Consider the following 72089-nt stretch of genomic DNA (forward strand, 5'->3'; position numbering starts at 1 on the left):
GAAATAACTACATTTATAACTACACATTTATTAGTTCATGACTTTCTTTATTGAATTGCAATGAGTTAATGAATGTTCTGGATTAATGAATGGATTAATGTATGTTGAATTATGTGAATACTTAAAACATATAAAACAGAACAGGTAGCTTGGTGAAAAGCTTCCCTTAATCGGGGCTCGTGAAATAGGGATCCTCTATGTAAAGAATTTCAATCTCCATCAGGAAAGAAGAAAGTGTCACCTTCCAATTCTTGGAAGTCCAGTAAAAATGATGACTCTGGTAAGGAATGGGGGATTGACAGAAAACTAAACTTCAGGGCTGGACAAACAAGCTCAAAGCCAAGTGGTTGGTCCAGTTGGGGGACTAATAAAGTTCAGACAAACGAATTACCGCCTTCAATAACACATAAAACAGAACAGGTAGGTCGGTGAAAAGCTTACCTTAACTGGGGCTCGTGAAATAGGGATCCTCTATGTAAAGAATTTCAATCTCCATCAGGAAAGAAGAAAGAGTCACCTTCCAATTCCTGGAAGTCCAGTAAAAATGATGACTCTGGTAAGGAATGGGGGGTTGACAGAAAACTAAACTTCGGGGGCTGGACGAACAAGCTCAAAGCCAAGTGGTTGGTCCAGTTGGGGGACTAATAAAGTTCAGACAAACGAACTACGGCCTTCAATAACACATAAAACAGAACAGGTAGCTCGGTAAAAAACTTCCCTTAACTGGGCCTCGTGAAATAGGGATCCTCTACGTAAAGAATTTCAATCTCCATCAGGAAAGAAGAAAGAGTCACCTTCCAATTCTTGTAAGTCCAGTACAAATGATGACTCTGGTAAGGAATGTGGGGTTGACAGAAAACTAAACTTTGGGGGCTGGACAAACAAGCTCAAAGCCAAGTGGTTGGTCCAATTGGGGGACTAAGTTTAAAACCCAATTGGTTTTACTTGATTTGGTTGGAATGAATCACTATTTACAATTAATTATACCCAAACAGATTGTTTTCTGCACCTTTTTAAAGAAATTGACGATTCTCTTAGTATAAAAACTAGAATTGTAACCAGTTCTAATGACGCTGATTTGTTATTTTTCAGATTTATACCCAAAGAGAACAACACTTCCGAAATTACTGTGTAACACCAGTTTTCTGGACAGATTTGAATGCACCAGTTTTCTGGACAGATTTGAATACACCATGATATTCACAAACATTGGTGGCCAAGTACTCCTACATAACCCACGTTTCACTCACAAGATCAACCATTATTTTAAAGTTGATTTCAAAAGTTGAGATTGTAAATGTTTCCCAAAATATTACAAATTGAATATTCAAAAGTTGATTTTAAAATAATTCCAAATGACAACAAAAATTCAAATAGTCATACTTTTCAATGAAATACAAATAGTAGGTCGTAACAACGAATGATGCATAGCTAAGTGAAACACAACATTGCTTACAGAAGCTTCATTTTTTCACACATTGAGTAGTCAAATCATGGAGAGACTTATCAGTATATGCAGATGGATTGTGAAGTCATGTGACCTGGTGCACAGGCTTTGGTTTTCTCGATATTTTACTCGATTATTTGATATACAGTGACAACTCATCTCTTATTGATATATGTGGGATTCTCAATTCAGAAAGTCACATGGCAACAGTGAATTCATTGATTTACCTTACAGTGAGCATGCCCTTATTTTGTCAGTATATGCAGATGGATTGTCAAGTTATGTGACTTGGTGCACAGGCTTTGGTTTTCTCGATTTTTTGCTCGATTTTTTTATTACAGTGACAACTCATCTCTTATTGATATTTGTGGGATTCTCAATTTAGAAAGTTACATGGCAACTATGAATTCACTGATTTAACTTACAGTGAGTATGCCCTTATTTTGTCCGTATATGCAAATGGATTGTGAAGTCATGTGACTTGGTGCACAGGCTTTAATTTTCTCGATTTTTTGCTCGATTTTTTTATTACAGTGACAACTCATCTCTTATTGATATATGTGGGATTCTCAATTCAGAAAGTCACATGGCAACAGTGAATTCACTGATTTACCTTACAGTGAGCATGCCCTTATTTTGTCCATATATGCAGATGGATTGTGAAGTCATGTGACTTGGTGCACAAGCTTTGGTTTTCTCAATTTTTGCTCAATTTTTTTATTACAGTGACAACTCATCTCTTATTGATATATGTGGGATTCTCAATTCAGAAAGTCACATGGCAACAGTGAATTCACTGATTCACCTTACATTTAGCATGCCCTTATTTTGTCCGTATATGCAGATGGATTGTGAAGTCATGTGACTTGGTGCATATGCTTTAGTTTTCTCGATTTTTTGCTCGATTTTTTTATTACAGTGACAACTCATCTCTTATTGATATATGTAGGATTCTCAATTCAGAAAGTCACATGGCAACAGTGAATTCACTGATTTACCTTACATTGAGCATGCCCTTATTTTGTCCGTATATGCAGATAGATTGTCAAGTCACATGACTTGGTACATAGTATTTGCTTTTCTCTGTGTTTTCAGTGTAGTGACAACTCATACCTTGTTCATATATGTGGGATTGTCATGCAGAGGCATCTTTCTAAAGCCGTTCACAACCAACTATATAAACGACTAAAGGTGAAGACACAACCTTACAACTCATTTCGCCCTACGAAATTATCATTCATTTGTTTTAAAAAATTAGCATGGCTACACGATTCATGGGAGGGAGTGGGAATCGCAGAGGTGGTAGAAACTTACAAAGGGGTGACAGTTCACGATGAGGAGGGGGAAGGGGCTGTGGCGGTGCTGAAGACGATTCATGGGAGGGAGTGGGAATACTTGTTTTAGATTATGCTTGTGGTTATCGTGATAGGTTTGGGAAGAGACATCTTTTGATGTCCAAGTATTATCCAGTTCAAGGAGGTTCATGTATGGAGCCATCTAACAATCAAACAGGATATGGTTTATCTGACACTGCTCGTCTCAAGTGGCCCGCACTATTTATAGAGCGGGTACAGCTGGAAACCTTTAGTCGGAAAAATCAACTTAAGGTGCCAAAAGCACGTTCTGTTGAGATCCAAAAAGAAGATCTTGATAATGTTGATCGACTATGTGAAAGACTACAACGTGAGATTTCTCAAATGCGCCGTAGGTTAACCTGCGATATGCAGCTATACATAGTTAAGAAGGATGCCCAGAAGAACAAAACAGAACCAAATGTTGCGGCTATCAAGGGTATCATGGAGGATCCTGAACTTGTCTCTGACGCTGAGCTTTCGGATTATTCAGACTCTGAGCCACCTGCCGATTTAAGCGCGAATTAGGTGTAAATGTCTACACTTCGGCAATATTAGGTCATGCATTAATATGTAATGTCTGTGTTAGACTAAGTATAACTGTTATGTTATGGTTATGTTTATGTATTGTGTCTGTCAAATGTTGCGGTTATTAATATGCAATATTCGGTCATGAATTAGGTGTTTGTCTATCTAACTGTTATGTTTATGTATTGTGTGTTCAGTTCAGGGTGTCCAGGATGTATGTAATGTGTGTTCAGTTCATGGTGTCCAGAATGTAATTTTGTGGGAGACTTATGTCTGTACTACCTACGTAACTGAAAACTATTACATTTGCAACTTCAGTTACGTTGTTTTCATGCCTGTATGAGTATTTAGTAAATTAGTGATTTCGTATATTATGTATTAAGTTTTATTACAAAAATGTTGACAAAATTTATTTTAGGAGCTCTCGCGGTGGCCTTCGTCTTCTTGCCCTACTCCGCGGTGCTCTTCGCGTCTCATCCTTTGTCGTTGCTCGTCGAACTGCACAGTGTGTGGGTGTGCTTCGGACTGCAGAGCATGCATGTCACCTTCTAACCCAAAACAAAGACGAGAGAAATTTTTTTATTTTTTTAATGAAAACGGGTACAAAACGGTTTTACTAAGCTGGTTTTTTGAATTACATTCTCACCTTGTAACCCAAAACAAAGACAAAAGAATAAATATATATATTTAAATGAAAACGGCTTTAGTAAAGCCAAAATAATTTTCTGAATAACACCTTCTAACCCAAAACAAAGACAAAAGAAAAAAAAAATTTACATGAAAACGGCTTTATTAAAGCAAAAAAAAAATTATTAATTACATTATCACCTGCTAACCCAAAACAAACACAAAACAATAAACAAAAAAAATTTATATAAAAACGGTTTTAGTAAAGACAAAAAAAATTTCTGAATTACACTTTCTAAACCAAAACAAAGACAAAAGAAAAACAAATTTAACATGAGAACGGCTTCAGTAAAGCCAAAAAAAATTTATGAATTACATTATCACTAAAACAGTGACAACAGAAAAAAAAAATTTACAAAAAAAAATTAAATATAATTTAAATGAACAGTGAAAGCGTGGTTTCAATCCATGCTTACTGTAGTGAACAGTGAAAGCATGAATTTTGTAAATGAACATGATTGACTTAATAATATCTAAATGAACATGATTTTAAAATTATATATATGAAAAATATTATGTAAAATTAATATATGAAAAGAGGCTTTTCCCATAAAAATTTAAATGATATATAAATTGGCTTAATTCCCAAATGTTTGGTAATTAGTTAAATATATTATGTAAAATTAATATATAAAGAAGAGGCTTTTCTTATATGATGTAACACAAATTATATATGAAAAGAAGAGGTTTTTCCCATATTATGTAAAATTTCTGAATTACACCTTCTAAACCAAAACAAAGACAAAAGAAAAAAAAATAAAATTTCAACATGACAATGGCTTTAGTAAAGCCAAATTTTTTTTATGAATTACATTATCACCAAAACAATGAGAATAGGAAAAAAAAAATATTAATAAATAAATAAATGAACAATGAAAGCGTGGTTTCAATCCACACTTGTATTTATCAATAATGAAAGCGCGATTTTAAGTAGCGTTTTCTTCAAGAAAAAAAAATTAGTGAAAGCGCGATTTCAAATAGCGTTTTTTTTTTCAGAAAACGAATGCAGAGTGAAAGTGCGATTTCAAATAGCATTTTATTCAGAAATTTTTTTTATGTTAAAAGCGTGATTTGCAACTACGCTTTTTTAATTAAAAGCGTGATTTGCAATAGCACTTTCACTATCACATTTTAGACTTTAAATAATGAAAGCGCGATTTTTAATAGCACTTAGCCTAATTTGAGAATTTTGTCCAAACTAACATAATTTGAGAATTAAGATACAAAATAAGCTTAATATGAGAAAAGCCCCCAAATTTTGCCCAGCCTTCACCGACCCACAGGGCCACGGAAAAGCCCCAAACTTGAATTTATGGAAGCGTGCAATTGCCACCGTTGTTGTCGCCTATTACATCTCAATCCTATGGCGGTGTATCGGTTGCTGTTGAGTTGGGCAAATGCTGAGGTGTCTTCACAGGGTGTAGCGGCGAAGCAGCAAAACTCTACATCTTTCGGAAGTGCTGAAACCAAGAACAACAAGTGCACAACCAGACAACCAGGTGTGTGAAATTCCCTACTACGTTATGCTTTGCTCTGTGTTCTGTATTTTCTATTGGTGTTTTTGCGAACTGGAATTCCATTCAGATTTGTATTTTAATGCTATTTCGAGATGGCTGGACGATCTGGTATGTAGATAGCTGCTTCCATGCTTATTTGTCTTCGAAGATGTGCCACTATGTGATTTCGATGTTCTTGTATCTCTTTACTCTAATTTATGTGTAAATTATGCACACCACATGTTTGCTAATATGTCTATGAAAATAGAAATAGAAAATTTGCAGTTTTTTTTCCCTTACTTCAAAATATATATATATATATATAGAGAAAATTGTATCTCAAATTGTAGAAACTATTCTTAGCTCAACAAGAATTTCAGTTTCAATTCAAATGCTGTTGTATAGATATGCTACTGTAAGGGTGAAACTCTAGGGTGTCGTTTGGTAACACTTACGTTTTCAGTTTTTTGTTTAAATTTACAAAAATTTTAAAAACTCAAATAAAAACTTGTTTGGTAAAATTTTTGATTTATAAATCAGTGGTCTCAGTTTATAAATTTGGTTAAAAAATGAAAACACAAAAAATGTGTTTCCATTTTGAGTTTTGAATTTTTTTTTTTTACCACCCAACACTAGCAACCATCTGCCACCATTTTCCACCACCATCTTCCGCCACCACCACTCACCCCCCACCACCACCTGCCACCACCACTCACCACCCATCACCACCTGCCACCACCACTCACCACCCATCTGCCACCCACTCGCCACCACCACCCACCCCCACCCCCCACCACCACCTGCCACCACCACTCACCACCTACCTGCCACCACCCACAACCCGCCACTACCATCCACCGCCCACCACCACCACCACCACCCGCCACCACCACTCACCACCTGCCTGCCACCACTAGCCACCTGCCACGTACCCGTCACCACCACCCACCACCACTACCCACTCGCCACCCACTTGCCACCACCACCCACCACCACCACCACACGCCACCATCCACCACCACCTGCCATCCGCCACCACTACCTACTACCCACTCGCTACAACCCACCACTCGCCACCGTCACCCACCCACCCATCATCACCACCCACCACCACCCGCCATCCACCACCCATTTGCCAGCACCACCCGCCACCCGCCACCATCACCCACTCGCTGCCACCCACCATTCGCCACCGTCACCCACCCACCTACCACCACCACCCACCCGCCACCCACCTGCCACTACCACCCGCCACCACCACCACCACCACACTCGCTACCACCCACCACCTGCCGCCATCACCCACCCACCACCACCCACCACCCACCGTCACCACTTTTCACCACCGTCTTCCGCTGCCACTTGCTACCACTTGTCATTTCTCACTTTTTTTTTTTTATATTTAAAATTTTTTTAAAACATTTTTTCAATTACCAAACGCGTTTATAGTTTATATTTTTTTTAAAATAAACAAAAAATAAACAGAAACCAGTTTATAAAATTTTTGTAAATATAAACTGAAAACGTAAACGTTACCAAACACATTTTTTTTTTGTTGTGATTTTTCTCTAATGAATGAAGTTCATGTCTTCCTTTTTTCTCTGTAAATATGCTTGGCTTTCTTCCTCTAATGAAACAGCTACTGTTTTTGATATTTGGAATATTTATGAATGAGCGTTTTCTTTAATCATAATCTTTGTTTTCTGTTTTCTCATCCAAAGACTCTTTTTTCTCTATATATTCGTGCAACTTTCATCTCCAATCCTATTGTAGGTTTTTGTAGTATTCTTTCTCTATCGCAGCCTCCAACATGTGATTTTCCTTGGTTATTATCTGATCAAATCATACATCACTATGAATATGGATAATACTTTTCGTATATGTATGTGCCATATCAATTTCCATTTTTTAAAACAATTTTCATTCCATTTGTGTCATTTAAAGGAGCTATAATTTTTATCTTTATAGGAATGCATACGAGCCTTCATCAAGGAGAGTGGAGATACGGAGGTGCTGGAGCTGCATGTTCAAGACCCTTTTCTTAGGCTGTTGCTACATGGCGTCTCCAAGGTATATCTTTCAATTTTTGTTTTGACATATGAGAGCCAATAAATTTATTCGACGGGCTATCAATATCAAGGTTATATTTGATGCTGCTATCTAGAGCTATATGGTCAGTTTCCAACCAAATCTGCAGAACCCAACTCTCTACAAATCTCTAAAGATTTGTACATCAAGTGAATTGCTGTTATCAAATTTGTCATCTTTGAACAAAATCACCAAAGTTTTTTCGTTTCATTACCTAATATTCCTAAAAAAATTCATTACCTAACAGTCGAGGGGCATGAGGTTAATGAAGATGACAAGGATAAAGAAAAGGAAAGCGGGTTCTGTTGAGCTCCCAAACATTACCCTCTGCCAATTCTGAAAATGGCAAAGGAAGGGATTTGGTAATTATTAACCACCTGGAATCCAAGCCATTAGCTATGTAATATTAACCAATCTAAACCTGTTCATTATCTTTATTTAATGTTTGGGATGTAAAAAAAAAGTTAGTTCTTTAGTTGTACCTGTAACAATATCTCATTGACCCCTTCCCTGTTTGATAGAAGTTTGAATGTTGTAATCCTTGCTACTCTCTTTTTAGATAATGTAATTGATTTTTAGATTTGAAGTTTTATAATTTTGCACAATAAACTGTGATTTGATTAACCTGTGTAGATTTTGAATTATTTTTTTTGGGTTAAAATATTTCAACTAAGAAAAAGTGCAAGTAAATAAATTGTGAATTATACACATTTTCAATCTCAAAAAACAAGTTATGACTTCACGTTTCTTTTTTCCCAACAAATATAGTATATACACAATAAAAAATTTGAAATTCTCTAGATAAAATTTTACCAGGTTGTGTACTTCGGAAGTTCTTATGTTGATCTAGATGTAAGATTATAACTACATTAAAAAATGTTATTCCATAATCGGGATAAGGTCTTTGTTATAGATTTCTTGTTAGGTTAATCTAACGATTGGTTAGCATTTCCTGTCATACTTATTGGTTCTATTTGATTGACAACAGTTACTTTTCCTGGGGAAATAGACAATCAGTTTGTTTTACTTGTAGCTTTTGATTCCTTTGTACATTTCTTTGTTGGTTTAAGTTTTGTGTATGAAATTTAATTTGGTTTTCATTGTATTTTGTGTGTACATGGATTCAGCCTTTTTTCGGCAGGTTTGTAAACAATGTTGAAGTTCGTAGTTGTCTAGGGGAGTTTGAAAGTAGGGATGGCAAGCTTATTATCCTGTGATCTGCTTGATTGTTTAGTAAATTGGTTTTGACTTTTTGGTATGGACCTTAGGACATTGGCATACTGGCTCTTCACCTTAGTGAACTGTTGCATTCACTTTCTGATAAGGATTATTTAAAGGTCCCAGATTATGGGATATTTATGACCTGGAAAATTAGCAGATGAATTGGTTAGTTCCTGCAGTTTAAGAATATAGTGGTTTGTTTGGGTCTAGGCTTGACCTTTAACTTTAGGTCATATTACTGGGGGTATCTTCTGAATAGAGCCACCACACTATCATTCCATACTTCGACTGATTTAGAAAACTCTGGGCTTATGAATACATCTTGGTTACCAACAAAATAAATCTTCACATGATGATGTTTTAAAATATTAAAAGTGGGAAAAAGAAATGTTATCTGGTGTATTAAAAGTGAGAAGCCTGTTAATGAGGCACCCATAAGGCAGACCAAGGTTGTTATATTCAAATACAACAACCATCTTCTGAATAATCAAAGTAACAAGATCAATGGAGCGATTGAGAGCAAAACACTATAGAACAAACCCTTGTTCTTGATTGATTTCTGAGCTATGGGTAGTCACGATAATGTTGGCACACACGATGAGATTGAGTAACTGAAAATGGGGTAGAAGCTCATTTTGTTTGATCAGTGCCCCAGAAAGCCAAGGACGAGATATACCACAAAGAGCAGTGGCCACCTCATTGAAATCTCAAGTCGGTCGCACAGAAAAAGGATAGAAGATAGGGAAGACTTTACTAATCCCTAACAGCTCTCTAATGAGATCAGTGGTGACTATGATTGACTTGGACCGGACCCAAGTCTTGAATGACGGACCGATGTCATCAAGACTCTCCATGTTACAGTAAAATTCTCGAACCCAACTGAGGTTTTGAGGACTTGAGAGTACATAATCCCCACCCAAGGGATCAAAAACAAGACGAATATGGATAGACTCAAAGGTGTTAGGTTAGACATTTCGTTCAAGATGAACGGTTCGGGACGAATAAGACTTTCGAAACAATTTGGCTTTCTTAGCCGAGGGAAACCGGTCAGAGTTAAAGGAGGGTCAAGAGCCAGTGGACTTCCTTCTCTTGAAAGTAGACATGACTAAACCAAGGAAAATAAAAAAGTATAAACACACAACCCCCAATCCAAGACAAAAATTAAACCAAAAGAGAAAAAACAAAACATTAGTAGCACAGTCAAATATATCAACATGAGATAAATCTATAAAGCAATATGGTCAATGCATAGCAATCCCAAGTGAACAAAATGCATCAGAGATGAGTCATGGTGAACAAGGTAGCCAAAAAAAAAAACAAATAGACTGAATGGAAATCAGTGAAACATAGATCTTAACCCATCTCAGTATGCCAAAGACTTAATAAAACAGGACAAGATTCACACTACGAATAAGACCCAACCTATACGAACATGAGTGAAGGAGGAAACGATAGTGAAAATACGTAAATAAATAGGAAAACAAAGATGAAACAGAAGATGGACATACCTTAGGTATGCGAGAAGAACAGGAATCAGCAAAGAAAAAACCAAGGAAGACAATGCACGGAATCGCCAAGGAGCCCTAGGAGAGAGAATGAAATTTGGGGGAAAAATGAACTGAAGAGTCGAGGGAGAGAGTTTTAAACCAAACCAGTCCGCTCGAGCGTGAGGTCGAATGCTCGAGCGGGGAGCCAAAGCACGCGCGAATACGCTCGAGCTCGAAAAAGGATGCTAGAGGGCCAAAAACACCCTCGCAGAACTGCAAAACCCTGCACTAAATGCTGAATGACAGAAATTTACGCTCAAGCGTGAAATATTCTGCTCAAGCGGGGACAAAACAACATTAAGCTCCAAAACATTTTTTTTAAAAAAATAAAAGTAAAAACAAAAGCAACTCAATCAGAGAATGGTGAACTGGAAATCAAAGGAGAGCTTAGTTAAAAGACTGTAGTACTGGGCTGAAATAATCCACACACCATGAAGCCTGAAAACTTGTTTATTTAAAAACTTATGAACCACAAAATCATGAGCAAGTAGATAATATTTAATAAATGATCATAAGCAACACGAGAGTGCATAACTCAAAAACAAACATGAAAGCTCACATATAAAACGTGTGTGTGTGATCCTTGAGAGGCCACAGAGCTAGAGTTAATCCTCGTAGTGATTGGATGGCTGGACCTCCGGCAAGAGTAACTAAACATACAGAGAAAAGTCAAACCACTAGGAATCACAGGGTATTTGTTGAGTAAATGCGGAGGCTCCCCCTCAATCAATGAGTTCTTGTTATTATTATTATTATTATTATTATTATTATTATTATTATTATTATTATTATTATTATTATTATTATTATTATTATTATTTTCAACTTTTCTTTCTTATGGGCACTCACTGGTGGCATGCACGCTCAAGAGTATGGAGACCAAACCAGAGAAGAATGAAATAAAAAAAAGATGGCCTGGTTGGTGCCTCTGAGGTAGCTTTTTGCTAATGCCCAAACTTCAATGAACTGAGGGAGAAATCGTGGAAGTGAAAAATGATGGAAGATGGTTAAGAGACTCAACATCACCCATGATATACTAGTATAGGTCAATTCCTCTGAAAAAGTACAAGAAACACTGTTAGTGGTCCATAGAGAACTTTGATCACTTGTGCGGAAACCCCTGCAACAGTTTATCTCAAGGATGTGTACAGAATGAGATCATGAAGTTAATGAGTATGAGCATTCAGAATGAGCTATGAACAAAAATGAATGAGATCTTGTAAGCAGCATGAGTAGTATTCATATAAATTTGAATACAAAGATAACCGAAATCAATGACTATGAGATTATAGCATCCAAGCACACAAAAAACCAAACACTCACACCCACTCAAGAAACAGGTAACACCCTAGTGACTGAGCACTACACCCAAGGTCTTTCTAAGGAACTCAAACTAAAGAAGATCAACGGGTTTTGTATAAATATCAACTTTTTTATACTTAGTGGGTACATGTTCAAGAACAACAAGGCCCTCTTCCATTAACTCTCGAATAAAATGATGACGAATCTCAATGTGTTTGGTGCGAGAGTGTTGGACCTGATTTTTTGAAATGTTTATGGCACTTGTGTTATCACAAAAAAGAGTGAGAGTGTTCTGATCTATCCCATAGTCATGAAGCATTTGTTTCATCCACAGCATTTGTGCACAACAACTCCCTACAACAATGTACTCAGCCTCAGTAGTTGAAAGAGAGATGGCATTTTGCTTTTTACTATGCCAGGAAACCAAATTATTCCCAAGGTGAAAACACCCCCTGTATGTACTCTTCCTATCATCAGCACACCCTGCCCAGTCGGCAACAGAAAAACTAGTAATTTCAGCTGTAGTATCGGTAGAAAACCAAACCCCATACCCCAATGTCCTATTAACATATTTAATGATGCGTTTGATCGCGAGAAGATGCGACTCTTTAAGACTGGCTTGGTAACGACCACAAACACCTACACTGAAAGTAATATCAGGACGACTGACTGTGAGGTAAAGAAGACTCCCTATCATACTCCTATAAAGGGTAGGATTAACATCAATACCAGAGGAATCTTTGGAAAGGTGAAGACTGGTGCTCATGGGAATGCGTGCATGTTTGGCAGACTCGAGACCAAACTTTGACACAAGATTTTTGGCATACTTAGTTTGAGAAACAAACATACCCGAAGGAGACTGTTTAATTTGAAGACCCAAGAAATAAGACAACTCTCCCATCATGCTCATCTCAAACTCATGTGTCATGTAATCTGAAAAATATTTCACTAGATGATCAACAGTGGATCCAAACACAATGTCATCAACATGAATTTGAGCAACAAGAATATGAGACTTAGTATGTTTCACAAATAAAGTCTTATCCACACTACCCCTTTGAAAGTCATTATTGAGAAGAAAGGTAGTAAGTCTATCATACCAAGCCCGAGGGGCTTATTTCAACCCATACAAAGCCTTGTCTAACTTGTAGACATGGTTTGGACATTTAAGGTCCTTAAACCCTTTTAGTTGCTTAACATAAGCCTTTTCTTTCAAGTACCCATTCAGAAAGACACTTTTCACATCTATTTGATACAGTTTGAAATCAAGGAAACATGCAACACCAAATACAATACGAATAGATTCGAGATGTGCAACTGGGGCAAACGTCTCATCATAGTCAACACCCTATACTTGTATGTAACCCTGAGCAACCAACCTGGCTTTATTTCTAACCACAGTACCATTCTCATCAGATTTATTTTTAAAGATCCACTTGGTACCTATCACATTCATGTCTCTAGGTCTAGGGACTAGAGTCCAAACATTGTTATGTTCAAATTGACCTAATTCTTCATGCATAGCATTGACCCAACTATCATCTAGTAAGGTCTCTTTAATATTCTTAGGTTTAATTAATGAAACATAACACATATGAGATATCTCATCCCAAATTTGTCTTCGGGTTTTCATTTGATCCGATACACTTCCAATTACCTGTTGAGTTGGATGATTTAGTTTCACCCTTGCTGATGGTTTGAACTCAAGACTTGTGGTGACAGAAGCATCAAGAGTGGTGTCTCTTTGTGCACTCTTGTGACAACCCTCACATCTGATTAGTGTTAAACTGTGATTGAGCATGATAAGTAATTCATTAGGATGAGATCCTAAATTGTTTATGTGAGTGTGTTACTTAATTGCATTCTATCTGTTTGTCGTTGAATGGTCTGTTTATGTTTTAATTGCGAACTGCGAATTGAAAGCCATATCGGCGTCCGAATCAGAAATTGATCAGTGTTATATGCTAATTAGGATTTATGTAATTTTATGGTAGGTTTAATTAAAACTTGATTTGAAATGATTGAATTAGATTAAATAATGTTAAACTAATTGAACCTAGGTAATTACATTTTTCCATTGAGTGGCCATTTTCTAAAACATTGTTTGGGACTTAATTCTTGCATTTGATACATCATCTCATCCACCTCCAAGACCAAAACTGAGAGAGAGAGGGAGAGTAGGAGAAAAACTTGATTTCATCAAGAGTTGCTTGGAAAATAAGAGGAATTGAAGGAGATTTGTAAAATTGGGCTTCCACACTTGGAATTCAAGACTTAAGGTAGGGAATGCTTCCTCTTAATTGTGAATTTAAGTTGTTTCTTGCATGGTTCATGAAAATATTGGAGACTAGAGCTAAGTTATAGCTTTAAGAGTTGAATTGAGAAGCAATGTGTGCATGCATATCCATATCATTGAGTTTTGAGATCAATTACATGAGAATTTCCACATGCATGTTCATATTTTAGTTATGGTCCATGAATTCACCTTGATTTTGAGCTCAATCTTGCTTTTGATCATGTTTTGGAGCATCAAAGTTTATAGGAACTCATGCATGTTACGTTCTTGCATTTTTCTTCAAGTTTCTTTGAAATTGGTGTTCAATTGGCTTACCTTTGGGCTTGATTTTACAAAATGACCTTCAAAACATGTTGTAGTATGGGTTTCCAAGTGTTTTCCAAAAAATTGGCCCAAAAGGTTGAGTTTTGATAAGTTTAATTCTTGGTGATCAAATCTGGAAATTCTAAATTTTGGATCCACACTCGAGCGGAGGACTTTACGCTCGAGCGTAAACTCTGAGTACATGCACTTCCGCTCGAGCATCGAGAGTCACGCTCGAGCGTGAAATGCATATGCCCAGAAGTTCATGTGTTTTGGAGTCCGCCCGAGCGAGGTAATCTACGCTCGAGTGAGAGTCTGAGTCTCACGCTCGATCGTGGGTCGAGTGTCCATCGAGCGTAAAAAACGTGCAACTAGTACTTTTTCATGAGTTTACAGTCTGCTCGAGTGAGGGAAGTCACGCTCAAGCGGAGATTCTTTGTCTGCATGTCCGCTCGAGCGTAGAAAGCCACGCTCGAGCGAGACTCCTGTTTTCAACAAAATTTGAAAAGTATTTTAAAGTGCATCTTTGCATCCTTGTCCCATGCTAGGCATTCCTAGGCCATGTTTAAGGTGTCTTAATGAGGATAATGTTATAGAACCACACCAAGTCAAGTTAGGGGATAAGTTATTAATCCCAGGGTGTAACTTAGTGTGTGTTCATTCTACAACTATGTAGGGTTGGCACCTGAGGACGCTGACTAGCCTGTCTATAGCCCAGTACTCTGTGAGTAACGATGTTGTAAAGATACGTTCAATTATAATTAATTCTGAACGATTGATTGTACTGCTTTCTGAAATGACATTACTTACTGAATGAATGTTTGTCCTATTTGTAAACTGTACTCGTGGCATCTATAGCAACTTAATGTTACTGTACTGTTACTGCTACTGTTACAAAGATCTCTGTCAGTTCTTAGCCTTGGAACTATTGCTACTGTATTGATGGCCATAAACTGACTGTTCGGTCTATTAAGACCTACTGTACTGTTTTGCTATTGGACGTACCATGTATAATTGTTATGATTTCTAAATGACTGATATGGCATGAAATATGAGCCACTGATTGAATAACTGATTTACCGATGCAAATGACTATTTTAATTAAGGAAAATGATATTTATTCTTAACCCCTTTACGCATTTGTTATTTACTGGGCTTTAGCTCACTGTTTATATTTATATGTAGATGTCCAGGCACCGGACCGAAGCTAGGAGCGTCAAGTTAAGCTCTCGTTTTGTTGAGCCAACCTTTGTGCCTCACTTCGAGGTTCTGAATTCGTTCAAGCTAAGGCTGATTTGGGGTGTTTCAGCATCACCCTTTTGTCTTCGTTTTGTATTAACTGTTCAAGACTTGACTGTACAGTTATGGTGAAGGGATTTGGTCCCTAACCTGGACGTTTGTGTATATGATGTATGTATATATGTTTTGGTTATGAATGTGGCTTGTTCATAAAAGTATTTTTGTGTTCAGATTTCCACAGCTCATTGGACATTTTTTTATTTACTGTTTGGCTTCCGCCAGCCCCTTACTCTGTATTACTGCCATTACTGTTTAGTAGGCCTTTGGTAATTACGAATTACTGGCCGGTTGCGATGCTAAACCCTTAGGGGCGGGTTTGGGTCGTGACAGAGTAGTATCAGAGCACGAGTTATACCGCACACACGTGTCCAAATGGGCTATAAGATGTCCTAGAAAAGTAATTAGGGCATTGCATTGCATGAGCATGAGAAAGTGTGTGTGGCCATGATATGAGTATATGTGCTAATTTGCTTAAGTGAGCGTTTTCCTATGTTTATTATTACTGTATTGCATATAGTGAAATGGAGAATGCAAGAAATGCCGATGAATCTGAATCATCTGAGGCAAGAATGGCAAGGCTAGAAAGAACGGTTGAACTGTTGACTGAGGCCTTAAGACAATAACAGAACCAATAGCCCCTATCTCCTCCAGTACAAACAGAACCGAATGTTCATGATGATGTTATTGCTTTGACACAGAAGTTCAACAAAATGAAGCCACAATTATTCCAAGGAGGCCTTGAACCACTAAAGGCCGAAGCATGGGTTTAGAAGCCGAAAAATTGTTCGAAATGTTTCCTTGTTCGGAGGCACACAAGGTATTACCGGCTACCTTTACTTTACAAGAAGAGGCTAAATGGTGGTGGATGCTCGTCCGTGACACCAACAATGCTTTGACTTGGGCTCAGTTTAAGGAATCCTTTTTTGAAAAATATTTTCCCCAGTGTGTCCGAGACCGCAAGGTAATTGAATTCGAACAGTTGAAACAAAGTACCATGTCAGTAGCAGAATATGAATCTAAGTTCACTGAACTCGCCCGATACGCACCACACATGGTTGATACTGATCATAAAAAGGCCAGAAAGTTTGAAGGCGGGCTTAATGTAGAAATACTTGACCGCATCAATGTTTTGAAATTACTTAAATATGTAGATGTCCTCGACCGAGCAATTATGGCCGAGGCAAATATCACTGCATTGCAACAGACTAAGTCACCGGTGACTGAATGGCGGGGTAAGAGGCGAGGCTTCAATTTCAAAAAGGGCCGAAATGACTCATTGAATAAAAAGCAAAAAACAGGGTCAACAAGTAGCTCCAGTCAGGGAAATAGTTCCATACCACCTTGCTCCGAATGTGAAAAAAGGCATAAGGGGGTTTGCTACAAAATTTCTGGTGCTTGTTACAGGTGTGGCAAGGTTGGCCATATGGTCAGAGATTGCCCTTCCACGTCTCAAGGCAATAGTAAGGCTGTAGCTAGTGCTGCAGCATCAACTGTTACACCGAAACCCAATCCCAAAGCTACTGAAAAGGAGCCTTTAAGGCAAGGCCGGGTGTTTGCACTCGTATCGGGAGATGTGCAGAATACCAAGATAGTTGTGTCAGGTATACTCTCAATTTGTGCTCAAAATGCTTATATTCTGATTGATTCGGGATCTACACATTCGTTTGTCTCGCATGCTTTTTCACGAAAATTAAGTAGACCACTGGAACCCATGAACTATTTGTTAGCTGTATCTTCACTTGCTGGGGGATGCATGACTTGTGCTTATGTGCATCCTGTATGTGAAATTGTTATTGGGGATGCACTTTTGTATATTGATTTACTGCCCTTGAATATTGATCATTTCGATGTAATTTTGGGAATGGACTGGTTAACAAAATATCATGCTACCATAGACTGTGTAACGAAACAAGTTGTTTTTCGTCCACCTAGATTGCCTGAATTTGTATTTAACGGAGTTGGTGTAGTACCTCTCCCACATCTGATTTCGTCCATGAAAGCATTTAAATTAATCAAAAAGGGGTGTAAAGGGTATTTATGTTGCATATTGACTATGCCTACTGATACTAAAGCTAATGTGGACAGTATTCCTATGGTTAGAGAATTCCTCGATGTTTTTTCAGATGATTTACCAGGGGATTTGATTGATAGGGAGATTAAGTTCACTATTGAAGTGTTACCGGGTACACAGCCAGTTTCCAAAGCTCCGTACAGAACGGCACCTACCGAATTGAAAGAATTGAAAATTCAGCTGCAAGAATTGTTGGATAAGAAGTTCATCAGGCCTAGTACTTCACCGTGGGGCGCACCAGTTTTATTTGTGAAAAAGAAGGACGGCTCATTAAGACTTTGCATTGACTACCGCGAACTGAACAAGGTAACAATGAAAAACAAATACCCATTGCCTCGTATTGATGATTTATTTGACCAGTTGCAAGGTGCTCATGTTTTCTCCAAAATTGACCTTAGATCCGGATGTCACCAGTTGAAAGTCAAAATAGAGGACATTGAAAAGACTGCCTTTCGAATGAGGTACGGACATTATGAATTTCTTGTTATGCCTTTTGGAGTTACTAATGCGCCTGCTGCATTTATGGACCTTATGAACAGAATTTTCAAACCATTCCTCGATGAATTTGTGGTTGTTTTTATAGATGACATTTTGATTTATTCCAAGAGTAAGGAAGAACATGAACGTCATTTGAGAATTGCTTTATAGACCTTAAGAAAACAGAAACTGTATGCAAAACTAACAAAGTGTGAATTTTGGCTTGATAATGTAATGTTTTTGGGACATGTGATTAGTAAGGATGGCATCTCAGTTGACCCACAAAAGATTGAAGCAGTGGTGAATTGGCCTAGACCGACTAATGTTACTGAAGTCCGGAGTTTCTTGGGCTTAGCTAGGTATTACAGAAGGTTTGTGAAAGATTTCTCCAAAATCGCTCTACCATTGACTCAGTTGACTCAAAAATGAATATCATTTGACTGGACCGATCAGAGGGAATCAGCCTTCCAAGAGTTAAAGACTCGACTTGTGACTGCACCAATTCTTACCCTCCCCTCAGGTACGGATGGATTTACTATTTTTAGCGATGCTTCTTATAAGGGTTTGGGATGTGTATTAATGCAGAATGGTAAAGTTATTGCGTATGCTTCCCGACAACTAAGACCGCATGAAAAGAACTACCCCACTCATGACTTAGAACTTACTGCAGTGGTATTTGCATTGAAAATTTGGCGTTACTACCTATACGGGGCAACATGTGAGGTGTACACCGATCACAAGAGTTTAAAATATTTCTTTACCCAGAAGGAGTTGAACATGAGACAGCGGAGATGGTTGGAACTGATAAAAGACTATGACTTGCAAATTTTGTACTATCCAGGGAAAGCTGACGCACTTAGTCGGAAATTAATTGGGAATTTGGCCTATTTACTCACCGAACAGAAAGAACTACTTTGTGATCTTGAGAAATTTGAAGTTGAGATTGTTTTGCGAGAACAAGGTGGGACATTGGCTGCTATTTCTGCTCAACTGGCACTTATTGAGGAGATTAAAGAGAAACAACACCAAGATGACTTTTTGAAGAAGATCATTGATGAACGGGAATCCAAACCAAGGCCGAATTTTAAATTAGAAAACAATGTGTTGAAATTTCAGGAAAGGTTGTGTGTACCAATTGATTCTGAATTGAAGCGAATTTTACAAGAAGGCCACAATTCAAAACTTTCCATTCATCCAGGAAATACAAAAATGTACCAAGACTTGAAACTTAATTTCTGGTGACCGGGAATGAAGAAAGAGATTGCTGACTTTGTGTCGAAATGTCTACATTGCCAACAAGTCAAAGCTGAACATCAACGACCTGCAGGTTTACTTCAGCCCTTACCGATACCGGAGTGGAAATGGGAACATATTACTATGGACTTCATTGTCAGATTACCTCGCTCCAGTAAAGGTATGGACTCAATTTGGGTTATTGTTGATCGATTGACTAAATCTGCTCACTTCTTACATGTCAAAACAATTTCTAATGCGGACAAATTGGCTACAATTTATATTGATGAGATTGTTAGATTGCATAAAGTGTCTGTGTCTATTGTTTCTGATAGGGACTCGAAGTTTACATCAATATTTTGGCAAAGTCTACAGAAAACATTGGGTATTGAATTGAGACTGAGTAGTGCATACCATCCTCAGAAAGATGGCCAATCAGAAAGAACCCTCCAGACTTTGGAAGACTTATTGCGTATGTGTGTTCTTGACTTCCAAGGAAATTGGGAAAGTCATTTACCGTTAGCTGAATTCGCCTACAGCAACAGTTTTCACTCGAGCATTGGTATGGTGCCTTTCGAGGCTTTATATGGTAGAAAATGTCGATCTCTTATTTGTTGGGCAAAAGTTGGAGATGGGTCTTTGCTTGGGCCTGAGATTGTACATGAGACCACATAAAAGGTCAAATTGATTCAACAAAGATTGAAAACCGCACAAAGCCGACAGAAAAGTTATGCGGATGTTCGGAGGCGCGACAGGGAATATAAAGTGGGTGATCACGTTTTTGTTAAAGTGACACCAAAGAAAGGACAGACTCGTTTTGGGGCTAAGAGTAAGCTAGCACCGAGATATGTTGGGCCATATGAGATCATTGAAAAGATTAATCCAGTGGCGTACCAAGTAGGGCTTCCTCCTGAAATGGAGCATATGCATAATGTCTTCTATATTTCAATGTTGAGGGATTATCTTCGGGATCCCTTCCATGTTATTGAGCCTACCCGTGTAGTGCTAAGTGATGACTACACTTATGAAGAACGGCCTATTCAGGTTGTAAACCGATGAATCAAGAAGTTGAGAAATAAAGAAATTCCGTTAGTGAAAGTGGACTGGCAAAACCATGGTGGCATTTATGCCACTTGGGAAAAGGAAGACGATATGAAGAAGAAATATCCCGAATTGTTCCCCCTGAATCTAGCGTTCTTCCAAAATGAAGGTAATCCGAGTTTGGAGGACCAAACTCTTTTAAGGAGGGAAGACTATGACAACCCTCACCTCTGATTAGTGTTAAACTGTGATTGAGCATGATAAGTAATTAATTAGGATGAAATCCTAAATTGTTTGTGTGAGTGTGTTGCTTAATTGCATTCTATCTGTTTGTCGTTGAATGATATGTTCATGTTTTAATTGCAAATTGCGAATTGAAAGTCTTATCGGCATCCGAATCAGAAATTGATCAGTGTTATATGCTAATTAGGATTTTTGTAATTTTGTGGTAGGTTTAATTAAAACTTGGTTTGGAATGATTGAATTAGATTAAATAATGTTAAACTAATTGAACCTAGGTAATTACACTTTTGCCATTGAGTGGCCATTTTCTAAAACATTGTTTGGGACTTAATTCTTGCATTTGATACATCATCTCATCCACCTCCAAGACCAAAACTGAGAGAGAGAGAGAGAGGGAGAGTAGGAGAAAAACTTGATTTCATCAAGAGTTGCTTGGAAAATAAGAGGAATAGAAGGAGATTTGCAAAATTGGGCTTCCACACATAGAATTCAAGACTTAAGGTAGGGAATTCTTCCTCTCAATTGTGAATTTAAGTTGTTTCTTGCATGGTTCATGAAAATATTGGAGACTAGAGCTAAGTTATAGCCTCAAGAGTTGAATTGAGAAGCAATGTGTGCATGCATGTCCATATCATTGAGTTTTGAGATCAATTACATGAGAATTTCCACATACATGTTCATATTTTAGTTATGGTCCATGAATTCACCTTGATTTTGAGCTCAATCTTGCATTTGATCATGTTTTGGAGCATTAGAGTTCATAGGAACTCATGCATGTTACGTTTTTGGATTTTTCTTCAAGTTTCTTTGAAATTGGTGTTTAATTGGCTTACCTTTGGGCTTAATTTTACAAAATGACCTTCAAAACATGTTGTAGTATGGGTTTCCAAGTGTTTTCCAGAAAATTGGCCCAAAAGGTTGAGTTTTGATAAGTTTAATTCTTGGTGATCAAATATGAAAATTCCAGATTTTGGATCCACGCTCGAGCAGAGGACTTTACGCTCGAGCATAAACTCTGAGGACATGCACTTTCGCTAGAGCGTCGAGAGTCACGCTCGAGCGTGAAATGCATATGCCCAGAAGTTCATGTGTTTTGCAGTCCGCTCGAGCGAGGTAATCCGCGCTCGAGCGAGGGTTTGAGTCTCACGCTCGATCATACTTTTTCATGAGTTTACAGTCCGCTCGAGCGAGGGAAGTCATGCTCGAGCGAAGATTCTTTGTCTGTATGTCCGCTCGAGCGTAGAAAGCCATGCTCGAGCGAGACCCCTGTTTTCAACAAAATTTGAAAAGTGTTTTAAAGTGCATTTTTGTATCCTCGTCCCATCCTAGGCATTTCTAGGCCATGTTTAAGGCATCTTAATGAGGATAATGTTATAGAACCACACCAAGTCAAGTTAGGGGCTAAGTTATTAATCCCAGGGTGTAACTTAGTGTGTGTTCGTTCTGCAACTGTGTAGGGTTGGCACCCGAGGACGCTGACTAGCCTGTCTATAGCCCAGTACTCTCTGAGTAATGATGTTGTAAAGATACGTTCAATTATAATTATTTCTGAACGATTGATTGTACTGCTTTCTGAAATGACATTGTTTACTGAATGAATGTTTGTCCTATTTGTAAACTGTACTCGTGGCATCCATAGCAACTTACTGTTACTGTATTGTTACTGCTACTGTTACAGAGATCTCTGTCAGTTCCTACCCTTGGAACTATTGCTACTGTATTGATGGCCACCAACTGACTGTTCGGTCTATTAAGACCTATTGTACTGTTTTGCTATTGGACGTACCACGTATAACTGTTATGATTTCTAAATGACTGATATGGCATGAAATATGAGCCACAAATTGAATAACTGATTTACCGATGCAAATGACTGTTTTAATTAAGGAAAGGACATTCATTCTTAACCCCTATACACATTTGTTATTCACTGGGCTTTAGCTCACTGTTTATATTTATATGTAGGTGTCCAGGCACCGGACCGAAGCTAGGAGTGTCAAGTTAAGCTCTCGTTTTGTCAAGCCAACCTTTGTGCCTCACTTCGAGGTTCCGAGTTCGTTCAAGCTAAGGCTGATTTGGGGTGCTTCAGCATCACCCTTTTGTCTCCGTTTTGTATTAACTGTTCAAGACTTGACTGTACAATTATGGTGAAGGGATTTGGTCCCTAACCTGGACGTTTGTGTATATAATGTATGCATATATGTTTTGGTTATGAATATGGCTTGTTCATAAAAGTCTTTTTGCATTCAGATTTCCATAGCTCATTGGACATCTTTTTATTTACTGTTTAGTTTCTACCATCCCCTTACTCTTTATTACTGTCATTACTATTAAGCAGGCCTTTGGTAATCACGGATTACTGGCCGGTTGTGATGCTAAACCCTTAGGGGCGGGTTTGGGTCGTGACAACTCTTTAGACTCTGACTTACCTGTGAAGATGGTGCTGTCTCAACTTCTTGTGCTTGGACCTCAGCTTCTTTTTGACTTTGTGGTTCAGTATCCAGGATTAGAGACTCACTATATTCATCCTCATTTGTTGCTGGAGTAGAGGAACTTGTGTCATCTATAACCACATTGATCGATTCCATTAAAGAAGAAGTTCGCAGGTTATAGACTCGAAAAGCCCTACTAGTGGTTGAATACCCTAGAAAAATACTTTTATCACTTCGGGAGTCAAATTGGCCCAAAGGCTCTCTTTCTCTGAAAATGTAACACTTACTCCCAAAAGTTTTGAAGTATTTTACATTAGGTTTCAATCCCTTCCACATTTCATATGGAGTTTGTAAAGTGTTGGGCCTTAAATACACGCGATTTATGACAAAAACAACAGTATTTAGGGTTTCAGCCCAAAACTTTAGAGGAAGTTTCTTACTAAGGAACATGACCCTAGCCATCTCTTAAACAACCCTGTTCTTCCTCTCAACCACTCCATTTTGTTGTGGAGTAATAGGTGCAAAAAATTCATGCTTAATTCCGTGCATATCACAAAAATCCGAAAACAAACTGTTTTGAAACTCACGACTATGATCAGTTCGGATTCTTATGATACGCCCAATGGAAACTCCCTATTCATTTTGGATTTTAAGGACTAAGGCCTGGAAAGCATCAAACGTGTCATATTTTTTCCTTAAAAAATTTACCCACGAAAATCGAGTAAAATCATCAACATTTAAAAAAATATATCTTTTACCTCCAATGTTTTCAGTGCGAGTACGTCCCATTAAGTCCATGTGAACCAATTCAAGAGGTCATTTGGTTGTAAAGCTGTTCACCTTTTTATGAGGGGCACGAGTTTGCTTCTCGAGTTGACATGGTCCACACACATGATTCAGATTCTTACCCAGTTTAGGCACTCTTCTCACAAGCTCTTTGTTGACTATCTTAGTTAGGTCTTTGAAATTCATGTGACCTAATATTTGATGCCACAAATCAATGTTACTTATGATGGCTGAGTGACAAGTGAGATCATTAGTAATAACAATCCCATAGCAGTTGTCAGATGTGCGAACCCCATGCAAGACAGTATTTCCCTTTTTATTCAAAATTTCATATTTATTTTTTGAAAACAATACTTCATGGTGGAAATCACACATTTGATTGATGCTCAAAAGATTTGCTTTAAGACCATCAACAAGTAAAACATTTTCAAGCTTTGGAAGACCAGCTACACTTATAGAGCCCTTACAAACTCTAGAAGTGCCACAATCTCCAAAAGTAACAATTCCACCTTCATATTTTTCAAGAGAGGTGAAGTAGGATTTGTCATTAGACATGTGACGAGAGCACCCACTATGAAGATACCACATGTGTGAGTCACGTACTTTTAGAGCAGTGTGAACAACTAAACAAGTCAAATAATCTTTTCTCACCCAAATCTTTTTGATCTTAACAAAATTAGGTCTGGCGGACTTGGTAAATATCTTGGCGTTGTGAACACCCTCATGAATCTTGGTATTCCGCCTAGACATGTAAGGTTGTCTCCTAACCCAAAAAGTATTCGAATCTCGACCTTTTTGAGACACCTTACCAAACAATTCAAAGTAATAAAGACGAATGTGGCCATACCTACCACAATAATGACAGATAAAAATAGGTTTTACCTCCCTTTTGTTGATCTTACCCCTGTTAGGTAGATGAAGAGAGGGATCACCTTGGTGTACCTTCAGCTTTCCCTTTGCTTGAGTCTTCAGGTCATGTGATATAGAGGCTTGTCCCCTGTGAGCTGTTGCATTACCATAGCCTAGCCCGCTTTTGTCACAAGCCATTTGTTGAGACCCAAGGATGTCTTTTAATGATTTGTAACCTTTGTTCCACATGGCAATTGTGGCTCTAGCAATTCGGAGTTCTTCATCTTTATGGCAAACCTTCTCTTCCAATGTAGCTTGTGACATCTCAAGGCTTTCAAGCTTCTCTTCATATGTGGAATACACTTTCAGAAGTTCATTCCTTTCAGTTTCACAGGATAGAAGATTCCCACATAGGTCTTGCTTGTCACTAGAGATCTTGATGACATTCTGCTTTGCTATTACAAGTTCTCCTTTTAGCTTGACATTCTCGCTTTCACATGCTTTGAGCTTGAGAGTGAGTTTCTCATTGATTTTGGACAAATTCAGAGATTCATCGTAAAGCTTTTTGTAAGCTTGTTGTAGATCATCACCATTAATCTCATCACTTCTTCTGATGTTTCATTATCTTCTTTTTGCTCCTCATTCTTCTTAACCTCATCTAGTCGAGCAACTAAGGCAGGAAAGGTGATAGATGGTGATAAAGATGAATCTCTTCTTTTATGAAATTGGCTCAGAATGTCCCATGCATCTTTAGCCTTTGTGTAGTGAGCAAACCATTGCTGTTCTTTATCAGAAATTGCTCCACGAATAGTAATCAAAACTCTCTGATTACTCGGATTGTCAGCACTTTCAACATCCTCTTCAATGGCTTGCCAGTCTTCTGGGTCAAAAGCTCTCAGAAACGCCCTCATTCTGATCTTCTAATACAAGTAATTACTCCCATCAAATGTGGGAGCATGATGAAGACTCTGACCACGAGCAAATTCCACTAGCTTCGGAAGAGGTTGTGTGAAAGTGGACCAAAATGCCATGAAAGCACTATCCCCGTCTTCACCAGATTCAATTTTTTCGAGTTCTTGCTCCGACCCGCTTTCATCATCCCAAGTCACTGTGTAGACTTTCTTCCGATTCTTTTTCGAAGGACATTCAAGGGCAATATATCCAAACCCTTGACATTCATAACACTTGACCCCTTGCCCTTTTACAATCTTCTTTTCAGTTTTTGGAGTAAGTTTTGGTGGAAAAGTTTTGGGTTTATCATTACTCTTGTCTTTTGAAATAAGGTCTCTGAAATTAGGTTTCTTTTTCTTTAAAGTTTTTTTGAACTGTTTAGTAAACATAGCCGTCATCTCAAACTCTAAATCAAACTCAGTCTCAGGAGTTTTTGCAGTCTCATGAGCACTAGTGAAAGCCACACTATCTTTTTGTTTTTTCTTAGAAATCTGGTGGGCTTCATAAGTCTGCAAGTTTCCAATCAACTAATCAAGCTTGAAGTTGAAGGTATCAACATCCTGAGCCTTCTCAATGGCTGTCACTTTTGATTGGAACCTCTCGGGTAATGACCTCAAAAATTTTCCAACAACTTTAGCTTCAGGGATTTTTTCACCGAGTGTGAAACAGGAATTCACAATGTCACTAAGTTTAGCATAGAAACCATCAAACGTCTCATCATCACGCATAAAAGGGTTTCAAAGGCAAAGGTGAGACGTTGAAGTTTTGACCTTTTGACAGAAGTAGTACCCTCGTGAATCATTTCAAGAATATCCCATGCCTCTTTTGCTACCTCACACATAAAAATGCGGCGAAACTCTTCAGGTGTGACGAAGCAAAAAAGGGAATTGAGAGCCTTACTGTTCCAACTCGAGTTTTGATAATCGGTTGTGTCCCATTTATCAAGGGATTTAGGAATCTCAATATCATCAATGGTGACAGTAGGTTCACTCCACCCATAGATCACATAGTGCCAAACTTTTTCATCGATGGATTTTAAAAATGCTCTCATACGAGCTTTCCAATAAGAATAGTTTGTACCATCAAGTAACGGAGGTCTATGGATTGAGTTACCTTCATGAATTGAATCCATGTCACCAATCACACAAAATCACACTCCTATGGTTTTGATAAAAACAAAGAGTAACCTGCTCTGATACCAATTGAAAATCCTAAGTGATTCGTGATTAGATCAAGATTTAATTATTCCAATTCTCAATCATTCAAAATCCACAATCTAAATCATCAAGCCCTTACAAAAATGACTTAGATTGTTGTTTTCGAAAAATAATAAATCAACATAAATGATTTTTACATGGAAAAATCACAATTGAAGCACCTTCAATTGTGATAAAAAAATCACGGGTGAAACGCCACTAATCAATCCACTACTGAAGAAAAAAATATTACAAAGATAACAAACAAATTACCTAAACGCTTCCAATTTGCCTTCAAATCTTTTGTATATCTTTCACCGCAACCTTCGTCTCGGAATTGATTAACCTGAAATTGAATCCACAACTTCACTTGTTAAATCAACGACTACGTACAGAATCAAACTCCTTTGAAACTCCACGCTTGAATCTTCGGATTCCACCGAAGAAGAACACTCTTGAATATAATCAATCAACCTCTTTGATATGTGCTTATCAATACATGGGTTTAATACTCACTCAAATTATCAAGGAAAACTCATAAAAACCTTCAGAAGAAAACCTCAGAAGAAACCCTAAGACCCTTAAAGAAGGTCTAGGAAGAGTAATCCTAGAGTTAGACCAACAAACAAATTTATAGATGTAGAGATCGCGCGGTCCGCTCGAGTGTGGGAGTGGACGCTCGAGCGAAGACTCTATATCACATGTTCCAAACCAGGGTTCACGCTCGAGCGGAAGATCCCACGCTCGAGCATAAAAACACATCACTCAATATTTTTGCAGACATGCGAAATACTGTGAGAGTGTAAACTTGGAAAATTACAATTTGACTACAACCTTAGTTTTTCCATGGATTTTGGCAATAAGGGTCCTAATAGAGAGTTTCATAATCATTGTGAGACCTTGTATGAATTTTTGAAGAGGACGAGAGCCTTCGTATAAATTCTGCAAATGTGGAGGTGTCATGCAACAGGTGGCAAATGTGGGGGTGTCATGTAGAATGTGGCAATACCTAAACCCAAGCGGGTAGGATAGGCCTGAAAATCCGTTAATTTTATGTTTAACGGTTATGCACAATAAAATAGTGCATGTCGGTTTTCTTGTGGACGAATCTGACATTCAGATTTACATAAGATTATAATCATGGAATTGAGGAAACGATTTTCATGAGGAAAGAGATAAGCCTAGAAGATGTAAATAGACTAGGACTTTAAAGTTATTCTATCTAATCTTCTTACACCTATATGGTGGCTAGTAAGGCTAAAAGCTTATTTAAGTTGTGATTTCTCTAGAAAGTAGTTATTAAATTAACTTGATCTTGCAGAGGTAGTAATCCTTGGGATGCAAGTGAACGAAAGACATGCTTGTTATCAAAGGATACCGGTGAAGAGAAGGCCTGGATTACTTTGATACATGATCACTAGTTATGGTGAGTGTGATTGCAATTGTACGAAGCGTAGAGATACATCAAGATGGATGCTCAGATAGCTTTCTTATATGAAGATTTAGTTGAATAAATCTTTATTGAACAACCCGAAAGGGTTTTTAGCTCTAGGGCAAGGTGGGAAAATCTATAAGTTTCTCAAATTGTTGTACGGTTTGAAGCAAGCCCCTAAGCAACGGCATGAGAAGTTTCACAACACTATGTTGTCGAATGGATTTAGAATCAACGAATGTGAAAAATGTATATATGGCAAAGACACTGATAGAGGTTATGTCGTTTTGTGTCTATACGTTGATGACATACTCATTGTTAGTAGTAATGATGAGATATTCAAAATTACCAAGAAGTTGTTAAACTCTAAGTTTGACATGAAAGATATAGGCCTTATAGATGTGATTACTAGAACATCTGGTAGTACTTTACTTTCTCATTCTCATTATGTTGATAAAATACTTAAGAAATTTAGTAAATCAGATATAAATGTGTCGAGGACACCGTAGACTTGAGTCTACATTTGACCAAGAATAATGGCGAGAGTGCATTTCAACTAAAATATTCTCGGGTCATTGAAAGTTTAAAGTATCTGATGAGGTGTACAAGATCATGTATAGCCTCCTTAGTAAGCAGGCTAAGTAGATACACAAGTAATTCTAACGCCTATCTTTAAAGGGCATTTGTGCAAGTACTAAGGTACTTACAATGAAGTTGGGATTATGGGTTGCATTATCCCAGATATCTGGTTGTACTAGGAGGGTACAGTGACGTCACCTAGATATCTGATATAAAGACTACAAATCCATTAGTGGATTTGTTTTCACTGTTGGAGGTGTAACTATGTCTTGGAAATCTTCCAAGCAGATGTGTATTATGAGATCAATGATGGAATAAGAATTCAGTGATTTAGATAAAGCTACTGATATAGCTAAATGACTTTGCCGTTTTCTTGAGGATATTCCATGTTGATTGAAACTTGTACTAGTAATTTTGTATACTTTGCAACAACCAATCAAGTATTGGTAGGGCACAAAGTAATATGTATAATGGAAGGTCTAGACATTTTCGTTGAAGACATAATTCCATACGACGACTACTCTCGTGTTTTGTCACTATAGGCTATATACAGTTTAAGGACAATATTACAGATCTGTTAACTTAAGGGTTAAATTGAGAGTTAGTAAGGAGTCGTCAAGAGGAATGGGGTTATGGCCTTTAGCGAATGTTATCGGAATGGAAAACTCAACCTAGTTGATTGGAAATCCTAAGATGTAGGTTCAAAGGGACAACCTAATTGTGTGTAACGGATGAGTCACTGTGGAAGTACATCCTCTTGCCCATTCATTTATACAGTGAAACCCTGTGGGGTGGAAGGTTAAGCTGATGCCTCTAATGACCTAAGTGCTGTGAATAGTCAACCGTGGTATAGTGAGATACCTTATGTAGGTCACCTATGTGAGTACGAAGTGGGGCCGCTTCTTTAAGAATTGACAATGCTGAATTCTTTAAAAACACTCATTGAACCAAGCTAGTGTTCCAAGGCCAAACTGGACACACCAGTGAGAACAAGAACAATGGTTGGAGAAACTCCTATGTGAGGTCTATTGTCTCGATTTACACAAACGACAGAATAGTTCAAGACATCACGTTCACTGGTTAGCTAGTAAATCCGATAGGCTTTCACTGCGAAAGGTTCAAGGACAACAACTACCTTTTCTGATGCAGGGTTATTCCATGTGCTCTCTCTCTGAGTCTTTGTTGTAAAGCGTTGTTCGTTTTTCTTTATTTGGCCAATTTTATTCAGGTGGAGAATTGCTAGAAAATAATAATTTTTCGACAACTTTAATTCGAAATTAAAGTGGGACCCAACCGTCGGTTGAGGTGGGGCTGCTTCTTTAAGAATTGACAATGCTGAATTCTTTAAAAACACTCACTGAACCAAGCTAGTGTTTTAGGGCCAAACTGGACACACTAGTAAGAACAAGAACAATGGTTGGAGAAACTCCTGTGTGAGGTCTATTGTCTCCATTTACACAAACGACAGAATAGTTCATGGCATCACGTTCACTGGTTAGCTAGTAAATCCGATAGGCTTTCACTGCAAAAGGTTCAAGGACAACAACTACCTTTTCTGATACAGGGTTATTCTATATGCTCTCTCTCTGAGTCTTTGTTGTTAAGCGTTGTTCGTTTTTCTTTATTTGGCCAATTTTATTCATGTGGAGAATTGCTGGAAAATAATGATTTTTCGACAACTTTAATTTGAAATTAAAGTGGGACCCAACCGTCGGTTGAGGTGGGTCTGAGTGGTTTTATATTCTCTTAAGTGAGAAGATTGCAATACAAAAATAATGAGCCGAAACCATTAAGTTGTGAATAAAAATTGTCTCATAGAGTGGACATCAATAAAGTTGGGTTTATACTCAGTCTTGGTTTGGATTGGGCCTAGACTTGTACTTGTGCATGTGCTGGGTTTGGTCTTAGATTTAGAGTTAGACCTAATCTTGAGCTTTGGGTTGAGCTGTGTTGGGCCTAGTTTGTACATGTGTTTGGGATTGAGCTTGGATCGTGTTATGCCCAACACCGGTATCTATTTTGCAACTCATCTAATTTAATTCTCAAAACTTATACAATATATACAGATTATGATTTATATAATGGTTTTGGAGTTTTGAACCTTTGTAACTCTAGCCCTGATGGCTACAGTTAATGACATTTGATGACCCTATTAATGTTAGTTTTCATGGCTAAGGCTCTCCTCTACTAGTATAATAGAGGCATTTCTCCTTCAACTTAGTAGGTTATTTTAGAGAGGTTTTGTAATGAAAAATGAGACGATATTTTGAGATAAAAACTTGGAGATGGTTTTTTACACCAGAGAAAATTTTTCTTATCTTTTTTGTTAGCCTCTTCTTTGGTTCTTGTTAGAGAGAGTGCGTCCATTGTCAAGTTCGCCGAAACTATTTAGAAGGTACTTCTGTATTAGCTGGTTTCGACCATAGTATCTTAGGAGACAGACGCCAGCATACCTCCAACATTCATCGGGAGGCAGTGGATCTGTTTTAAGGAAACTGTCCAGTGCAGTTTTCAGTTTGCTTCTTTTCTTGTTATTTGTTCTTAAATTTTTCAACATTTAGTTTATAAATATGAGTTCTAATTTTTAGTTAGCTATGTTAATAATTTGTTCTATTAATAATGTAATCTAATTTATTTCTATATTTTTAGTTGTGTCATTTATTCTGTATTTCATCCTTTTAATAAAATTTTATTTTGTCAGTTTTATTTATTTTATTTTATATATATATTTTTTATATTATTATAAAAAAATATCAACAACGTCATGTCAACTAAGCTCTATCAATAAATAATCTTTTTGCTCCTCTGTACTTTAATATATAAATGAATGCTTTCTTTAACCCGATAATATGCCCGCTAATTTGTTGTTATTCTTGTTGTTGGCCTTCATTCAGCAATTAAATTTTCCTTGGGCAAAGCATCTGCTTTGGAAATTATATTATATGCTCTTTTATTGTTTTGTTTTAACTTTAATTTTTTTAAAACTAATTTATAGTGTCTTTACCATTAAAATAATAAAAAATAAAAAAAAATTGACATCTTCTTTGACTATGCCAAATTTGACATTGCTCAAGACATGCTTATTGCCAACTCAATTTTGCAACCCCTAATGACCATTCAAGTGAAGATGCTCTAAATAATTAAATAGAAGTATGTAAAATCATGTAGACTTTTGTACAAAAAATTATTAAGAGCCTCAAATTGTCATATGATATTATTTACATAGTGCTTCTTACAAATGAAAAATCGTAAAACATATCAAGATTATTTCTTGGATAAATTGCGACAATAGTTTCTGTACTTTGGTCCTTATGTTATTTTGGTACTTGTGCTTTCAATTGGCTCGATTTTAATAATGAATTTTTCAGTTTGGTTTAATTTGATTCAATTGATTATAGCTCTTAGCATTTTTTTTTTGTTTTTTTTACGAAAAATATGCATAGTAATGACATGTAATGTTTTTTAGAGTAAAATTATAAATTTACTAATCTCAGTGAGTTAACCTCAACTAATTCAGTAATTATTTTTAGTTAAAATCATTAATGACATTATCAATTTGAATAAATTGACACAAAATTTAAAATTAAAGGTCAAAATTGTGTCGAGTAAAAATGGAGGGACCAAAATAACATAAAGGGCAAAATATAGGGACTACTAGTATAATTTATCTTTATTTCTTTACTTTTATCTAGTTAACAAATGTGGATTAACACATGAACAATGAGACATGATGCGGCAAAACTACTTGTGGGGACATATTTTTAAGGACGTGGCCAAAGTGGTTGCCGAAGTGCAACCATATCGAAATTCGGAATATTCGGATAAAGGACAAGAGTTCTAAATGACATCAAGCTACCTATTTGGGTAGAGATGAGATTTTTGAGAGAGTTCATCTTAATCTGAATAGTGTGAGTTGTGTTATCCTTGTAAAGGATAGAGCCCCATAAAGTAAGACTTCTATGGAAAGTTAGACACTAATCATTATATAAAGAGGGCACCCCATGGGTCTAAGGTATGTTCTGAACTAGTGTTATTTTGTGCCGATATCTTTGAGAGATAAGTGACTGACTTGATCATCAGAGTGCCCCTAAGTGAACGAGCCACCGCGGTATTCTCATTTTCTTGTGCACAGGTGCTTGGTTTAATCTATTTTGCCACATACTCTCCAACTAAATTCTTTATTTGGTTATGAGGTCAGAAATCAACACTCACACTACTAAATTATTACCCTTTTCATACTAGGGTTAAGTGCCCAATGTAGTCTTAATCCTCTGTCACAAGGAAAAATAATTTAACGTCCTTTGGGTTCATTTACTCTAGGGGCTACTCCATTCACCCAATTAGGTACCGTTTGGGAAGAAGTTGGTTGGGCTTTTTTGGCTATTTTAGCCACAAAAAACAAAATAGGCTATTTTAGCCATAACAAACAAAACATCACATCCAACCCATAATCATTACACTCTTCTCTCACAAAAAAAGTCAAAAAAGCCAAAAAGCCAAAAAGCCCTTCCCAAACCAAGCTTTTTAGCCCAGGTTAAAATAGCCAAAAAAGTCAAAAAGCTAAAAAGCCAACCCACTTCCCAAACGGAGGCTTAGTTTTTTTGGTTAAAAAAATTTAATATGGTAAGTCAGGGATTGAGTGGTCTCTAGTGAGTCAAGTCTCCACATAAATCTATTTTTTTGTCACCTACGTAGTCTATCAGGCTTCATATATGGGGAAGTATTTGACTTTTCCCACATCGTCTCTCTGAGCTAGCCAAACCTAGTTAATATACTCTGAGTTTTGATGTTTTAACATGATATTAGAGTTAAGAATTGGTTGATCTCCGATGGGTTAAGCTTCGCCCAAGTGCTACCGAGCTTCATATAAAGGGGAGTGTTAGATTTGTCCCACATTATCTTTGTAAGCCATCAAGAATTGAGTGGCTTTCGTGGTTGAAGTCTCTGCCCAAGTATATTTTCTTGCCTCTCATCTCTTTTATTACCTTCACATGTTACCGAGTTGAATTGAATGTGCAAGGTAGACACTTCGACATCATCTCCTTAAATAACTCCATTTTACTGGTGTGTTTGGTAACGTTTAGGTTTTCAGTTTATATTTACAAAAATTTTATAAATTGATTTTTGTTTATTTTTAGAAAAACATAAACTACAAACGCGTTTGGTAATTGACAAAATGTTTAAAAAAATTTAAAAATATAAAAAAGAGTGAGAAATAGCAAGTGGTGGCAAGTGGCGGCGGAAAACGGTGGTGGAAAGTGATAACGGTGGGCGGTGGGTAGTTGGTGTTGGTGGTGGTGGGTGGTGATCGGTGGATGGTGGTGGTGGTGGGTAGGTGACGGCGGCGGGTGGTGGGTGGTGGTGGTGGTAGTGGTGGTGGTAGGTGGGTGGCGGATGGGGGTGGGTAGTGGCGGATGGGTGGTGGGTGGTGATGGTGGGTGGGTGGGTGACGGTGCTGAGTGGTGGATGGTAGCAAGTGGGTGGTGTTGGCTGTGGGTGGTGGGTGGTGGTGGCAAGTGGTAGTAGGTGGCGGGTGGTGGCGAGTGGGTGGTGAGTGGTGGTGGCAAGTAGGTGGCGGGTGGTGGATGGTAGTGTCGAGTGGCGGGTGGATGGCAGGTGGGTGGTGGGTGGTGGGGGTGGTGGTGGTGGTGGTGGCGAGTGGTGGATGGTGGTGGTGAGTGGGTGGCAGGTGGGTGGTGGGTGGTGGTGGCGGGTGGTGGGTGGTGATGGCAGGTGGGTGGTGAGTGGTGGTGGCAGGTGGTGGTGGCAGGTAGGTGGTGGCGGAAGACGGTGGTGAAAAATTGTGGCGGGTGGTGGCTAGTGTTGGGTGGTAAAAAAAAAAAAACTGAAAACTCAAAATGGAAACACATTTTTTGTGTTTTCATTTTTTGGCCAAATTTATAAACTGAGACCACTGATTTATAAATCAAAAATTTTACCAAACAAGTTTTTATTTGAGTTTTTAAAATTTTTGTAAATATAAATAGAAAACAGAAAACATAAGTATTACCAAATGACACCTTAATGTTTTGGCATTTAATTTCGGCCAAATGAATTACTACTCATTTGATTTTTGCTGGCATTGGCTATAGTACATTTAATGAATTTTTTTTTTCATTAAACGAGTATAAAATTGAGTATACCTGAGACAAAAGTGAAGAAAAAAAACCAAATTTAGCCTATTTCCTATCAAAATGCATGCATTATTAGTTGACAAGAGAATGCATGCAGCATCAAAATGCCTATTTCCTATCAAAATGCATGCATCATCAAAATGCCTATTTCCTATCAAAGTGCATCCCTCCACAAATTTGTGTAGAGAAAAGAAAAGACAAGAGAAAGAATTTATGAAAAAATTTGGTTCCTTTGTCATTATTCTATTTTATTGGTAAATATGTCACAAATTTTTTTCCCCCGCAAATCGCTTCACAAATTTAATATTTAGAGATGGCTTAAGTCAATGTAATAAGGCGGACTACAAACTTAAAATACCGAGTGGTTCTTCTATTAAGTCAAAGTGTGCATATATTTGCATATTATTTAACGTTGTTTAAATTGTTTTATGAAATTTCCAACTTACAACATTTGATGCAGCAGATAATATTGTATGATTGTCTTCTGTGTATATGTTTATAATATATTCTCGTGTTAGTTCTTCAACACTAATATTCAAGCTTTCCTTGATTTTTTATGAATTGATCATTGGATCATTGGATGGTAATCTTGAGATCAAAACTGCTTGTTCAATTGTTTTTTTTTTTTTTTTTTAAAAAGAAAAAAAAAACTATCATTGAGTATTAAAATATGACTTTTGAAGCCACCACCAAGTGGTCAAACTTGGCGGGTAGAATTATTAAATAATTTTTTAAAAAAATATATGATGGGCAGATCTGTAATTTTTAATATTTGTGCTACATCAATTTTAATGTGGAGCATCTAAATGCATCCTAAAAATATTATTGGAAACTCTATTCTCAAATTTGATTTTTATTCTTATTTTCTTAACACCTCAACCAATTCCGTGTGGAGGGGTTGGGTGCCTCTTGGAGGTGATGGTGACCCTCACTAAAAGAAATTAAAATTTTAGAAATCAAAATTTAAGGGCAAAATTATTTTTTATGAACTAAATATTTTTGTTACAAAAAATATCGTTATTATATTTTTAGCAACGAAAATTAAACATTAGTGATGAATTGTTATTCTTTTGGGACCAAATTTTTTGTCTCAAAAAATAAATCATTTTGAAATCAAATTATTTTGTCTTAAAAGTCTATTTATTAGTGACATTTTTAAAATTTTGTCGCTAAAAGTCTTGTTTTTGACTTTTCGAAACGATCTTTTAGTGATTATCCTCATAATAATAGAAATTGATCCCTAAATATCATTTGTAACAAAATTTTCATTTTTAGAAATCAAAACATATGATTTTTAAAACTCTTATATGTTGTAGTGTGTGTTCGCAAGGGAAGAAGATAATGACTGAGAATAGATGCAAACAGAAATGAATTTAAAGATTTTTATCCTTATTGATAATTTGACTTAGGACTGTAATGTTATGAAAAAAATTATCAAATTTTTGGTGTCCAACAAATTTTTTGATTTGTATTTAGAGACTACTATTTTAAGGAAAAATTATACTTTGCACCTTTATACTTTGCACCGAATTCAACTTTAGCCCTAGATATGAAATCATGACAATCAACATTCGGCACTTCTGGTCAAATCCTATTTTGGTCCCTATAAAATTGTAACAGTCAACTCCCTGCACTTTTGGTCAAATCTAACTTTGGTCTCTACACAAGTATCACTGTCCCTATTCTGTTACTCCATTATTTAAATCTTAAATAGAATCCTCTTATGTGACAAGAATATGACTACAAAATAAAGGTTCGAGAGGAAAATTATCCCTTTTTCCCACCAACACATATTTTGTCCTACATGCTTATCACGTGAGAGTTATATAATAAAATATACATATGTTCGTATATTGAAAATTGAAACGAAAATGTAAGAAAATAGAGCTTTTGAAATCAAAAAGTTACTCTTACACTTGTCTATCTGTGAAGAAAAAGAATAGATAGAAAAGTGTGTTACTGTGAAAAACAAAATTAAGTGATTCCAATTGATGCAAAATTATAGTTCATCTTCTTAATCATTCACAATATATGCTTTATTTTAGCTTAATACAGTCATAATTTGATGTAAATTTTAAGACAAAGTGTATATTGGTGGAAAATGAGGATGATTTTTCTCTCTTATCATCTTTTCGTAGTCATATATTTGTTATATGACTGCATTCTGTTGACACTTGTATAATAGGGGTGAGCATGATCCGGATTGGACCGGATTGGGGTAAAACCAGGACCAATCCGTTATTTACGGTTCCTGAAAAATTGGAACCAATCCAATCCGTTTAAATCATGGAACCAATCCGAACCAATCCATTTAAATACGGATTGGATCGGTTTAGGACCACGGATTCACATAATTAAATAACAAAAAAAAAAAATATATATATATATATAACACTTTAATTTCATAAAAATATAAACATAGCGCTATATCAGTTCCATAATAGCAACATGTTTTTCTATAATAGTGACATACTGTTCTTGAATTTAAACAACCATAAGAAAATACAAACAAAAGTAATAAAATAAGATATTATACGGTTTTAGGTTTGAGTTTAAATTTTATATAGAATAAGAGAAGATACTATAGGAGATGATGTATAATAAAAATATAGACTATTTGTATACGGTCCGGATCGGTTCCAATCCGGAACCGTGGGGTTCAATCCGGAACCAATCCGTGGACTACGGATTTTTAATTCTTCAATCCGGAACCGAACCGTGGATTCAAAAAACCAATCCAAACCTATCGGATTGGACTGGACTGGATCGGATTACGGATTTCACGGATTCCTTGCTCAGCCCTATTGTATAACAACCAAAATGGGATTTGACCACAAATATATAGAGTTGACTGTCATGATTTCATATGTAGAGACCAAAGTAAGATTTGACCAATAGTATAGGGGATTGATTGTCATGATTTTATATGTAAAGACCAAAGCGAAATTTGGTATAAAATGTAGAGGTATAAAGTATAATTTACTATTTTAATGTGTGAATCAAAAGTTGTGGGGCTCTTCTCAGGTGAAAAAATTTGAGTTCCATTCCTAACTTCTCCCAAAATCTATATTTGGTAATTACTTTATAAATGCGAAATGTGACAATTACATGTATTGAGAAGTTCGGATGAAATTTCCAACACTTCCGTAATAATAAATAAAAGAAAAAAGAAGAACTATAAATGAATTTGATCTTCTTCATTTTATTTTATAATATTACAAGACACTATTAAAATTCAAAATTAATAACCTATACACCACATCATTATAAATTTCAAGCTTCACAAAGCTACTTTCTTAATTTAGATTTAAAATTTATTAACTTAAATTTTACATAATAGTTGATCATGTAATACGAAAACGAAATCTATTACATTCCCAATCATCCAAACTATCGTTCAATCTCGCTTCCGTAATTTCCTTCCTTTCCTAGTTCATCTCCCACTATATTTAATATAGTTTTTTTGTTGTCAATTTTGACTCTCCTTGTCTGACCATTCAAATGGCTGGCGAAAGACTCAATAAAACAAACTCACTAAACTCCAATTAATATCAAGTCCAACCTGCCACCCTGCCAATTCATTAATAACATGCCTGGCTTACCTCCATTTCACCATCTAAATTGGTGAGTTCAGCCTGATCTATTAAACTCATTTTTGGTCATTTTTTAATAATTTAAACTGTTCATATTTTAAGATTTGTTGAGTACATTATTCTTGTAAAAAATTATGTCAATTGGATAACGGATACTATTTTTTTGGATTACTTTTTTATGAACTACTAATTTTTTGACTGTCCATTTTTTTCTAAACAAAAGTGATCCAAATACATAGTATTCGTTATCCGATCGACATGATTTTTTACAATAATAATATACTCAATAAATTTTAAAATGTGAATGTTTCTGATTATCAAAAAACTGCCCAAAAGTGAGTTTATTGGACTGAATTAAACCAGATTATCACAGATCTAAAGTGGAGACCATCCGAACCCTAATAAAATATATCGCAAATAAGAGTGAGCTGATATTTTTCTCCCACTAATTCAATCATTTAGTTGTATTGCCATAGTATGACATATTTCTCATTAGTTGGTAATATTATCATAAAGTATGACTTATTATAATCCTTTATTTTAAATAAAAAATATAAAATTTGATTCATAATTATAAAAATATCATTATCATATATTTTTGATTTTTTTCCTTTATAAAAGAATTTATTTGTAAACTATTTTATTTACTCTACTAAGCAAGAGCTAGCTCCACGAAATCCATTTATTTAATTTTGAATAAATTAATGGGAGTGACACATGCAATTATAGGTTGGTACTTGTGTACCCGTTGACTAGTTCCATCCATCCATGCTAAAACTATAAATTGACGATCATTCTACATACAACTTCCAACAAAAAGAAGAAGAGCACTCGGGATATATTTATTTCGACCCTTTTCTTCTCCTTTGCGCATCAACAATTCAAAAACATGTTGTCTATCGGAGTAGCATTGAGCACGGTTGTGGTGGCATTGGCTACCATATTCATGACTCACTGGGTTCGCAAATGGAGGAACCCCAAATGTGAAAATGGTGTTCTTCCCCCTGGTTCCATGGGATTCCCTCTCATCGGAGAGACCATTCAGCTTCTTATTCCCAACCGATCTTTAGAACTCCATCCCTTCATTTCTAAGCGAGTTCAGAGGTATATATAATTTGCCAAACCAGTTTTATAATTTAAGTGTAATAATTTGTTTTTTTTTTTTTTTTGATTATATGTTGTGGGTGCAGATATGGATCGGTGTTCCGAACTAATGTTGCCGGTAAACAGGTTGTTATAACAACCGACCCGAAATTCAATCATTACATCATTACAGAAGAAGGGAAATCCGTAGAATTGTGGTATTTGGACACGTTTTCGAGCATGTTGCCCATATTTGCAGTAGGCTCTGTTCAGAAGTACATTAGAAGCATAACTTTGACACACTTTGGAGTTGAGGGCATCAGAGTAAATTTGCTACCACAAGTTGAGCAACTCATTCAGAAAACTCTTCGTAATTGGTCCACCAAGCCAATTGTTGATGTCAAGCATGATGCTACTTGTGTACGTCAAAACAAAATTCTCCCAACTAATTAATTTCATCTCTGCTTCATTATTTATCTTTATACTTTCTGGTGTTTGCTGATAACATGTATATGTCTTTGTTCGCATATTGCAGATGATTTTTGATTTCACCTTGAAGCAATTGTATGGCTATGATTGGGAAAAATCATCAGAGATGCGTCTTAGTGACAAGTTTTCCAGTTTATTGCATGGTCTATTGTCCCTTCCTTTGGACATTCCTGGCACTACTTTCCACCAATGCGTCAAGGTAATTACTTACCTAAAAACAAAAAAATTAAACTTGTTCTTGAAGATATATGTATATACTGATATAGTTGCCAATTTTTTTTTTGGTATTTAGGACCGCAAGGAATTATTAAGCATGTTGAAGGATATCGTACAACAGAGAATCGATTCCGATAACAAGTTTAGAGGAGACTTCCTTGACAAAGCAATGGAAGACATGAAAACTGAGAAGTTCTTGACGGCCGAATTCCTATCCAATTTGATGTTTGGAGTTTTATTTGGAAACTTTGAGCCAATCTCTTCGGTTATACTATTGACTTTGAAGTTTCTCTCAGAGTATCCTTCAATATTAGAGGAGCTAACAGTACGTTCGCAAACCTACAATTTAATTAACTAACAAATGTTGATCGGTTTTTCAGTCTTGGTTGAACAATGAAAGACTACTCTTCTGCATATATAATTATGACATTAATTAGTGATCGTTCAATTTTGTCAGGTTGAAAACGAGACAATCGTTAAAAACAGAGCAACTCCAGATTCTCCACTCTCCTGGGAAGAATATAAATCAATGACTTTTACACTAAGTGTACGTTTATATGATCATCCCAATCTGTTTTGTCTTTTACCAGTAAAGGAATAATTAATTAGAATTTTCATCTCTACTTTACTAATGATGTGTATGTCTTGTTATTATAAAATTGCAGGTTGTGAATGAAGTTCTTAGATTGGGAAATGTAGCACCAGGACTGTTGAGAAAAGTAACAAAAGATATCAAATTCAATGGTAAGGACTATAATTGTATCACAATGCCACTAATCAGCTTCATCAAAATATGACCTACAAATAATTGAAATTGAAATGTCTATTGGTTAAAAACTCAACAGGATATACAGTTCCAGCTGGCTGGAACATTTTGATTGTTACTTCTGCTCATCAATTGAACCCAGAAGCCTTTAAGGATCCAGTTAAATTCAATCCTTCACGCTGGAAGGTGCATGCCGATTCATATCTTGAGCTTATACAATTTTCTTTCCTTTTTTGTCTCCACGAAGGGATGACTTGAGAGTTGTAAATTTTTACTTATTAGTTGTTTTAATCTAATGTTTAATAGTGAGATTTGATCATTAAAAGAAGCCATTGACAAGTACTAATTTTGCTCCTTAATTATTGGATGATGTATAGGACCTTGATCCAAGTGTTATATCAAAGAATTTTATGCCATTTGGAGGAGGGGTGAGACAATGCGCAGGTGCAGATTACGCTAGGGCGTTTGTCTGCACTTTTCTCCATGTATTGGTCACCAAGTATAGGTAATTTTTTCTTTCTTTTTTCCTGTGTTTTCTCGAGTTTGTCAACAAAAGAGTAGTCAATGTTTGTTTAGTTGGTTGGTTTTAACTTAATTTATATTTTGCTTTTGAAAAACAGTTGGACAAAAATTAGGGGAGGAAAAATCGTTCGAAGACCCATTTTGGACTTTGTAGATGGGGTTCATATTAAACTCACAGAAAAGAACGACTGATATCTAATGAAGATCTGCTGCCGTGGACTCAAACATAACAAGCTTTTCTATATATCTTTCAACTAAGAAATTTTGTTATATGCTTTATTTGTTTTTTTTGTTTTTTTGCTGTTGTGTTATTCAAGTTGTAACTAGAGCTTTGGAACAGCTACCTCATGTTTGTGCTGTCAACTATACTCATATGAGTTAACAATCTTTCTTCCTCTGTACTTTAATATACAAATGAATGCTTTGCTCAACCCCGAATGTGCACTCTTATTTTTGTATTCTTCTTGTTGGCCCTCATTGAGCCACTAATTTATGTGTCATCTGGAATTGCCACCGTTGTGCTTCGACAAATAATAAATTACAAAATATACTAAAGTTATTCATTATCTTATAATTGTTGGAATAATCTTTTGTGTACAATAAATAAATTGAAACAAATCAAACAAATAAAATAAATTACATACCAAATTTATTTTTTACCGAACCGAATGAATATTTAAAAGATCAAGTCGAGTATGTGACAATTTGTCCTTAAGACAGATTCGCCCCACTACGGTACTTACGGTTAAGTGACGTCTATCTCTCAGAATACAATGACATTCACAAATTGTAGTAGCACTCCAAATAATTTGTTCGGCGAACAAAAACTTGTGTTCTTACTCTCTGATTTTTTTCCTAAAATTAATATGAAGATTATATCATGCAATAGAGCAAAAGTAGAAGGAAAATGAAGAATTTTGGATTCAAAAAAATGCTGGAACAGATTTGGTTTTATAGACCCGAACAGGTGTTCAATTTAAATTGGAACAGATATGGAACAAGTGCACTGTTTTGAACAGATATAGTTTGAATTTCAAACAAATAATTGCTGGAACTGCTACAGTTAAATAAACTGTCCAGATTTTGAATCTGTTCGGGTTCCAACAGGTCAGAAAACTGTTTGAATCTGTTCGGAAAATTCTATAGGGAATTCAGACTAAAAAAGTCAAATTTTCGACAAAAAATTAATTCCAATTTTGGCACAAAATTGGAATTTAATTTCATTAAGAATTTTTGAAAAAAATTCAAATAAATTTTATCCAAAAAATTAATATTAGAACCGACCCGACCCACAACCGACACCCGCGCCCCCGCCTGGCACTGTTCGGCTCGGCCGGCCGGTTGAACGGACGGCGGCAGCGCGCTTGTGGATTATTAATCCGTGGGCCCAACTATCCTATGTTGTTTTTAATAATTTGGTTTAGGATTATTAATCCAATGGATAATTAATCCAACAAATTTGTTGGATTATTAGTAATGGGGTAGGGGTGGGATTATATATCCTGAATTGGGAAATAAAGTAAAAAGACTTTTTTACCCTCACTATATACACAGAAATGTAAGCCAAATCATATCATTTCTATCCAGCAAAGACTTAGCAGCTTTGCTGAGAGATCTCCACCTTCGTGAAGGATCTCCACCTTCGTGAAGATCTCCATCTCGGTGTGCCGATTTCAACCTTCGTTCGCCGGAAAATTCACCGTCGGCACTGAAAAACTCTCATTACCGGTGAGATTATCATCTTCGCCATTTATTTTTCCAGATTTTTATCTATTTCAACAATTAATTTTACATGTTTGGTTCAAAATTTATGATAAATCATCATTGTTAGAATTTATGAGATGTATTTGTATATATACATAGATCTATGTAGTTGTAACAATGTTTTGATGGTTTTGGTATATTATATACTAGATCTCTGTTTGCTTCGATTGTTAAAATTCTGCCCATCATGTGTTTGATTCTATGTTCAAGTGAGAACTCATCATAAACAATTGGAACATGCTTATGAAAATTGTTGTGATCCATTAAATGCTTACTGGTGAGGAAAAAAAAGGAGTAAGTAGATCATTGTTAAGGTGGATATTTGTGAATGTTCTTCTTGTAGCAAGTAAAAATGTTCAAATTCACTTTTGATTGAGAGTTGACATGTACTAAACATTCATAGATTTGAACAACATTCCCCAGCTTCCATTCATAGATTCGAAGACCAACTCTTCAGCAGACATTGCTCAATAAAGCCCAAAATCAAATAAAAGTCTACATTATGCACATAAAATAAAATATAAAAAAAAAGGTCCACATGTTTCATAATCGATGATTTTGCTTTGTACAGACAAATTTTACTGTAACTGTACATGATTTCATAGCTTGCATCCAAGCAATCAATCATTTAGTAAGTTCTACAAGCACTGATTATTAGTGTTGCTGCTTTTGAAGAAAATTTCTTCCATAATATGTCTTTGGACTACATATTCAGGCCCACAAAAAGAAAGAAAAAAAGAAAGAAGAAGAAAAGGTAGAAAATATAGTATCTGAAAGCATTCTGTAGTTTTAGATAGCTTTTAAATAACTTCTACTACGTTTTTATTAACATTGTGGTATCTACTGCATCATGTATGGGATCACCTTCAACTCTTCAAAATAACATGACTGCTAGTAACCAAATTTGGACTTCTAAAACAATTCCACTTCATAATGAATGCTTTTTTCCCAAGTATATAATTAGATCAGCAAATGAATCAATAGTTCATGAACAGATCAAGCTCAAAAGTCTGCACCTCACTGAAACTCAGCATGAAAATGTTTATAAACCAAACTCAAGCCTAACTTTCAAACTAGATTATTAAAGCTCAGCTCAAACGGAGGTGAACTCGAGTTGGTTAAGCTTGGCTCGGATATATTTGTTGCTTAATATATCAGCTTCAGTCCTGTCACATTTTCTCCTTAGCATTATATGACAGTAAAATAAGGATCAAAAAAGTATTGATGTAAAAGTAATAATTTCAGGCTATTAATACATTAACTAAAACCAAAACCATTAACTAAAACCAATAACATAATTTTAATATTTCAGTTCTCCACAGAGGTGCTCTGGCAAGTTCACATTGATAAAATTCAGTACATTATTTCACACAATAGGTATATATTTATGGGACCTCGGAATTGATTTGTTGAGAGAGAGAGAGAGACTCGTGCACCACAGCAATGGAATCATCCTGGGTGATTTTTGTCCTTGCTCCAATGGTTGCTCTTTACTCTGGGAATTAGGTCATCTTTGCCCACATTTTGGGCATATTGGCTGTGGGCATCCATTGGTACACTTTTATCCCTTCAAAATCCCCATCCCGTTGTTCAGGTCAAATTTGATGTGATTACCAATTTTGCAGAGAAAATTGTGAATGTAATTAAATTCAAAACATTCCTTTTCTTGAGATATGCAGAGAGCCACTTTACCATAGAAGGTAGTTCGTGTATATATAGACATACAAAAATATTCACAACATAGAGAACTTAATGAGAGTTTATAGAAGCTTCACTTCTTCAGCTCTGGAAGAGAAAGACAATGGCTAACTCTAACACAAACACAAACAGCAGTACATTACTGATTTTTTGTTGTTTTGACTCACTCTGGCCATTTCATTGAATGATTGCATACAACATATTAGGGTAATCTCTTCCAGTTCATGGCAAAGTGCTGGCCATTGATTATGCCTAGTGGTTGTGGTGATACTGGACTTGTGTGGTAAAAAATCTTTGCATAAGAAAAAAATTGTAATCATATTGAATGTGTTTAGATTTGAATTAATGCAATCTTTTGGGAACTCTTTCAGTACCCATCAGAAATACATGTAGTTCTAATCTCTTACATTAACTAGATCTGATGTGTTAGTTGAAGCATTTGTAGATGGACAATAATGAATGCTCGGACAGTACGATGGACCTATTTGAAGCATTTGTAGCACTCCAAGAAGTTGTGTCATCTATTAACTATGTATGTGGTGTGTACATTATTGTACTACAAGTTGCCTTGGAGAGGTACCAATCTAGGTTGGATATTAAAAGATCACCACATCCCTTCCAAGCACAATTAGACTATTTGAATAGATTGGTGAAGGATAGCGATATTGATTGTCATGAACAACTCCGAGTGAATAGGCATACCTTCATGTGTTTTTGTACACTTGTTCGAAGTGTGGGATTATCTGATTCCAAATATGTCCTCTTAGAGGAGAAAGTTGCAATGTTCTTAAATGTGATTGCACACGACTATAAGAATTGCAACATCAAGTTCAATTTCATGCGGTCTGGGCAAACAGTTAGTCAGTATTTTAACGATGTCCTGAAGGCTATTTTACGCTTAGAAGGTGTCTTACTTAAGACACCAGAGCCAATAACTGCAAATTGCACAGATGATAGATGGAGGTGTTTTCAGGTATTACATAGTTTAATTTCATTTAGATTTTGGGCAAACACTAACATATTTAAAATGAATAACCTTATTTTATTTTGATCTTTGGTAGAATTGTCTTGGAGCTCTAGATGGAACTTATGTTAGGGTTCGTGTTCCTGCAATAGATAAGCCAAGATATAGAACACGGAAGGGTGAAATTGCTACTAATGTCTTGGGTGTTTGTTCCCAAGACATGCAATTCATTTATGTGTTGCCTGGATGGGAAGGGTCAGCTTCAGATTTTAGGGTACTTAGAGATGCTGTGAATAGACCAAATGGTTTGAAGGTGCCGACGGGTAAGAATCTATATAGTTAATTGATGTAATCTTAATTGCCCAATTTTTAAAGTACTTATACATATGAAACCCATACTTGTTTTCAGGTTTCTACTATCTTGTAGATGCGGGTTACACTAATGGAGAGGGTTTCTTAGCGCTGTATAGAGGGCAACGCTATCACCTCTCTACATGGAGAGAAGGGGGTATCCCAGTGAATCCTGAGGAGTTCTTCAACATGAAGTACTCTGCTGCTCGTAACGTTATTGAAAGGTGTTTTGGGTTACTCAAGATTAGGTGGGCAATACTAAGAACTGCTTCGTACTACCCAATCAAGACCCAGGGTCGTATTATTACTGCATGTCGCCTTCTCCACAACCTCATCAGACGTGAAATGCCAGTGGATCCATTTGAGTTCGAGTTAAATAACACTCCTATACCTCAACCTGATTTAGGAGAAGAGTTCATCAATACAGTAGAGCCATCAAATCAATGGAGTGATTGGAGGGATACATTGGCAAACATAATGTTTAATGAATGGCAAGCAAATAGAGGAGTTGGTGGAAATCCTCCGTAGTTGAGATAGTTTATTTAAATATTTTATTTGTAATGATGAGAATCTTGTCTATTTTCATAATTGAAAAATATGTAATGAGAATCTTACGTAGTTGAGATGGATTTATTTTTCAAGCTAATCAATTTTATTTGTTTTAATCTTTATTTCATGGAGAACCATTTATTGCTTTCATGATTGCATAATAATATCTATATTTTAGGTAGATTGAGTAGTTGTTTAATATCAAGAGTGCTATTTTATATATATATAGTTCATGTACAATTTTCAATCATATTTTTATCTTGTCTTCCATACTTGTATTTTGTATATTAGAATGAGCTATTAAATCAATAATATGTGTTGTACATCATTATTATAGGCATGGATAGTGTTGCTACCAGTCATTCTCGAAAGAAAAGTAAGGGGAAGGCAGATGCTGGTTCAATTGGGAGTCGTAGGATTTGGACGAAGAGGGAGAAGTTGTTTCTCATAAGTGCAATGAGAGATTTGTGTAATAATCCTAAATGGAAGGTTGACAATGGGCAATTTAAGTTGGGGTTTTATGGCGAACTTGAGAAGAGAATTATCATGGCTTTCCTGGAAGTGACCTTCGTGCTTGTCCTCACATTGAGTCAAAGATAAAAATTTGGAGGAAACACTATGGCCTTTTGTATGAAATGACTAAGCTTAGCGGGTTTGGATGGAATGACACTGAGAAGATGGTTCTTGTTGACAGTGATGATGTTTGGGAAAACTTTGTTCGGGTAAGTTTTTTTCTTCTATTTTTTAGTGTTCATCTCATCATAATTACTAGATATCTTATTCATCTTCATTTCAATTTTATCTCATTTAGCATACTTGAATGTCCTTTCTTTCTTTTGAACTTGTGTAGAGACAACCAAGTGCGAGTTCTATGCGAAACAAGTCATTTCCATATTATGAAGATTGGCTTGTTCTCTTTGGCAAAGACAGAGCCACTGGTGAGTTAGCGGAAGATCCTGCAGATGCAGTTGAAGCAATTGCTGTGGAGGAAGCCATGGGGGAGAAGGGTGATGGTTCTCCAGCTAAGCAATTCAATGTTGCTGACTTCGAGTGTTCAATGTCTACAAATGGAAATGCATCCAACTCTTCTACCTTTAGCAAGGGAGGAACAAAAAGAGCGAGGACTACTGAAGGAATCGCAAGTAATATTGCTACAATGACAGAGACACTTGGCTCTTTTTTGGACAAAACGGACACTAGATTGGGTGAGATTGTTAAAAGGATTGGATATCAACATGACTTATCCCAAGCTAGGAGGAGTGTCAATGCTGAACTTCTGAAGCTCCCCCTTACATCAACTCAAAGGTTGACAACAGGTTCTCTCATTGTCAAAGATGCTCAGCGAGTTGACTTCTTTTTCAGTCTCTCCGATGCCGACAAATTAGAGTGGGTATGTCTTTTGTTGGGAGGGCATGTATGAGTACACATGTTGGGGATAGTGGTTTATTCGACACAATAGAATATATAATAGTATTTGATAATGTGGGAATTTAGTTGTGTAGAAGATATTCGAGATGCTATATTTCTAGCTTACACACATCACTGTTCTACAAACTATTGTGAACATTGTTTTTCTTAGTTTAATATTGAACTTGAGTTGATTGGTGGATCAAAAAAACAAAAAACATAATCTGTTACGTGTGGTCTTGATGGGTGAATCAAACATAATCTGTGTTTAGACAAATCTATGTTCAAACATAATTTTGCATGTGTACTTTTAGGCCATGTTTGCATGTGTTTAATTACCATTTTGTGTGGGTGGGTGGGTTGGTGGTGGTCATGTTTGGTTTGGTTTTTATGAACTTGTTTTAAAATTAATTTGGTGAAAGAAATTTTAAAAAAAAAATTAAAACACTTATTATTAAATCTATATAATTTTATATTTTAGAAGGCCAAAAATAATTTTTATAAATTTTAAAATATTTTTTTATATTTATTTTATCAAATTAGTTTAGATATTTTTTTAAAAAAAAAATTAAAAAACAAACCAAACATGGCCTTTGTATTTTGTATTTTAATTTTTCTTTTATTTATTTATTTATAATTTTTTTCAAAATCACATTTATGAAGAAATTTTGATAAAGTAAAAATTATGAAGAAACATTGATGGAGGGTAAGATTGGAAAATAAAATAAATATAGTTGTAATCCTACATTTATAAGCTTCTTATCCCATGCAAATCAAACAATGGACAAGAGGATAATTTCTCCTATTAATCCAATTGGATAATTAATACCACACTAATCTAATAGGATTATTAATACTTCACTATTAGTCTTGTGAAATCAAACTTGGCATAAGTGTACGTTTATATGATCATCCCAATCTGTTTTGTCTTTTACCAGTAAAGGAATAATTAATTAGAATTTTCATCTCTACTTTACTAATGATGTGTATGTCTTGTTATTATAAAATTGCAGGTTGTGAATGAAGTTCTTAGGTTGGGAAATGTAGCACCAGGACTGTTGAGAAAAGTAACAAAAGATATCAAATTCAATGGTAAGGACTATAATTGTATCACAATGCCACTAATCAGCTTCATCAAAATATGACCTACAAATAATTGAAATTGAAATGTCTATTGGTTAAAAACTCAACAGGATATACAGTTCCAGCTGGCTGGAACATTTTGATTGTTACTTCTGCTCATCAATTGAACCCAGAAGCCTTTAAGGATCCAGTTAAATTCAATCCTTCACGCTGGAAGGTGCATGCCGATTCATATCTTGAGCTTATACAATTTTCTTTCCTTTTTTGTCTCCACGAAGGGATGACTTGAGAGTTGTAAATTTTTACTTATTAGTTGTTTTAATCTAATGTTTAATAGTGAGATTTGATCATTAAAAGAAGCCATTGACAAGTACTAATTTTGCTCCTTAATTATTGGATGATGTATAGGACCTTGATCCAAGTGTTATATCAAAGAATTTTATGCCATTTGGAGGAGGGGTGAGACAATGCGCAGGTGCAGATTACGCTAGGGCGTTTGTCTACACTTTTCTCCATGTATTGGTCACCAAGTATAGGTAATTTTTTCTTTCTTTTTTCCTGTGTTTTCTCGAGTTTGTCAACAAAAGAGTAGTCAATGTTTGTTTAGTTGGTTGGTTTTAACTTAATTTATATTTTGCTTTTGAAAAACAGTTGGACAAAAATTAGGGGAGGAAAAATCGTTCGAAGACCCATTTTGGACTTTGTAGATGGGGTTCATATTAAACTCACAGAAAAGAACGACTGATATCTAATGAAGATCAGCTGCCGTGGACTCAAACATAACAAGCTTTTCTATATATCTTTCAACTAAGAAATTTTGTTATATGCTTTATTTGTTTTTTTTGTTTTTTTGCTGTTGTGTTATTCAAGTTGTAACTAGAGCTTTGGAACAGCTACCTCATGTTTGTGCTGTCAACTATACTCATATGAGTTAACAATCTTTCTTCCTTTGTACTTTAATATACAAATGAATGCTTTGCTCAACCCCGAATGTGCACTCTTATTTTTGTATTCTTCTTGTTGGCCCTCATTGAGCCACTAATTTATGTGTCATCTGGAATTGCCACCGTTGTGCTTCGACAAATAATAAATTACAAAATATACTAAAGTTATTCATTATCTTATAATTGTTGGAATAATCTTTTGTGTACAATAAATAAATTGAAACAAATCAAACAAATAAAATAAATTACATACCAAATTTATTTTTTACCGAACCGAATGAATATTTAAAAGATCAAGTCGAGTATGTGACAATTTGTCCTTAAGACAGATTCGCCCCACTACGGTACTTACGGTTAAGTGACGTCTATCTCTCAGAATACAATGACATTCACAAATTGTAGTAGCACTCCAAATAATTTGTTCGGCGAACAAAAACCTGTGTTCTTACTCTCTGATTTTTTTCCTAAAATTAATATGAAGATTATATCATGCAATAGAGCAAAAGTAGAAGGAAAATGAAGAATTTTGGATTCAAAAAAATGCTGGAACAGATTTGGTTTTATAGACCCGAACAGGTGTTCAATTTAAATTGGAACAGATATGGAACAAGTGCACTGTTTTGAACAGATATAGTTTGAATTTCAAACAAATAATTGCTGGAACTGCTACAGTTAAATAAACTGTCCAGATTTTGAATCTGTTCGGGTTCCAACAGGTCAGAAAACTGTTTGAATCTGTTCGGAAAATTCTGTAGGGAATTCAGACTAAAAAAGTCAAATTTTCGACAAAAAATTAATTCCAATTTTGGCACAAAATTGGAATTTAATTTCATTAAGAATTTTTGAAAAAAATTCAAATAAATTTTATCCAAAAAATTAATATTAGAACCGACCCGACCCACAACCCACACCCGCGCCCTCGCCTGGCACTGTTCGGCTCGGCCGGCCGGTTGAACGGACGGCGGCAGCGTGCTTGTGTGATGGTTTGAGCTAAGGTTCACACTGTCCATAACTCCTCATTTCTACAAACTTGTGGTGCCCCTTGGGGGCCCAACCCAGGTTAGTACACCAAGAGTTTATATACCCACAGAAGCTCTTTTAAAGTTTTAATGTGGGACAATCTATTTCAAGAAAACTCACATTTAATTCTTTAAATGTCCATTCCACGAACTCGAAAACGAAGTCAAGTTCCCATTCACCTATAAATGGTTTTGACGTACCGTTTTCACCGTGTGACTTGCCATGCGGCAAGGAACACGTCACTTCTTCAGACCCACCCCAAAAGACATTTGGGACTCACTCAATTTTGGGCTCAAAGTTAGCCCAAAATAAGCCTTATAAAACTAAATTTTCCAACAATCCCCCACATGAATGGAATTTGATGGAGAGAAAATGCAACAACATGATCTAATTACAAAGAGTACAGAAATTGAAAATATTCTGCAAAGAATAGGTAACTTTTGACTTTGAACCTTCCCTTGTGAGACACTATCAGATTTATTAGCAAACCAATGAACATGATGTCTTGAACTATTCAGCCGTTTGTGTAAACGAAGGCAATAGAACTCACACAGCATATTACTAGACACAGTTTAGTTCTTACTATTGTGTTCATTTTGGCCCTGAACAACCTGGTCTTTCATGAGTGCTCTAGAGAATTATAGCCCTTCACAAATCTCATAGAACCGGCACAGTTCACACTCACATAGGTGATTCTTATGAAGAGTATCCTGCCATACTCCACTAGATTTACCTAGATATAAGAATCATTAAAAGTATTTAACCTAAAACGCTGCAGATATCATAATTTCATCATAGAAATGGGTAGAAGTTTGACTCCCTAGTGATCCTTCTAAGTCATACACAACTCGGTTGTCCCTTTGAACCTAAATCTTGGGATCTCCAGTCAACTAGGTTGGGTTGCCGTTGTGGTAACTCTTATTTAATAGGCTTAAGTCCCATTCCTCTCGATGAATTCTCAACTAACTCTCTTGCTAACCCTTTGGTTATTGGATCCGTTATGTTGTCTCTAGACTTCACATATTCAATGGAAATAATTCCATTAGAGAGTAGTTGTCTCACGGTGTTATGTCAACGACGAATGTGTCATGAGTTACCGTTATACATATGACTCTGTGCTCTGCCTATTGTTGATTGACTATCACAATGTATGCAAATAGCATGCACCAGTGTTGGCCTTGGGAATATCTTCAAGGAAGTGGCGAAATCATTCTGCTTCTTCTCCAGCTTTATCTAAAATTATGAATTCTGATTCCATAGTAGACCTAGCTATGCAAGTTTGTTTGGAGGATTTCCAAGATATAACCGCACCACCAAGATTAAAGACATATCTACTGGTGGACTTTGGTCTCTAGTATCCGATATCCAATTTGCATCATAGTATCCTTCAAGTACTGCTGGATATCTAGTATAATTTAGCCCAATGTTACAAGTAAATCGGAGATATCTTAGAACCTTTATAATTGCTTTCCAGTGTTCTACTTCTAGATTACTCGTATATCTACTTAATTTACTTACTGCATAAGCTATATACGGGTGATTACAATTCATCAAGTACATTAAGCTTCCAATAATTTTGGCATATTCTAATTGAGAAATACTTTCTTGTATGTTCTTAGAAAGAAACAAATTAACATCCACAGGCGTTCTAGCTAGATGATCACCATCTTTACTAAATTTGTGAAGGATTTTCTCAATGTAATGAGATTGTGACAAACCATAACTTTCTGATGTTTTGGTAATTTTCATACCAAGTATTACATCAGTAATCCCCATGTCCTTCATCTCAAAATGTTTATTCAACATTTTCTTAGTAGTTTTAATCATATCATTATTACAACCTATGATGAGCATATCATCCACATAAAGACATACAATGACATAACCTTTGTCTGTGTTTTTAATATAAATACATTTGTCACACTCATTAATTTTAAATCCATTTGACATCATTGCCTTGTCAAATTTCTCATGCCATTGCTTTGGCGCTTGTTTTAAACCATATAATGATTTAACCAATTTACACATTTTTTTTTCTTTTCCTGGCACAGAAAAGCTTTCTGGTTGTTCCATATAAATTTCTTCATCTAACTCACCATTTAAGAAAGCGGTTTTCACATCCATTTGATAAATTTCTAGATTATACAAAAATGCAATAGCAATTAACATCCTAATGCATGTTATTCTAGTAACCGGTGAGTATGTGTCGAAGTAATCAAGACCTTCTTTTTGTCTATACCCTTTGACCACAAGTTTTGCCTTGTATTTGTTAATTGATCCATCCGCTTTCATTTTTCTTTTGAAAATCCACTTGTACCCAAGAGGTTTACAACCTGGTGGTAAGTCCACTAATTTGCAAGTGTGATTTTGCAAGATGGATTCAACTTCACTATTGACAGCTTCTTTCCATAAAGGAGCCTCAAGACTGGACATAACTTCTTTAAAAGTTAAAGGCTCATTTTCTAACAAAATAGTTAGAAAATATGGAGCAAAAGATTTTGAGGTTCTATCACATTTACTATGCCTAGGTTCATCCTCCTCATCTTGATCTATCTCTTGCTCTTGTTCTTGATCATGTTCTTGATCTTGACTAGTAATAGCATCATGAGATCTTTTGTTAGTACTAGTCTCTTGTCCAGTTTTATTCGGAAACACATGTTCAAAGAAAGATGTATTCCGAGATTCAATGATAGTATTTACATGCATTTTAGAATGTTCTGATTTATGAATCAAAAACCGATATGCACTACTATTCTTAGCATAACCAATGAAAATGCAATCAATGGTTTTAGGACCTATCTTAGCCTTTTTAGGATTAAGAATAGCCACTTTAGCCAAACACCCCCACACTTTTATGTATTTGTAGGATGGTACTCTCCCATGCTACATTTCATAAGATGTTTGATTCACTTTCTTCCGGGGTACTTTATTAAGTATATAATTAGCAGAAAGAATTGCTTCCCCCCATAAGTTCTGAGATAATCCAGAACTTATTAACGTGGCATTCATCATTTCTTTTAAAGTCCTATTTTTCCTTTCAGCAATTCCATTTTGCTGAGGTAAGTAAGGAGCGGTGGTTTGATGAATTATTCCATGTTCTTTATAAAATTTACCAAAAGGTGATTCATATTCACCACCTTTATCACTTCTAAGTTTCTTAATTTTCTTACCAAGTTGATTTTCAACTTCATTCTTATATTGAATGAAAGTTTCCAAAGTTTCATCCTTTGTTTGAATTAAATAAACATAACTATATCTAGTATAGCCATCTATAAAAGTGATAAAATACTTTTTCTCACCTCTAGTTTGAATTGATTTAAAATCACAAATGTCACTATGAATTAATTCAAGTGGTTCCGTACTTCTTTCAATTGAATGAAAAAGAATTTTGGATAATTTTGCCTCAACGCAAATTTTACATTTATGATTTGAATCAATGTTAAATTTAGGTAAACATTCCATATTAATTAATCTACGCAAAGATCCATAATTAACATGTCCAAATCTACCATGTCATAAATTTGAAGGCTCAAGCAAGTAAGAAGAAGATGTATTTTTATTAATAACAGAGGGTATAACAGTCATTACATTCATCTTAAAAGGGCCATCAGACATGTAACATTTTCCTACATACATCTCATTCTTAGTAAGTAAAAATTTGTCACTTTAAAAAACTAGCATAAACCCATTTTTACTTAACAAAGATCCGAAAACAAAATTCTTGCGAATGTCCGTACATGCAGTACATTGTTGAGAGTAAGTTCTTTTCTAGATGTCATCTTCAGAATAATCTTTCCTTGTCCTTCAACTTTAGAAGTTGAAGAGTTGCCCATCAAAAGTTGTTCACCATTGTCCACGGTAGAATAAGATGTGAACGTCTTTTTATTGGCACAGATATGGCAGGTAGCACCAGTGTCCACCCACCATTCTTTAGGATTTCCGACAAGGTTTGCCTCGGAAACAACTGCAGAAAGATTTATGTCATCTACACCATTGGAAATATTGTCCACTTCGGTCATATGGGCTTGAGCAGGCTTCTTGCTTGTTCTTCTTTTACTTTTGCCTGTGCTATGGCAATCTTTGGCCTGATGTCCCTCTTTGTCATAGATGTAACATTTGCCATTAAACTTGTACTTTTTATTTTCCCTCCCTTTAGAGCCTTGTGATGAACTTTCTCTTGAAAACTTCTGTTTCTTTACTTTTGGAGCATGTTCCACTACATTTGCCTTAGACTCTATTAGATGCTTACCAGTCTGCTTCTTTGAATTGCGGTTGTCTTCCTCAATCCTCAAACGCACAATTAATTTTTCCAAAGACATTTCTTTGCGCTTGTGTTTGAGGTAGTTCTTGAATTCCTTCCAGCCTTGTGGTAATTTTTCAATTAAGGCAGCAACTTGAAAATATTCACTGAGAGACATGCCTTTTGCGTGAATGTCATGCAGAATGAGTTGGAGATCTTGAACTTGGTTGATCACAGTCTTAGAATCAACCATTACAAAGTCCAGAAACTTGTCAACCACAAATTTCTTTGAGCCGGCATCTCCCGTTTTGTACTTTTTCTCCAAAGACTCCCAAAATTCCTTTGCTGTATTGATAGGACTATAGACGTTGTATAATGTGTTGTCAAGTCTGTTCAAGATGTAGTTCTAGCAAAGGAAATCAACATGTTTCCAGGCATTGACTACAGCAACCACTTGCCGGTTAGTTTCATCCTCGTTTAGAGTAGGAGCATTCTCACGGAGAAAACAAGCAGGTTTAGAGTTGTTAGATAGAACAACATTTTCTATTGCCATCTTTTAAAATCAATTCCTGAAAACTTCTCTAGCTTCTTACCGTAATTGACTGGCACAGTCACAACAGGAGGGATTGGAGCAATTGCAGCCACTACACTAGTACTTGTTTGGGCATTAGTTTGACCAGTTTCAATAGCCATGAATTCTAATTTATAAAACAAAATTAGAATTAGAATTTTATACTACATAGAAAATTTTAAACCAAAGCCACAGAATTAAATTCTGTTAAAAAATAAAAGAAACAATAATTGTAACTTTTATTTTCAATTAATTTGGAAATAAAATAAAATTTTATTTAATCAAATTAATTCCACACAGAAAATTAAATTTTTGTAACACTTCAATAATTAAAATACTGGAACAGAATTTTAATTAATGAATACTCAGAAATAATTTCTAAAAACCAAAATTAATTTCTGACAAAATTTCACAAATAAATATTCTGAATTGTTAATAACAGTAGTATACTACTACTAGTTGTCAAAGAAAATACACATTATATTACTACTATTTGTCAAACAATATATTACTACTATTTGTTTTCCAACCAGAATATTATTTTGTAAAATTACAGAAAATAATTTCTGTAAGAAGAAGAAAGAAGAAAGAAAATAAACGAAAAATTCTGTATAAACAGAATAATTCAAGTCTGTCTTAAGATTGTTGGAACAATCTTTTGTGTACAATAAATAAATTGAAACAAATCAAACAAATAAAATAAATTACGTACCAAATTTATTTTTTACTGAACTGAATGAATATTTAAAAGATCAAGTCGAGTGTGAGACAATTTGTCCTTAAGACAGATTAGCCCCGCTACGGTGCTTACGGTTAAGTGACAATTATCTCCTAGGATACAATGATCTTCACAAATTGTAATAGCACTCCAAACAATTTGTTCAGTGAACACAAACCTGTGTTCTTACTCTCTGAATTTTTCGTGAAATTAATATGAAGATTATATCATGCAAGAGAGCAAAAGTAGAAGGAAAATAAAGAATTTTGGATACAGAAAAATGCTGGAACAGATCTGGTTTTATAGACCCGAACAGATGTTAAATTCAAACTGGAACAGATATGGAGCAGGTGCACTGTTTCGAACAAATACAATTTGAATTTCAAACAGATAATTGTTGGGACTGCTGCACTTAAATAAACTGTCCAGATTTTGAATCTGTTCGGGTTCCAACAGGTCAAAAAACTATTTGATTCTGTTCGACAGATTCTGTAGGGAATTCGGACTGAATGAGGCAAATTTTGGACAGAAAATTAATTTCAGTTTTGGCACAAAATTGGAATTTAATTTCATTAAGAATTTCTGGAAAAAAATCAAATAAATTTTGTCCAAAAAATTAATATTAGAACCAACCCCACCCACAACCGCACCCGGCACGGCTCAGCCAGCCGGCGACGACGCACGCGTGTATGGTGGTTTGAGCTAAGATTCACATTGTCCATAACTCTTCCCTTCTACAAACTTGGGGTGCCCCTTAGGGCCCAACCCAAGTTAGACCATCTCCAACGATTCATCAAAACTGATATCAAATTCAAATTTTGATGAAAAAGCTGCTGTTCACTGCTCCAACGGTTGCACAAAATGAATATCAGATTGAGATTTCATCAAAAAATTTATCAAACTGACGACGAAATACTGATTTCACCAAAACACTGTTGGTGACCGTTGGAGGGAGACCAACCGGTTGCCCGGCCGGTTGACCACCAAAAGGTTCAAACAGTTCCAAGAAAAGGTTCAAACAGTAAAAAAAAAAAATTAAATAAATAATTTTTGCCTTATCGGTCGACCAGCCGGTCGACCACTAAAAGGTTCAAAAAGTTCAGAAAAAAAAAAAAAAAAAAATTCGCTTAACCGGTCGACCAACCGGTTGTCCCGGCGCAAATTTGATGAAAGTTCACCGTTGGAGCGAGTGATATCAGATTTGGTAAAATGAGTCATTTTTTACTCAGATTTGATGAAAAAAGAAATGCACCGTTGGAGATGCTCTTTATATACCCACAAAAGTTTTCTGAAAGTTTCAATGTAGGACAACTTATTTCAAGGAAACTCACATTTGATTCTTTAAATGTCCATTCTACGAATTCGAAAACGACGTCAAGTTCGCATTCACCCATAAATAGTTTTGACCGCCTTCACCGTGTGACTTGTTATGCGACAAGAAACACGTCACCTCTTCGGACCCATCCCAAAAAATATTTAACACCTACTCAATTTTAGACTCAAAATTAGCCTAAAATAAATCTTATAAAATCAAAATTTCCAACAATAATTACTTAAAAAATGGGATTGGTGTTTCTGAATCTTAAAATTTTCTGCGCGCTTGTTAATTGAGAACACTTTAAATAATAACCGACACTTCTAAAACTCCTTAAATAATGGTTTTTGTTAACATGTACACGTGTTAAGAAAATAATAAATGACTGAACTTCTCCACTTGCACGGGAAATGTAGAATAAAAATGGGAATTAAATATCTTTTTTTTGAAAAGCTATATAATTTTATTTGTGGACAAAAGTACCCTTGTTGTTTTGATGATCAAAATAGGGAGCTTTTTTGATAAATCCATTTTCTAAGAGCTTTATTCCATCCAACCCATATTCTTTTTGACTATTCCATTAGGTCCAATTTGAGATAAGAAGACCAAAATACCCTTTTAATCTACTTATGTTCTATTTAGTTCACATTATTTTCTTATGTTTCAATAAGTCCTATGGGTGCCATAATTACCAAAATACCCTTAATGTGAATGTTCACACCGTCAATATAAATGTTTATATCGTCAATGTGTAGGGGCCCGGCTCATGTCGATCCTCGTGGGTGCCCGAAAAAATTCAAGTCGGGCCGGGCCGGCCCACAAGCCAAAAAAATAGGCCCGACCCGGCCCGTTGATAATATGAATATTCACATTGACAAGTTAACATTCACATTGATATGAGTGTAAAATTGGCCTACGGCCCGTGGGCGGCCCAAAACCAGCCCGTGGGCAGCCCGAAACCAGCCCGTCGCCAGGGGCGGACTCGGGCCGGCCTGTTCACAATATGAATATTCACATTGACATATTAACATTAACATTAACATTGACAAGAGTGTAAAATTGGCCGATGACTCGTGGGCAGCCTGAAGCCCGGGCTCGGGCTCGGGTCGGGACGGGCTCGGCCCGGCCCGTTTACAATGTGAATATTCACATTGACATGTTAACATTCACATTGATAGGAGTGTAAAATTAGCTCGCGACCTGTGGCCGGCCCGAAACCCGTCTGCGGCTCATGGGCTGCCCTGGGCGGGCCCGGCCCGACCCGTTGATAATGCAAATATTCACATTGACATGTTAACATTCACATTGATAAGAGTATAAAATTAGCTCGCGCCCCGTGGCTGCCGGAAACTAGCCCACGGCCCGTGGGCGACCCGGGGCGGGCCCGACCCGGCCTATTGACAATGTGAATATTCACATTGACATATTAACATTCACATTGATAAGAGTGTAAAATTGACTCGCGTCCCATGGGCGGCCCGGGGAGAGCCCAGTCCGGCCCGTTGACAATGTGAATATTCACATTGACATATTAACATTCACATTGATAGGAGTGTAAAATTGGCCTATGGCCCGTGGGCGGCCCGAAGCCCGCCCGCTGCCCAGGGCGGGCCCGGTCCGGCTCGTTGACAATGTGAATATTCACATTGACATATTAACATTAACATTGATAAGAGTGTAAAATTAGCCCGTGACCCGTGGGCAGCCCGAAGCCTGGCCCTGGGCCGACGCGAACCCGGCCCGTTGGCAACGTGAATATTCACATTGACATGTTAACATTCACATTGATAAGAGTGTAACATTAGCCCGTGCCCCGTGGCTGCCCGAAACACGCCCACGGCCCGTGGCGCGGCCCGAGGCGGGCCCGGCCCGGCCTGTTGACAATGTGAATATTCACATTGACATGTTAACATTCATATTGATAACAGTGTAAAATTGACTCGCGTCCCATGGGTGGCCCGAAGCCCGTGGGCGGCCCGGGGTGGCCCGGGTTTGGGTCCGGGCCTACCCCGGGCCGCGGGTGAGCTTCGGGCAGCGGACAAGTTTTACATTCCTATCAATGTTAATTTTAACATGTCAATGTTGAATATTCACATTGTTACGGGTCGGGCCAAACCCGCCTCGGGCTGCGATCGGGCTTTGGGGTGCCTACGGGCTGCGGGCCAATTTTACACTCCTATCAATGTGAATGTTAACATGTCAATGTGAATATTCACATTGTCAACGGGCCGGGCCCGTCCTGGCCCGAGGTCGGGCTTCGGGCTGCCCACGGGTCACGGACCAATTGTACACTCTTATCAATTTGAATGTTAACATATCAATGTGAATATTCACATTGTTAACAGGCCGGCCGGGCCCGCCCCGGGCCGCCCATGGGCCGTGGAAGGTATTCGGGCAGCCACGGGGTGCGGGCTAATTTTACACTCCTATCAATGTGCATGTTAACATATTAATGTGAATATTCACATTGTCACGGGTCGGGCCAAGCCCGCCTCGGGCTGCGGTCGGGCTTCGGGCAGCCCACGGGCTGCGGGCCAATTTTACACTCTTATCAATGTGAATGTTAACATGTCAATGTGAATATTCACATTGTCAACGGGCCGGGCTGGGCCCATCCCGGGCTGCGGGCGGGCTTTTGGCCATCCATGGGCCGCGGGCCAATTTTATACTCTTATCAATGTGAATGTTAACATGTCAATGTGAATATTCACATTGTCAACGGGCCGGACCGGGCCCGCCCCGGGCCGCCCATGGGCCGCGGGCGGGTTTCGCGCCGCCATGGGACATGGGCCAATTTTACACTCCTATTAATGTGAATATTAACATGTCAATGTGAATATTCACATTGTCAACGGGCCGGGCCGGGCCAAGTCAGGCCCGCCCGGGGCTGCTGTCTAGTTTTATACTCTTATCAATGTGAATGTTAACATGTCAATGTGAACATTCACATTGTCAACAGGCCGGGCCGGGCCCGCCCACGGGCCATGGGCGGGTTTTGGGCAGCTACGAGGCGCGAGCTAATTTTACACTCCTATCAATGTGAATGTTAACATATCTATGTGAATATTCACATTGTCAACGGGCCGGGCCGGGCCCGCCCCGGGCTGCGGGCGGGCTTTTGGTTGCCCATGGGCCGCGGCCCAATTTTATACTCTTATCAATGTGAATGTTAACATATCAATGTGAATATTCACATTGTCAACGGGCCGGATCGGGCCCGCCCCGGGTCGCCCATGGGCCGCGGGCGGGTTTCGCGCCGCCATGGGACGGGGGCCAATTTTACACTCCTATTAATGTGAATTTTAACATGTCAATGCGAATATTCACATTGTCAACGGGCCGGGCCCGCCCTGGCTCGCGGGTGGGTTTCGGGCCGCCCACGGGCCAATTTACATTCCTACAAATGTGAATTTTAAAATATGAATGTTCACATCATTAAATTGCTAATCGTTGAAAAATTATTTATAAGGGTATCAAAATTAAATATAAGGGCATAAGTGTCCAAGAAAATAGTGTAAATCAAGAAAATGGACTTTATGGAATAAAACTATACATACATGGGACTAAATGGGTTAAAAAATTCATTCATGGACTTCTTGAGTTAAAACACTTTTAATTTGGACTTATCAATAAAAATCCCATCAAAATAATGTCATAGATAACTTAACGACAATGCTATGTAGTTCAAATTTTGTGGCTCAAAAGTGGCTCAAATGGCCAAAACGACGTCGTTTTGAGTACAGAACAACATAAAAATGGCCAAAACGACGTCGTTTTGGCCATTTGAGCCACTTTTGAACCAGAAAATTTGAGTTACGAGACATTTTCCATAACTTAATTAGTATGAGTGTGATAAAAAAAAATTATAAAAAAATCCCGACACTTTATTTTTAGCGGTTCAGGATGAGAGCCTTGCCAACCTTTAGGCCCGTCTATTTTCAGAGATAGAATGGAAGGGATTCATAGTAAGGAGATTAATAGTGAGAGAATTATTAGTGACAGAATTGATAGTGAGGGGATTAATAATGAGGAATTGTTAAATTATTTTAATATAAAATAATAAAATAAATAAAAAAATATAAAAAATTAAACATTATATTTATAAAAAAATCCCAATGTATAAAAAATAAAAAAGTTTCTAATCCCCTCACTATTTTTCTAATATCAGCTCTACATCCTCCTTACCAATCCCCCTTCCTCCTCCTTACTAATACCAAGGGATTACTAATCTCCTCCCTATCTCTCAAAACAAATATCTCATTCTCAATCCCCTCCTCACTACCAATCTCAATCCCCTCCCTATAACCTCAAACAAACGGGGCCTTATGGTGTTGATGGAAAGAAATTTAGCTGTAAAATATTTTTGTTTGGTCAAATTTTTAAAATTTATTTTTTAAAATTAAAAATTAACTTGGAAAAATTAAATATAAAAAATATAATTTTAAATTTTTAAAAATTATTTTTTATTTTAAAAAAGAAAAAATCATATGAAAATAATTAGTGTTTGATTTTTTTTTTCCCCTTCACCAAACTAGTTTATAAATTTTTTAAAAAAAATCTAGAAAGTCAACCAAATATATATATATATATATATTGATAAGATACATCAAAAGCTTAAGTTATTTATAGTGATGAAAAATTTTAAACGAATCATTTGAGATAGTGACGAATTTTATTTTATGAACCTCAAAAAAACATATTGAATTTGAACAATGGTGAGAAGATATTAATAAAATAAAAGATGAATGAGTAAAATAGAGAGAAAGAAAAAAAGGTATTCTGTTCTTATTTTAAAAAATATTTATTTAGCTTAAATAATTTTTAAACTTTTGTTATTTTCTATACGAATGGAGTTAACTATACTTATTAAATACTTTCTTCACATATACCTTAGAGGACACATGTTGACAAAAGTTTTCAATAATTGTCCCCTGTGTGCTAGGGGTAAGAGCTCAATGGAGCCTTGCAATTGTGAGTTAAGATCTCAAGGCTCAATTATTAGCCTCTTCACTTAACATTACAAGATTACCATAAAAGTAGATTGTAGAGGACACTAGTCCTTATCAATAACCCCATTTTTACTCCTCATTGGCCATGTTTGATTTATAAGATTAATAGTGAAAGTATTAATAATCTCATCAAATTAGTGTGGTATTCATTATTCAATTAGATTAATAAGATAAATTATTCCCTTATCCATTATTTGATTTGCATTAGATAAGAAAATATATAAATATAGGATTACAACTATATTTATATTCTTTTCTAATCTTACTATCCATTAATGTTTCTTCACAATCTTTATTTTATCAAATTTTTTTCATAAACGTGGTTTGGAAAAAAATTATAAATAAATAAATAAAAGCAAAATAAAAATACAAAGGTCACGTTTGTTTGTTTGTTTTTTTTTTTAAAAAAAAATATAAACTAATTTGATAAAATAAATATCAAAAAAAAATTTAAAAATTTTAAAAAAAAATTTCAGCCTTCTAAAATATAAAAGTATATAAAAATAATAAGTGTTTTAATTTTTAATCAAGGGTAAAAAAGTCTTTTATTTTATCTCCCAACTCATGATATATAATCCCACCCCTACCCATTACTAATAATCCTACAAATTTGTTAAATTAATTATCTATTGGATTAATAATCTATTAAATTAATAATCTTGAAATAAAATTTCAAAACAAACATAACATTATTGGATTCACAGATTAATAATTCTAATTCCATAGTCTAATCCTGTTAATCAATCATGTCCATACTATTTTTGTGGCCATTGACTATTGTACATTTTATTCTATTTGTGTGTATAATTTTGGACCCCCAAAAAATTGTAGGCAATGGTAAGGCACGCCCACAAGTGACTTAGCCTCCGTTTGGGAAGTGGGTTGACTTTTTGGCTTTTTGGCTTTTTTGGCTATTTTAGCCTGGGCTAAAAAGCTTGGTTTGGGAAGGGCTTTTTGGCTTTTTGGCTTTTTTGACTTTTTTTGTGAGAGAAGAGTGTAATAATTATGGGTTGGATGTGATGTTTTATTTTTTGTGGCTAAAATAGCCTATTTTGTCTTTTGTGACTAAAATAGCCAAAAAAGCCTCAAACTCTTCTTGCCAAACGATCCCTTAAAATATTTTGATTTGATTATATTACTACACACGGATTTAGGGTTGGTTTGGGGTGTCTTAAAAAAATACACTTTTTACCTTTTTACGAAAAGATGTGCAGAAAAGTAAAGATGTGATGTGATAGAAAAAAAATAAAAAGATAGATTATATAAGTCACCCCAAACGAGGCCTTAGCGAGACCTATATTTTACAATAACATCAATTTATTTTTTAAATTTGGCCTGGTCAAGAATTGAGTCTATACTTGTATTCTCGAGTCCACTTAAATTTAAAATAAAAAATTCTAAGTTTAACCCAAATATTGTTTAATAAAAATACTTTTGTCAAATTTTAAAATAAAAAATGTGGTTACCTTAATAATTTGAGTGCCTCTTTTACTTTTTCAAAATTTGTTAACAATTCTTTTAGATGCTAATAATACATCTTATATTTATAAAAAGTTAAAAAAAAAAAAAAAAAAACTTAATGTATAAATATGTATATCTATGTATACGTATAACACAATTTGTAATTGAGCTTTGAAAATCCATCCAGCTTGGTCTTTTGACTCAAATATTTAATAGTAGTATAATTTTTAGAATTGTATGATAATGGTATACTTAATAAATTATTATTATTATTATTATTATTATTATCAATGAAAAAAATCATAATAAATTATTTATAATTTTGTGTACAAATTTTATGCCTCTCCCTCTTGATTTCACTGTGGAGAAGACTTTTTATTAAACAAGATTCTTACACTAACTCTATTTTTATTTTGGTCAACTTATTCCTCTCTATTTTGGAGAGATGGTCAAAAGTCATCTTTTAACTTTTAACTCGTTTTGGGTCATATCATCTCGTATATTTTTTACACGTTTTTTCAAAAAAATCAAAAAAAAAATCAAAATGTCAACTTATAACCATTTTCTTAAAACAATTACATGTCTCTCACTCTTTGATTTTTTCTTTTTCTTTTTTAATCCAATTATGTATAAAACCAAATCTGTTACGATCTCAAAATCAAAAGCCCTTTAACATGATGTTGAAATCTGTTACGATCTCAAAACCAAATCTGTTCACTATTTTACTTTATTTCAAAAAAAAATTATTGAAATCTTGAGTGTATTGATTCCTCCCCCCCAAATCCATGCAGCATGATATTCCTGTATATGTCAAAAACTGGAGTTTTTTTTTTAATTTTCTAAAAAAAAAAAAAAGAAAATTTAAGGAATTGACTTACTTTTCAAACTATTTGAGAAACTAACCTATTTTTTGAAATAGCATTTTGAAAATGAGATTTTTAAATTGAAATTGCATTTTGAAAATGCAATTTCAAAAAGTGAAACTCATGTCATCATAAATTACATTTTCAAAGTACGATTTTAAAAAGTAGATTAATTTCTCAAATAATTTGAAAAGTGAGTTAATTCTCTAAATTATTTTTTTTTTAGAATATTTATAAATAAATAAAAAAAACCGTCCAAAACTGTATGTTAAACAAATGAATTTATTTGTAAGTCTGAATGACTTCGTGGGTTGCAATGAAATATAAATATGTTTGATATAAATTTTGAATGGAAAAGAGAAATATGAAAAGAAAAAAAAAATTAACTTATTTATTTATATTTTATTTTTGTTTGTCGCACTTTTTTTTCTTTCTTTTTCAAATTTTTATTTAAATTTATGATTCAGCTCATCCTAAATAATAAAATAAGATTAAAAAAATAATAATAATTTGAGGTATTGTTTCTATGACGAAGTGCTTTGCAAATTGGAGGCCACTCATCATACATTCAACAATTGTGAGCTGAGTTGTCGTTTTCTGCCAACTAAACGATGCAAAGTTCAAAGATTTGGATATGTAGAGTTATTTGGGTTGGCGTTAGAATTATTTTAATATTGAATATATTTATTTATTTATTTATTATTATTATTATTATTATTATTATTATTATTCAAAAATGATTTGTACCCCCAGTTTTTCAAGCCCCCAGTGACCCCCAGTGTTTTTTTATTGGCTGGAATTTTTTTTTTTTTTTTTTTTCTATCTACCAATCACAGAGCCCCATGTGGAGTGGGGATGCTGGGGGTCACCCCCACTGGGGGTCCCCAGCACGGTTGATTATTATTATACATGGGATTAGATATTATTCAAGTAGACGAAAATAAAACCTTCTGAATGTACTAAAACAAAACATTAAATTCACAAAGAAGAAAATAATTTTTTTAAAAAAATTAAATATTATTGATAAAAGTTGTTCTGCGTTAGGTTTACAAAAGTATTAAACCTAAATTAAGTTTTTGGAAAGTTATTCAGTATGTTTGGTTTGAGTTTTTTGGATTAAATTTTTTGAAAATTGAGTTTTTTTTTCGTATTTTTTTGTTTTTAGTAAATATTTTTAAAATTTGAAACATTTTTTTTTTACTTTTTTAGATGTATCTTACTTAGATGTATCTAAAAAGTAAAAAATTTATGAAAAAATATTTTTAAAAATTAATAAATACATAAAAATACAAAATATGTATGGAATGCTCGTATTTTTTTTTGTATTTTTAGTATTTAGTGAATTTTTAAAAAGTTTCTTTCATAAATTTTTTACTTTTTAGATATATTTATGTTAGGTATATCTAAAAAGTAAAAAAAAATTCTTAAAATATTAAAAAAATTTAGTAAAAATAAAAAATCACAAAAACATAAAAAAATAAAATTTTCTAAAAAGAGTTTTTGAAAAACTCTAACCAAACATGCTGTTTACAGCTTAAAGGAGAAGTCATTTTAGTATAAAAAAAAAAAAACCTGCTTTTAATGCTTAGATGACGTGTCATGCAGATATTAGCTGCCCGTAAATTCATTATTTGCACGATTCGATCGGTAGACCCCACTCTCTTCTATCGTAATCGTAGGGGACTGAACGGTGAGTTCAGATCTCTCCTTGAGGATCATCCTTCGCTTCCTCTTTGCAACGGCTTAGATCAGCCGTTGTAGATCGAATGACTTAAAAAAAAAAAAATTGAAAAATAGAGGGAAGTCTGAATCTTTCTTGAAAAATAGAGGAAATTTTGAAAATTCTGATTTCAAACCTAACTATATATACGTACACATTTCTGTCATCCTCATTCAATCTCCTATCTCTATCTCTCTCTACCTCTCTCCATTTCTTCACGCTTGTATAACAAAAGCCACCGCCGGCGCCGATGATCACCGGAACCGTTCACCATCGTCGTCGTCGTCGTCTACCAGTGCAATCTCTACTACCGTCATCGCCACTGCCACCGTTCTATGTTCCAGTCCACATCCATCACCCACATAAACTCAGAGTTTATTCCTCTCGTTTTCCCTATCTTTCTCAAATCGTTGCGCCCACCAGCTGTCCACAGGCAAAATTGGAGCTTCAAACTTAGCTTTGAATGATATCTCTATGAACAGAGGCTCTCGCCATTGAAAATAGGAACACCATTTAGGTGTTTTTTCTTCTCTTTTTTTAAATTGGTTTATAGCGATCCCGGTTGTCCCTTTACTGTTCTGTTGTATTCCGGACTCGGTTCCGTGAAGTTGGTAGTGGTATCTATCTTGTTGCCGTCCTTTAATTCCACTTGATTGAGTTTTAGGATGTTTTGAGCAGGGTTGTTACAGGTTAGTTAGGCCTTGGTTTCAATTCCTTGTTGTCCAGTTTTTAGGCGATCCGCTCGAGCGGATCTTCTTGCGCTCGAGCAGGGATTGCACACCTCCAGTATTTCGTGTTCCTGCAAAACTTCTGCAAATGTGATTTTTACGCTCGAACGGGTTTGTTTACGCTCGCGCGGTAGCGCTCGAGCGGGTTTGGTGGCGCTCGAGCGGGTAGTACTTTCTGGGTATAAGTTCTGGGAGGGGAAAATCTACGCTCGAGCGGACTGGTTTTTGCGCTCGAGCGGAAGTGCTTTATTCTTGTGTCTTGGCGCTCGAGCGGGCCTTATTGCGCTCGAGCGTATCCAGATTTTTGTTCTTGGCGCTCGAGCGATGTGTTCTCCGCTCGAGCGGGTCATGCGTATATGAGTTATCCGCTGGGTGATTTTAAATCACTTTTTACTTTCCTTTCTCTCTCTTACTTTTTCTAAAACCCATTTTGAGAGTTCCTCTCTCTAAAACCTTGACTTCTCTCTAGGTATTGATCTAGTAGGAGTGATTTCCTCACCTTTGGCCTTTACAAAAAAGTTGTTGATCGTCGAGGGCTATCTTTTGATCCGAGAAATTCGTGGGTTGAAGCATTTTCGTCTTCTTCACCTTCTTGGTTGGGAGTCATCTTTTGAGGTAGGGATGTCCTACTCCTCTTTATGAGTTTTGTCTTTAAATTTTGGCATTTCGATATGTTGGGGGTTATTGAGTAATTTTGAGAGAGTTTGGGCCTCTGTGTAATTTACAAAAGTTGGGGTTTTAACTATATAAAACGTAGTTGCATGTGTGGCATGGAAAAGTGAAATTAATGATAAAACATTAATGAAAATGGAACCTAAGGGTCGTAATGTAAATTATGGAAAATGCCCTAATTACATTGGTTAATTAATTCGCATAATTAATTATGAGAAATGAGGAATTGATTTGGAAAGATATGGGATTAAAGGGTGTAGTTGGATTATTTATCGCTCACCTAGTTGAAATGTTGATTATATATCCATTGTTGCATTTATTTTATGTATAGAAATAACTGCTTTGGGTTATTGGTGGAGGATAGTCTTGATTGTTGTAGACAATGCATGATGATTAGGCAAACTGAAACTAATCACTGGAATGCGTCATTGAGTATGACAGTTGAAAGAATACATTAAATTTATGTATTGTGTGATGTTGTGTATAATTATTGTTTATATGTATTGTGTCGTGTTGGAGGAGATAGGGGATGTACTCCACGGTTTAGAGGAAGATAGGGGATGGACCTCTAAACCGGATGTTGTTGGGAGAAGATAGGGGATGGACTCCATAGATAGAGCTCATATGCTTATCTAGAAATGTGATGACACAGCTCATATGCTTGTCCTTGGAAGTGTGATAATGCTCTTATGCATATCCTTGGAAGTGATGATATAGCTTGTATGCTTATCTGTTGATGCGTGATATAGCTAGTATGCTTATCTATTATGAAATGGAAAAGTGTTTAATATGAGTTACTGTCTCATATAAGTTGTTTGGCCAGGTTCTGAGCCATGATTATAAATTGAGAATTGAAAAGAATTAGAAAATGGACTGTAACATGGACTTGTATGTCATGAAACTGTAAAGTGTTATAAGTGAAAGTATCAGTGTTGGCCATCTATCAACTGCTAATCTTTTAGTCATTGTTCATATTTGGTTTAGTGTATTTCTACTGGGCTGTGGCTCACTCTATATGGGAACATCATTTTCAGGTACAGGTAGTATGCCACTTCCAAGGACATAGCTTGGGAGGCTAGAGGCGGACACACTTTTGTTGTCTTATTTCCTTTTGATGTATTACATGTAAATCCAAGCCAAGGGCTTAATGTGTAAATGAGTTAGTACTCTTTTTTTGTAACCAAGTATTAACTTGGAAAGCTATAAGCCCATAGGGTATTTGCTTTTGTTGTTAACATGTAATACTTTTGTAATGAAATACTCTGATAAATTGAAGAATGTGGATCTTATATATAAATTCATGTTTATATGGATGGGTTTAATGTTATTTTTTTGAGGGCATTACAACTTGGTATCAGAGCGTACCGGGTTCGAATACTTTTGGTACGTGGAAAGTGATTAGGTTCACAATGGGTTTGTCTCGCTTGATAGAGACTTAGATGTAGTGTCATATGCTATGTGCTTAATTGATAACATGCTTATGTGGCTATGTGGGTATGGGATTTAATTTCTAGGGTGTTGATTGGATCCTTGGGTTTCTGGGAGTCTTGTTGGAAAGGCACTTGATCAATGCTGTTTCTAACCGGAACTCTAGTAACGCCTCGGGACTATCATTATCCGGAAATGAAATTCGTAAGTGCTTATGTGTTTATGTGCTTACGTGGAGTGAATTACAGTTGTCCATGCATTAGGACGCGAGTGTTATAGCTTCGGCACATTTGTGAATGTGCTAATAGTCTTGGTTACCTTTATTAGGATGTTAGGACGAGGGCGTGGTAGGCGTGGCAGGCATGGTAGGCAGGAGGTACCTTTACCGGATGACGTTCCGGCAGTGCAGGAGGGAGTTGGTCAGGCCAACGTGGCCGAGCCAGCGGGTCAGCAGGCTATGGGCGCCTTGGCCCGAGAGATAGCGGGGGCTTTGGGTATTCTCAGGGCTGAGAATCAGGTTGCTGAGGCAGGGCCTTCTTTTTTGAAGAGGGAATTCTTTCGGTCTAACCCGGACGAGTTTGTTGGGGATCCGAAGGAGCCACTTAAGGCTGACTAGTGGTTGGAACAGATGGAGAAGACGTTCGAGATACTTGACATCGAGAACGGGGCTTTAAAGGTGACCTTGGCATCCTTCCAACTGAAGGGAGATGCGGGTCAATGGTGGAAGTACGAGAAGGGCAGTGTTGGTGGTGCATGGGAGGCGTTTGTGAATGCTTTCCAGGAGAAGTTTTTGTCTTCGGCGGCTAGGGAGAAGCTGAGGGAACAGTTTTGCCAGCTTAAACAACAGGGCTGGTCAATGGCCGAGTTTGAGGCTACTTTTACTAGTCTGTCCAGGCTTGCACCTGAACTGGTGGCATCCGAGGAACGCCGTTGCTTTGAGTTTGAGCGGAAGTTGAGGCGAGGCCTCAAGTTGAGGGTTGGTGGATCTTTCATCCGAGAGTATAGATGTTTGGTGGATGCTGCAGCTCATATGGAGCTCATGATACAGGAGGAGGATGAGGGGCAGAAAAGCTCCAAGAGGGGCCATGATGGTTAGGGTGATGGCAGGAGACAGAGGGGTTCTAACCCTCAGCAGTCTCAGGGTGGAGTTGCTAGATCGACCTTTCCGGTGCCGAGTGCAGGCTCGGGGAGAGGTAATCAAGGAGGTTTGACTTGCTACACTTGTGGCCAGCTGGGTCGCAAGTCTTCGGTTTGCCCGCAGAAGGGCGGAGGTCAGAGAGCTGCTTCTTCTTCAGCTAGACCCCAGAGTCAGAGTTTGGGCAGGGGGCAGCCCTTATCTTGCTATCAGTGTGGGCAGCCTGGGCACCTAAAGAGGTTTTGGCCACAGTTGAGTGCCACTTCAGGAGCGTCTGGTTCTAGACAGACGCAGGGATTTCAGCCAGCTCAGTCTGTGCAGGCCTCGAGGGCCAATCCGAGGGCTTCGTCGTCCCAGTCAGTGCAGCAGTCGTATGCTCCGAGGGGTGAACAAGTAGATCAGGGGCCTACGGGGCGCGTGTATGCTGTTACCGCGCAGGATCTAGTATCGGCTCCATCAGTAGTGAGAGGTACCTTTCTGTTTTGTAACTCGGTTGCTAGTGTATTGATTGATACGGGTGCATCTCATTCTTTTGTGTCTGCTGCATTTGCATCTGTTTTGGAATTGGAGTTAGCACAGTTAGCATCTCCTATATGTGTGGTATCGCCTATTGGTGGTGAGTTGATCTTGAAACAAGGTGTTAGGGGTTGTGATATAGAGGTCACCGACCATAAGCTTCCTTTTCCGTTTGTGGTCATGCCCATGAAGGGTTTTGATGTTATTTTGGGTATGGACTGGCTATCGTCATACCGGGCTGTTATTGATTGCTACCGCCATAGGGTCACGTTAT

At 36.4% G+C, this 72089-nt stretch overlaps 1 protein-coding gene and 1 long non-coding RNA gene across 3 annotated transcripts; both read left to right on the forward strand.

The window, feature by feature from the left end:
* The first annotated feature begins 5277 nt into the window (after nucleotides 1-5277).
* Nucleotides 5278-8188, forward strand: LOC145815428 (uncharacterized). The gene is made up of 3 exons (XR_014358365.1): nucleotides 5278-5513; nucleotides 7479-7580; nucleotides 7846-8188. It is a non-coding gene; the product is annotated as an uncharacterized LOC145815428 (long non-coding RNA).
* A 30355-nt stretch (nucleotides 8189-38543) lies between these two features.
* Nucleotides 38544-50459, forward strand: LOC114293341 (cucurbitadienol 11-hydroxylase). 2 transcript variants are annotated; one of them, XM_028237383.2, is made up of 9 exons: nucleotides 38544-39687; nucleotides 39774-40086; nucleotides 40202-40354; nucleotides 40448-40696; nucleotides 40829-40918; nucleotides 49406-49484; nucleotides 49586-49692; nucleotides 49884-50011; nucleotides 50127-50459. In XM_028237383.2, exons 1-9 carry the CDS (start codon nucleotides 39473-39475, stop codon nucleotides 50218-50220), a joined length of 1428 nt encoding a protein of 475 aa, XP_028093184.2. In that variant the 5' UTR covers nucleotides 38544-39472; the 3' UTR covers nucleotides 50221-50459. The 2 variants fall into 2 exon arrangements, with proteins under 2 accessions (XP_028093184.2, XP_082768243.1); XM_082912117.1 differs by lacking the exons at nucleotides 49406-49484; nucleotides 49586-49692; nucleotides 49884-50011; nucleotides 50127-50459 and adding exons at nucleotides 41037-41115; nucleotides 41217-41323; nucleotides 41515-41642; nucleotides 41758-42090.
* The last annotated feature ends 21630 nt before the right edge of the window (nucleotides 50460-72089 follow it).

This window comes from Camellia sinensis, unplaced genomic scaffold (genome assembly GCF_055761805.1).
Source record: "Camellia sinensis isolate YWXY unplaced genomic scaffold, ASM5576180v1 Unanchor2, whole genome shotgun sequence".
Lineage (NCBI taxonomy): Eukaryota > Viridiplantae > Streptophyta > Magnoliopsida > Ericales > Theaceae > Camellia > Camellia sinensis.

What these genes read in the sequence shown, in the direction of transcription:
- LOC114293341 (XM_028237383.2), top strand. Translation starts at nt 39,473, where the DNA reads ATGTTGTCTATCGGAGTAGCATTGAGCACGGTTGTGGTGGCATTGGCT. An exon ending in ATTTCTAAGCGAGTTCAGAG is followed by an intron (nt 39,688 to 39,773) that starts GTATATATAATT and finishes TTGTGGGTGCAG; the next exon opens with ATATGGATCGGTGTTCCGAA. An exon ending in CTTTCCACCAATGCGTCAAG is followed by an intron (nt 40,355 to 40,447) that starts GTAATTACTTAC and finishes TTTGGTATTTAG; the next exon opens with GACCGCAAGGAATTATTAAG.